The sequence below is a fragment of the Aegilops tauschii genome, chromosome 7, assembly GCF_002575655.3.
Source record: "Aegilops tauschii subsp. strangulata cultivar AL8/78 chromosome 7, Aet v6.0, whole genome shotgun sequence".
In the NCBI taxonomy this organism is placed as follows: Eukaryota; Viridiplantae; Streptophyta; class Magnoliopsida; order Poales; family Poaceae; genus Aegilops; species Aegilops tauschii.
The window spans coordinates 486,499,125-486,571,213 of NC_053041.3; the positions used below are offsets into that span (position 1 = coordinate 486,499,125).

Below are 72,089 nucleotides of genomic sequence, written 5' to 3' on the forward strand. Positions count from 1 at the left end.
ACTGATCCGGATGACTCAAAGTCGCAAACCGGATACGTATTTATATTGAATGGTGGAACTGTCAGTTGGTGCAGTTCCAAGCAGAGCGTCGTGGCGGGATCTACATGTGAAGCGGAATACATAGCTGCTTCGGAAGCAGCAAATGAAGGGGTCTCGATAAAGGAGTTCATATCCGATCTAGGTGTAATACCTAGTGCATCGGGTCCAATGAAAATCTTTTGTGACAATACTGGAGCAATAGCCTTGGCGAAGGAATCCAGATTTCGCAAGAGAACCAAGCACATCAAGAGACGCTTCAATTCCATCTGCAATCAATTCAAGGAGGGAGACATGGAGATTTGCAAAATACATACGGATCTGAATGTTGCAGACCCATTGACTAAGCCTCTTCCATGAGCAAAACATGATCAGCACCAAGACTCCATGGGTGTTAGAATCATTACTATGTAATCTAGATTATTGACTCTAGTGCAAGTGGGAGACTGAAGGAAATATGCCTACATGCAATAATAAAGTTGTTATTTATATTTCCTTATATCATGATAAATGATTATTATTCATGCTAGAATTGTATTAAACCGGAAACTTAGTACATGTGTGAATACATAGACAAATAGAGTGTCACATGTATGCCTCTACTTGACTAGCTTGTTAATCAAAGATGGTTAAGTTTCCTAACCATCGACATGTGTTGTCATTTGATGAACGGGATCACATCATTAGAGAATGATGTGATGGACAAGACCCATCCGTTAGCTTAGCATAATGATCGTTTAGTTTTATTGATATTTCTTTATTCATGACATACATATCCCTCTGACTACGAGAATATGCAACTCCCGAATACCGGAGGAACACTTTGTGTGCTATCAAATGTCACAATGTAACTGGGTGATTATAAAGATGCTCTACAGGTGTCTCTGAAGGTGTTTGTTGAGTTGGCATAGATCGAGATTAGGATTTGTCACTCCGTGTATCGGAGAGGTATCTCTAGGCCCTCTCGGTAATGCACATCACTATAAGCCTTGCAAGCAATGTGACTAATGAGTTAGTTGCGGGATGATGCATTACGGAACGAGTAAAGAGACTTGCCTGTAACGAGATTGAACTAGGTATGATGATACCGACGATCGAATCTCGGGCAAGTAACATACCGATGACAAAGGGAATGACGTATGTGTTATGCGGTTTGACCGATAAAGATCTTCGTAGAATATGTAGGAGCCAATATGAGCATCCAGGTTCCGCTATTGGTTATTGACCGGAGATGTGTCTCGGTCATGTCTACATAGTTCTCGAACCCATAGGGTCCGCATGCTTAACGTTCGATGACGATTTGTATTATGAGTTATGTGTTTTGGTGACCGAAGTTTGTTCGGAGTCCCGGATGAGATCACGGACATGATGAGGAGTCTCGAAATGGTCGATAGGTAAAGATTGATATATTGGAAGGTTATATATGGACACCGGAATGGTTCCGATAAGGTTCGGGGATTTTTCAGAGTACCGGGAGGCTACCGGAACCACCCGGGAAAGTTAATGGGCCTAATGGACCATAGTGGAGGAGAGGAGGCAGGCCATGGGAGCTGGCGCGCGCCCCCCTTGCCCCAATCCAAATTGGACAAGGGAAGGGGCGCGGCCCCCCTCTTTCCTTCTCCCTCTCCCTCCTTTCCCCTTTCCCCCTCTCCGTTGGAAGGAAAGGGGGGCCGAATCCTACTAGGAACGGAGTCCTAGTAGGACTCCCCCCTTGGCGCACCCCCCTTGGGCCGGCCTCCTCCTCCCCCCTCCTTTGTATACGTGGGCAGGGGGGCACCCCAAAGACACAACAGTTGTTTCTTAGCCGCGTGCAGTGCCCCCCTCCACAGTTTACCACCTCGATCATATTGTCGTAGTGCTTAGGCGAAGCCCTGCGTGGATCACATCACCAACACCGTCGCCACGCCGTCATGCTGACAGAACTCTCCCTCGACCCTCTACTGGATCAAGATCTCGAGGGATGTCATAGTGCTGAATGTGTGCTGAACACGGTGCCGTACGTTCGATACTTGGATCGGTTGGATCATGAAGACGTTCGACTACATCAACCGCGTTAACTAAACGCTTCTGCTTTCGGTCTACGAGGGTACGTGGACACACTCTTCCCGTCTCATTGTTATGCATCTCCTAGTTAGATCTTGCATGATCGTAGGAATTTTTTTTAATTGCTACGTTCCCCAACAGTTGCTGATGCAGGTGGGCTGTCGGCCGCGGGCTGGTAGCAGCGTTACGATCTTGAGGCTGCTCTCATGCAGTTGCATAGGATGGCGGAAACTTACTGGAAACAATGTGGCACGATCAACTGGTCTCTTAAAGGGGACTCCCTCACTGCGTATTTCTTTGGATTGCTAATGGTAGGAGGCGCCGTTGTGCGATTAATAGCCTGGTGATTGATAGTGTGAGGGTTTCTGACCCCGAGCTTCATTCTTGATCACGTCCAACACTTCTTTGCTTCTCGTTTGGCTGCCAAGCCAGCTTCGAGATTTGTTATCACTCCCTCTCTTTGTGCCCAGTCTTGTAGGGTGTCGGAGGAGGGAAATCAAGCCCTCATGCTTCCGCTCTCTTCTAAGGAGATTGAGGTTCTTATTAACTCCGCTAATGTGAATTCTTCTTCTGGTCCGGACGGGTTCTCAATCCCTTTCTTCAGGAAATTTTGGCCGATGTTGCGCAACTTGGTGTGTGTGTTGTGATTCAAGGGTTTTGTTTGGGGACTGTGGACATTTCTAGACTTAACTATGCTATCCTAGCGCTCATTCCTAAAGTCAAGGGTGTTGATTCTATCTCCCAGTTACGTCCAATTGCCCTCATTAACAATTTTGCCCCGACCAAAGGTTTTGCCACGCATCTTTCCCGGTGGCCCACTATGTCCTCAGCCCTACCCAGACCTCTTTTGTTAAGGGTCGTCACATTCTTGATGGGATCTTATGTCTACATGAGATTGTTCATGATCTTAGGGTTAGGGTCGCTAGGGCCATCATTCTCTAGCTTCACTTCGAGAAGGCCTATGACTTGGTTAGCTGGGACTTCCTTCGCCAGGTTCTTACTGATAAGGGCTTTGATGCTGCCTATGTGCATCGGGTGATGCAGCTAGTGTCTGGCGGTCACACTGTTGTGGCGGTTAATGGTACGATTAGCAAGTTTATTTGCCAATGGTAGGGGGCTTAGGCAAGGGGACCCGGCGTCCCCGTTGCTCTTCAATTTTGTTGTAGATGCCCTCTCCTGTATGCTGGATCGGGCTGCGACTGCGGGTCACATTTCTCCTATTGTTTCCCACCTATTACGTACCCCAGGGCATCACTCACCTCGAATATGCCAATGACACTGTTATTGTGCTTGAACTTAATGATTCTTGCCTTTCCCATCTTAAGTTTCTTCTCCTATGTTTTGAGGCCTTGTCGGGGCTGAAGATTAACTTTTCTAAAAGTGAGGTGATTGTGACTGGCATTTCGGAGGTTGAAGCTGTGAGGGTGGCCCAGCTTCTGAGTTTTAGTCTTGGTTCCTTTCCTTTCAAATACTTGGGCCTCCCTATCTCTCCTTACAATCTTTGCACGAAGGAATTTTGGCCTCTAGTTACCAAAGTGGGCAATAGGGTTATGCCATGGCGCGGCGGGTATAATACTCCTGCAAGAAAGTTTGCCTTATCAATGTGTGCCTCACTTCTCTTCCTATGTTTACCATGGGCTTCTATCGCCTCTCTCGAGGGACACGCGATGGTTTTGACAAGCATAGAGGTGCTTTTTCTGGAATGCGGCAGATAACAAATGCAAATGTAGGCTTGTGAAGTGGAAGGTTATTTGCAGGCCCAAAACCTTCGGGGGTGGCATTCTAAACACTTTGGTATGAATCAATGCCTCGTCATCAAATGGTGGAGGATCATGACGGCTACCAGTGGCACTCTCTGGTTTGACTTGTTGAAGGCCAAATACTTCCCTATTGGTAGTCCGATGTTTGCTTTGGCTTCCCTCGGGTCCCAATTTTGGAAAGATTTGGTTAAAGTTTGTGATGTTTTCCGTAATAATGTAAGTTTGTGGTTAGAGATGGTAAGTCTACCCGTTTCTGGTTGGATTGGTGGTCTGGTGATTCTCCATTAGATGTTCCCTTCCATGTGTTGTTTTCTTATTGCCCTAACCCTGGGAACTCAATCTTTGAGCTCTCTTGTAATGATTGGGACCTAAGTTTTCGGAGGTCTCTTTCTCCTGTAGAGTTCGGTGGCTGGCCTTGTTCCTTACGCTCTCAAAGGAGGGGGACTCTGTTGCTTGGCCTCATGTGGTGTATGGGAGGTTTTCGGTTAGATCTCTATATGCACGTCTTATTTCTGGCCTGCTTACCTCTAAATTCAAGCTGATTTGGGTGGCAAAGTTGCCTCCCAAAATCAAGATCTTTCTTTGGCATGCCTTTAGGGTTCGATTGCCCTCGGCCGATCAAATTCGGAAGCGTGATGGTCCTGGCTCTGATCTTGTTTCTCTTTGCTCTGAACTGGAGGATGCCAGTCACATCTTCTTTGGTTGTGTTTTGTAAGTTAGCCTGGTGTTGCGTCTGATCATGGCTTCATGTCTCCTGGCCCCCTGATTCTTTCGATGAGCTATGTGGGCTTTCCGCTGGCTTACAGGGCCTGGTTAAGCGGGTGTTTTGGGTCGGTTTGGGCTCATTGTGCTGGGCTTTATGGACCATTCCCTAACAAACTTGCTGATTTTATGTTTAATATGTCTATCTTTTTATAGCAGTGGAAATCATTGACTAAACCTGCTGATAGGGACGCTCTGGAGATGTTGATCTCTAAAAAACGGGCTTCTGCCAATCTTCTGTCGTCTCCAGCTGATGGTGCTCATGCTCAAGCTTAGTGTCGTCTTTTGAGCTCTAGGGGTAGGTTGTTAGCCTGCGCGCCTCTTTTCGTTTTGTTTTGTGCCTGGGTCTGCATGCTCTGTATTGTCTGGCTGGTGCGCCGTTGGTTGTTGGCCAATACTGTTTTTCCGTCTCTGGTTGTGGTGAGGTTGTTCGGTACTTTGCCGTATGGCTTTATTTATAAAATTGGATGTATGTCTTTTCTTTAAAAAAAGTAGATTTTTAGGACACCGGAGCCTGTGCAAAACGATCACAACTGCACAGCAAAAAATCAACGTCGGACGTACACAGAAAGCATTAATTTACATGTATAAGAAGATAAAAAAACACATTCTTCCACTGCTTACACGTAAACGTAGGCACATCAGAACTGCTCCAAGAAAATATTTGTCTATGGAGAATTGGAGATTATACTGTATTTGTCTATGGGGGGTTGGAGATTATGATAGATGATACGCCCTCCGTAAACTTTAATGATATAAACACTCCTATATTAATTTACGGAGAGAGTAGATAAAATAATATGGACACGATGTCTTCTTCATACATGGGGACGTGATGTTGCTGCTGCCATTGCTGATCAGTCTCTACTAGGCGCTCACTCGCTGATCGGCCTCTGCTCCAAGTGGCAATATGTAAGAGGGCGAATCAATACTGGCCGGGCCAGAGGAAGGCGCCCATGGCGAACCTCCTCTTCTCCTCGACGTCGCCGGTGACAGGGAGGCCGTACTCTCGGAGCAGGCAGTCGACGCGCCACTCCGGCATCGCCTCGTAGTCCGCTTTCCTATACCGCGGGTAGTGCAGAGGCATCTGGAAGCCGCAGCTGAACGTGCCGCGCTCCGGCTTCCGCTGCTGCTTCTGGCCACCGACGGCAGCCGTGCCGCCGTTGGCCTTGGCCATGCTCACGCTCACGGCAGGGCCCAAGGATCCCATCTCTGTGTGTGTGTGTGTGTTTCTTTGCTGCCTCTGATCACCTTGTAAATTACAAGCAACTCGTGTTCGTTGAGAAGGAAGTGCTAGCTGATGGAAGGGTTTTATAGATGGTGTGAGATAGAGGAATAATAATCCACCGTCTTGCCTGACCAGAGCGGTAACTCGAGCCAACCACATTATCTGAAAGAAATGAACTGCAGTGTGCAATCAAGCAGAGTAATAAATTCTGACAACAGCGTGCTCCGTCCTCGCCGGTGAGGCAGCGCCGTCGACCTCAGGGCGTCCACTCCCTAGCTCTCGCCGGCGTCGCTGTCGGAGTCAGCGGAGCACACGCCACACGATCGATCCTACGCTATCCCACATGATTGATCAAGGATGTGGCTACACGAAGCAAACACTTGCAGACCAGCTGCATGATTAGGAGGTAACGATTAATGGACTTACCAGTTGGATCTCTTGCACGCGACGGCGTGGCTGCAGGAACAGAAGCTTCGAGGATCATGGGATGGTGATTGATGGGTCATGGGTGGCCGTGTAGAGTTACCTGTGCGGCATGCAAAGGTGTAGACCAAATCTGTCCACTACCACATGAAACATGTGGTAAGCAATCCAAACAATTCAAAAAAAAAATCTGTCCACTAGTTTTTTTTCTTTTACAGTAAAAAATCTGTTCACTAGGCGCAAGATCGCAAGTGTTAGTACACCGAAACTACAGATCTGAGGACAAAGACATGGATGGGATTGTTCTCAAAAGCAAGTTTTGGCACATCTGTTACATGATTATAGTGTGCATTTTCCTTGCAAAAAGAAAAGGGATTGTGCGCATTGATCTATCTATGTGTTTGATGAATGTGGGATGCAAAACATGAGGATATGTATGTTCCATGTTTATGGTACAATAACCTCTGGTCCATGCCTTTGGATAGAACGTCGTCAGGGGCAAAACGGTCTTTTAGGGACCTAGGAGCTTAGAATGAGACTGGAAATTTAAGCTGATTGCAAAAAAAAAAAAAAGTGGAGGCAAAAGATTTGTCTCATCTATTAGTTAAGGGAGACTAGAGTTCGAGCAATATTACAACACCTCACAAAACAAAAGGTCATTACTCTCCTAGTATAATTTGACCCAATTTCTTAGCCCCGCAGTTACCCAAAGACCCAAATCATAGCATCGTTTTTTTATGTTTGCAAGAAGAACCACCCGGAGAAGCTCTCTTGTGCACGATGCGGGCATTTCTTTCGTTCCTGTTGAAGGCAATGCAACTCTCGATATATTGATCGGGTGCACGGTGCACGTATACAAAGTACAAGGGCAGCCCTCAGCCTCATCTATACAAGGAAACTAGAGGCGGGGCCGGTAGGAGATTATCCTAACAGATACATGCACAAGATATGTTCATGTTCAACACCCCCCCCCCCCGAGTCGATACCTCACCTGTGACGCATAGACTGGACCGGAACTCCTCAAATGTAGGCGTCGGTAACCCCTTGGTCATGACATCGGCAAACTGCTGAGCGGTGGGAACTTGAAGGACATTGATGCGCCCAAGAGCCACCTGCTCTCACATGAAGTGAATGTCGAGCTCAATATGCTTCGTGCGACGATGATGAATGGGTTGGTGGAGAGGTAGACTACAGAGACATTGTCACAGTAGACAATGGTGGCCTTCGGAACGTCAAGAAGCAACTCCTGGAGAAGCTGCCGGAGCCACGAGCACTCGGCGACGGCATTGGCCACAGCACGATACTCAGCCTCGGCACTGGAGCGGGATACCGTGGGTTGTCGTTTAGACGACCACGATATGAGCGAGGGCCCCAGGTATACATTGTCACAGTAGATAATGGTGGCCTTCGGAACGTCAAGAAGCAACTCCTGGAGAAGCTGCCGGAGCCACGGGCACTCGGCGACGGCATTGGCCACAGCACGATACTCAGCCTCGGCACTGGAGCGGGATATCGTGGGTTGTCGTTTAGACGACCACGATATGAGCGAGGGCCCCAGGTAGACGCAGTAGCCGGAGGTGGAGCGACGGGTGTCCGGACAGCCAGCCCAATCGGCGTCACTGTAGGCAACTAGGTCAGTCGAGGGCGAGGCCGTCAACGTAAGACCCAGAGTCGTGGTGCCACGGATGTACCAAAGAATCCGCTTCACCAGGTTCCAGTGAGTGTCATGAGGGGCGTGCATGTGGAGACACACCTGCTGGACGGCATACTGCATGTCCGGCCGAGTGAGTGTCAAGTACTGAAGGGCGCCGACGATGGAGCGGTAGAACGCCGCATCCGGTGCGGGTGAACCATCGAGCGCAGAAACCTTGGCCTTTGGGTCGATAGGCGTGGGGACAGGCTTGCAGTTAAGCATGCCAGCCCGCTCAAGAAGGTCCTGCGCATACTACTGCTGGTGGAGAAAGAACCCGTCAGCGCGGCGTACCACCTCAATACCGAGGAAGTAGTGCACGGGCCGAGGTCCTTAATGGCGAACTCGGCGCTGAGGCGAGCAGTATGCTGGCGAAGGAGCTCTGGTGAGGAGGCAGTCAGGATGATGTCGTCGACGTAGAGGAGCAGGTAAGCGGTCGCCGGAGCCTAGTGGTAGAAGAACAGCGAGGCGTCGGAGCGAGTAGCTCGGAACCCAAGCTGCTGCAAGAAGCCGGTGATCCGCTGGTACCAGGCTCGAGAGGCCTGCTTCAACCCGTATAAGGAGCGGGAGAGCAAGCACACGTGGTCAGGACGAGCCGCGTCGACGAAGCCAGTAGGCTGCTGACAGAAAACCTGCTTCGAGAGATGGCCATGCAAGAACGCGTTCGACACATCCATCTGATGCACCAGCCAGGCGCGAGAGACCGCGAGCTGAAGGACCGCACGAATCGTGCCCAGTTTTACAACCGGGGCGAAAGTGTCGGTGAAGTCGGCTCCAGCATGCTGCCGGAACCCGCGTACCACCCACCGAGCCTTATAGCGCTCGAGAGACCCGTCAGGATGAGTCTTATGCCGGAGGACCCACTTGTCGGTGATGATGTTGGCATGGGAGGGCCGCGGGACAAGCTGCCAGGTGCGGTTGCGCACCAGCGCGTTGAACTCCTCCTGCATCGCAGCGAGCCAATGCGGGTCGCGAAGCACGGCTAGAGGTGACGACGAGAGGGGTGACAGCGTAGACATCGAGGCAGCGAGAAGGTACTCATCCGCGGAATAGCGCGTGCTGGGTCGATGAATACCGGCGCGAGCACGGGTGACCATGCGGGTGTCCGGGGCGGCCGGCGGGACCGGCGGAGGGGCCGGTACGGTGGAGAAGCCGGCGAGGCCGGCGGGACCGGCGGGGTCGGGGCCGCAGCCGGCGACGGTGCCGGCGAGGCCGGCGAGGGGGGATTGACCGAGGGCGAAGGCGACGAAGAGCCCATCGGGATCACCGGTGAAGCCGTCGAGGAGCCCGGGTCAGGCGCATGAGATGCGCTCGCTGACCGGGCTACGGACTCAACGGGAGTCGGTGGCGCCGTGGCCGCCGGCGAGGAAGCAGCCGGGCTGGCGGGAGAGCCTGGGGCGGCGGGTGACGGGGCCGGGTCCGATGCCACGGACCCAGACCGAGGCCCACGCGCCGCAGGGGGGCCCGAAGCCGGGAGGGGGGCCGAGCGCAAGTGAGCGGCCGCCTCGAGGGGCGCCAGGAGGCGCGGGTGACGATGGCGAGTCGACCGGCGGCGGTACTTGGTGAAAAGGAAAAGACCTCTCGTCAAAGTAAATGTGTCGTGAAGTGAAAACTCGGTTGGAAACCGGATCATAGCAACGATAGCCTTTGGTGTTTGGTGGGTATCCGAGAAAGATGCATGCCACGGAGCGAGGTGCGATTTTATGAGGAGTAGTGGAGGCGATGCTAGGATAACAGAGACACCCAAAAACACGAAGATCATCATAGGAGGGAGGGCTACCGAAGAGGAGATGATGTGGTGCAAAGTTCCCACGAGCATGACTCGGACGAATGTTGATGAGGAGGGAGGCGGTGGAGAGGGCGTCCGGCCAAAACCGGGGCGGGACATTAGCGTGGAAGAGAAGAGTGCGCACACAATCATTGAGGGTGCGAAGGAGCCGTTCGGCGCGACCATTTTGTTGTGAGGTATACAGGCAAGTGAGACGAAGAATCGTGCCATGTGTGGCAAGGAGGGTGCGAACCCCGACGTTGTCGAACTCCTTCCCGTTGTTAGTCTGCAAGGCATGAATGGGACGCCCAAACTGCGTAGCGACATAGGAGTAAAAGGTAGTGAGAACGGAGAGTGCATCGGATTTTCTCCGCAACGGGAAGGTCCACACATAGTGCGAAAAATCATCAAGTATGACAAGATAGTATAAAAAACCCGTATTACTGGCAACAGGAGATGTCCACAAGTTACTATGAATCAACTCAAATGGATACAACGCCACCGATGATGACGCACTAAACGGAAGACGGACGTGCTTGCTGAGACGACAAGCATGACAAGTATGATCATCGGTTTTATTACACGTGAATGAAAAAGTCCTAAGAATATGACGAAGGGTGGCCGGGTTTGGATGTCCCAGCCGAGCATGCCAAAGGTCCACCGTAGCGGAGAGAGCGACCGGAGCGGATGTGGAGGTGTTGGTGGAGTTCACCGGGTAGAGGCCGTCCGGGCTGTCACATTGGTGGAGCACCATCCGGGTACGGGCATCCTTGACAGGAAAAACCCACTTCGTCAAATTCAACAGTTATAGGATTTTCACGTGTAAGAGAACAAACGGAAACAAGATTGGTGACTAACTCAGGTGAAACTAAGACATTAGACATGTGTATAGGCGTAGAGTTAGACAGAAAAGAACCATGACCGACATAAGTAATGGGAAGGGAGGACCCGTCCCCAACAGTGATACAACATGAGGTAGAAACTGGATATACGGAGTTGAGGTTACCAGGGTTGGAAGTCATGTGGGCAGTAGCCCCGGTGTCCATATACCAGTCGCCGCCTCCGGTGTATGTGTTGGGTGTAGGGGCGGAGTGAAGCGCCGCAAGGAGGGCCGAATCCCAAGGAGCCGGCGGGAGTGCGGCAGCCGCGGCCGGAGGGGCGGCGGGGTAGGCGGGCAGGGCCGCGGGGTAGCCATGCATGGCCGCGGGGTAGCCGCCTGGGGCGGCGTACGTGGGCGCCACGGCGGGGTAGCCACCCGGGGCGGCGAACAACGCCTGATGCGCGCCGGGGCGGGGGCCGAGGATCCCAGCCGGGACGGGGGCCCGCGGCACGGGCATCGTGTACGCATGGACCACCCCCGTCCAAGGGTTGGTCGCGGCGGCCCAGGGGTCCGGGGGCAGCTGATGCTGCTGCGGATGGCGCCCCCCCCCCCCCCCCCGGCGCCGTGCTGCTGCTGCTGCTTGCCGCGGCGCCCCCCGCGGGAACGATCAGGGGCAGGGGCGGCGGTGGCGCCTGGAAGTAGGACGCCGGCGGCGGCTGCGGAGCCGTGGGAGGAGCGGCACGGGAGGTGCCCGCAGTGAGAGCCGTGTGCGTGGCCTGGGACTTCACCATCTTCATCCTCCTCTCCTCCAACCGAAGGTAGGCCACAACCCGAGGAAAGGTCGGGTCCGGGAGGAACGTGAGGTTGGAGGCCGCGTTGTCTAACTCTTCGTTCAGGCCGGCGGTGAGCGTGCTGAGGAGGAGGTCGTCGGAGACCCTCTCCCCGAGGTCGCGAAGTTCGTCAGCAAGTTTCTTAAGGCGCATGCAATAATCGTCAATAGACGAGTCAAGCTGATGGCAGCCAAAAAATTCTTGCTGAAGGAACACGCGGCGCTGGAGGGCGTTGTTGAGGAAGAGCCCGTTCAGCTTCGCCCACACCATCTGCGCGTCATCAGTGTCGCAAACGATGGTGTGGAAGATGTCCTTGGAGATGGTTTGGTACAACCAGCGAGTGATGGTGGCGTCGATGGTCAGCCAGTCGTCATCCGCGAACATGAGGTCGGAGTCGACGGAGCCATCGACGTGATCGATGAGGTGGTACTCGCGGAAGACGAGGGAGAAGTAAGTCTTCCAGGCGTAGTAGGTGGAGTTGGCGTAGTCGAGGACGATGGGCACACGGGCGAAGATGTCGAGATCGCGAACGACTTCCACCGGGGGAGGGCCGGACCTTCGAAGGGGTTCGAGGGAAGGGAGGTGGCGGCGTGGGGAGAGGCCATGGATGCGGTGCGGCGACCGAGGGGGTGGTGGCGGCGCGGCTGGGTAGGGAGGTGGCGATCGGGTAGGGAGGTGGCGATCGGGTGGGAGGTGGCTCGGGAGATCGGGAGAGGGAGGCGGCTCGGGAGGGAGAGGGAGACCGGGTGGGGAGGCGACTCGGGAGAGGGAGAGGGATCGGGATGGGGAGGCACACGCGGCGGCGGGGTGAGGATGCGGCGGCGGCGGCAGCGAGGTGCTGCTGCGGCAGCGGCTAGGAGCGGAAGCTAGGGTTGGATCGGAAGGGAAACTGATACCATGTTGAAGGCAATGCAACTCTCGATATATTGATCGGGTGCACGGTGCACGTATATAAAGTACAAGGGCAGCCCTCAACCTCATTTATACAAAGAAACTAGAGGCAGGGCCGGTAGGAGATTATCCTAACAGATACATGCACAAGATATGTTCAACAGTTCCAAATAGTCCAGACAATGAATTTTCTTTAGAAATTGATGTCACTGAAACGGAAAAATGGACATTTAATCAAAAGTGAATATGAGATTTAGGCATGTTTTGTACCTCTTCTGATCATATAGTTTTGACACGGGTTTTGGAGAAAGCTCAGTTAGGGCATCTACAACGCCGACCCGCAAATGTCCCCGGTATATGTCCGGAAGTGATCCGCGGACATGATGCAGGAGGGATCCCTCCAATGCTAATCACAAACTATCCGGTTGGGAGGAGAAAAAGTAGGTGGGGACCATGCATGTGGTGAAATATTTGTGATGTAGTGTCCGGTTGGAAGGAGAAAGATGAGAGGAGGACCATGCATGTGCGGTTGGGAGGATCCCCCACCCCCACCCCCCACCCCCGCGCGTGCGTTGTCTCTTGGATAACGGAATCCGTACGTCCGAACTGTTAAGCGGACATATACAAGTTCAGTTGGATGACAAAAGTAGTCTGGACATTGTGGTCCGGACATATAGTGGAGGTTTGAGGGTCCGCCCTGGAGATGCCCTTACTCTCTGTAACACCCCGGATGTAACTTGCCATATTTGTAACTCCGACTATTGACATTTTCGGCTATGTGCTATGATATTCCCTCCGTGGTCGGGTTTTGTGTTTCGTTTTGTATTTTTTTTCATGTCATGCATTTCATATCATGTCATCATGTGCATTGCATTTGCATACGTGTTCGTCTTTTGCATCCGAGCATTTTCCCCGTTGTCCGTTTTGCAATTCGGCGCTCCTATCTCCTCTGGCGCATCCCTCTTGTTTTCTTTCGTGTGCGGGTGTCAAACTTTCTCGGAATGGACCGAGGCTTGTCATGTGGCCCTAGTATACCACCCGGAAACCACCGGTCAAGTTTCGTTCCATTCGGAGGTCGTTTGGTACTCCATCGGTTAACCGGGCATCCGTAAAGTCCATTTGAGTGTACAGCAAAAACCCCCTCAAAAACCAGCCCAAAACCCACCAAACTCTCTTCCATGCTCTAGGTCGTTCGATCACGATCGTGTGGGCGAAAACCGCACCTCATTTGGACTCTCCTAGCTCCCTCTAGCTATATATTTGTGAGACCCCCCGAAATTCTCGCAGTCCAAAACCCTAGCAAACCTCCCCGCCACGGCCGGACACGTCCGTCTACGGCCGGACGATTTCGCTGCCGACCGCAGCCAGCCAACGCGTTCCACGTGGCCCGCACCGTGCCCCGCGCCGCCGGCCCGCCGGGCCCGTACGCCGCCCCCGCGGGCCCGCGCGCCTCCCCGCGGCCGAGCCCGCGCCGCCGCTGGATCCCGCGCCGCCGCCCGAGCGCCCTCGCCGCACCTTCTCCCCGCCGCCTCGTCGCCGGCCACCGCCGCGCCGCCACCGCCGCCCGCGAGCTCCTCCACCGCGCGCCGCCAGCCTCGTCGCTCCGCCGCGCCGGAGTCCGTGCGCCGGCGAGCCCGTCGCCGCCCCGTGCTCGTCGCCTCCTCTCCTTCCTCCGGGGCCCGTCGCCTCCTCTCCTTCCCCGTCGCCGGCCGGCGAGCTCCGAGCCCGATCGGATCTGGTGAGCCGCGTTGACTTTCTCCTCTCCTCCCTCGGAAATTTCTCCAAGTCATTGATTTCTTACAGCAAGTGCCCCTGTACGTGATGCCATAACTCTTTGCATGTAGATTCGATTTGTGCGTGTAATATGTCAAATTGTTCTCCTCATGATGCTCTTCATTTTGTTCAATTGCATCATATTCATTAGAGTTCATCTTGATGCCCAAATATCTGTTGGAAGAGGGCTAGTTGCTGTTATTCTCTGGTTCTTATCAGAACTTGGAGATTTGTCATTTTTGTATCATTTAATCTGTGCATCTTATGGGCATGAGCTCTATGTGTGTTTTAAAGTATGCCATGCCATCTTTCCAAGGGCGTATGCCATGTATTTTTGTGATCTCTGTGGTGACTAGCACAAGCATGCAAAGTAGGCCCCGTAATATTTCTGATTTCAGGGACTTAGTGATTTCTCTAAGTCCTTGTCTGCTGTTATTTTGTTGCCATGTAAACTTGATGCTACAGAGAGATCCATGCATATTTTGGAGTTGTTTAGTAAGGATGTTTTGTAGCTATAGTTGTAATTGATCCATTCTCGCCCTTGTTTGCAATTATGGAGTACCATAGCATGACTAAATCTTGCTCTACTTTTGCTATAAAATATTTCTGGCAGATTCTTAACATGATATGCAATTTTGCCAAGCTTATTGTAGTTGATCCATCCATGCTATGCTTTTGTTCTTACCATGTATAGCTTCATAAACATACCATCTTACTGTAGGTATGCTTGTTTTGTCATGAATTGCTCTGTAGTGAGTGCATCAAGCTCACAAAGAGGCCTACATATTATTATTTCTGCCATGCTCTGTTTTCTGCCAAGTCTGAAACCTGATAACGAAACTTGCTATGTTTACATGCTTGCCATCATATCTTCTGGACCTTTTTGGCTTATGGTTAGTAAGGGACTTTTGTCATATGCCTTTAGTAGAATACTGCCATGCCAAGTTTTGCCATGTTGAGTTCCTGTAGCATGTTGATTTCGTGCTCTGAACATTGCTACCTGATGCTGTTTTCTGCCATGTCCAGTTTTTCACCAAGTCTGTGATCCTGTTATCTTTTGCACTTTTGCCATGCTTGTTTGAGCATGTTATGTTGTGATCTAGCCGTAGCTCAGTGTTCATATTTTGTCAAGAATCTCCTGTAGATCACTGTCATATGCTTTGTTGCTATGTTGGAGTGCTGTAGCATTGTTGCTTGTTGCATTTTAAGTGCTATCATGCTGTTAATCACAGTTTTGTGTCATTCTTGTTTTGCTTGCCATTTGCAAACCGTGCATCCGTTTCGGGTGATCTTTATATCGATTTCGACCAAAATCATCTCATCTTTCCAGTGGCATGCTTGGTTTGCCAAGTTACTGCCTTGTTCATCACTTTCCTTGCGGAGCACGCATATGCATCGCATATCATCTCGCATATCATACATGTTTTGCATCATGTTGCTTGTGCATTCCTCGTGATTGATTGTGGTTCCGTTGCTTGTGTTCTTGTCTTGGGTAGAGACGGGAGACGAGTTCGTGAACGAGGAACCTGTTGAGTACGCTTACGAGGATCAAGCTTTCGACAACTCTGAGAACCTTGCAGGCAAGATGACCACCCCTCGAAATCACTTCTATCTTTGCTTTGCTAGTTGTTCGCTCTATTGCCATGCTACGCTACCTATCACTTGCTATATCATGTATTCCATTTTGCCATGTCAGCCTCTAACCATCCTTTCCTAGCAAACCGTTGATTGGCTAAGTTACCGCTTTTGCTCAGCCCTTCTTATAGCGTTGCTAGTTGCAGGTGAAGTTGAAGTTTGTTCCATGTCGGAACATGGATATGTTGGGATATCACAATATCTCTTATTTAATTAATGCATCTATATATATTTGGTAAAGGGTGGAAGGCTCGGCCTTATGCCTGGTGTTTTGTTCCACTCTTGCCGCCCTAGTTACTGATATACCGGGATTATATTCCTTGAGTTTGCGTTCCTTACGCGGTCGGGTGATTTATGGGACCCCTTGACAGTTCGCCTTGAATAAAACTCCTCCGGCAAGGCCCAACTTTGGTTTTACCATTTGCCGCCTAAGCCTTTTCCCCCCGGGTTTTCACGAGCCCGAGGGTCATCTTTATTTAAACCCCCGGGCCAGTGTTCCTCTGAGTGCTGGTCCAAACTAGAGCCACTTGCAGCGCCACCTTGGGGAAACTCGAGGATTGGTTTTAGCTGTACGTAGTGTTCATCCGGTGTGCCCTGAGAACGAGATATGTGCAGCTCCTATCGGGATTTGTCGGCACATTCGGGCGGCTTTGCTGGTCTTGTTTTACCATTGTCGAAATGTCTTGTAAACCGGGATTCCGAGACTGATCGGGTCTTTCCGGGAGAAGGTTTATCCTTCGTTGACCGTGAGAGCTTATGATGGGCTAAGTTGGGACACCCCTGCAGGGTATTTATCTTTCGAAAGTCGTGCCCGCGGTTATGAGGCAGATGGGAATTTGTTAATGTCCGGTTGTAGAGAACTTGTCACTTGACCCAATTAAAATACATCAACTGTGTGTGTAGCCGTGATGGTCTCTTCTCGGCGGAGTCCGGGAAGTGAACACGGCCTGAGTTATGAATGACGTAAGTAGGTGTTCAGGATCACTTCTTGGTCATTGCTAGATGACGACCGTTCCGTTGCTTCTCTTCTCGCTCTCTTTTGCGCAAGTTAACCACCATATATGCTTTTGCCGCTGCAGCTCCACCTCATTACACCATCCTTACCTATAAGCTTAAATAGACTTGATCTCGCGGGTGTGAGATTGCTGAGTCCTCGTGACTCACAGATTCTACCAAAACAGTTGCAGGTGCCGACGATGCCAGTGCAGATGATGGGGTCGATCTCAAGTGGGAGTTCGACGAGGAACGTGGTCGTTACTATGTGTCTTTTCCTGATGATCAGTAGTGGAGCCCAGTTGGGACGATCGGGGATCTAGCATTTGGGGTTGTCTTATTTTCATCTGGATTTTGACCGTAGTCGGTCTATATGATTGTATTTTGGATGATGTATGAATTATATTCATGTATTGTGTGAAGTGGCGATTGTAAGCCAACTCTTTATCCCATTCTTGTTCATTACATGGGATTGTGTGAAGATGACCCTTCTTGCGACAAAACCACTATGCGGTTATGCCTCTAAGTCATGCCTCGACACGTGGGAGATATAGCCGCATCGTGGGCGTTACACTCTCTTTGGTTTTGCAAAAGTTGTCTATTGAAAGCTATCACAATCTTTACAACACGCTTTACAACAATTATATTGTATAAAATAACATTACAAAAGCCCAATAAGTATATGTTTGGAAGATACTTCTTAAAATGAATTTACATATATCTTTTTGAGGGGGTGTTTGGTTCAGAAGTCCTAGGACTTTTTCTAGTCCCTGTAGAAAAAGTCCCTCCCGTTTGGTTCCTAGGGACTTTTTCTAGTCTCTGGGACTAAAAAGTCCCTGAACCAAACACCCCCTGAGTATCGAATGTAAATACTCCAAAAGATATTGATGGTCGAGGTTTCCAAATTTTGACTTGATCTACATATTTCCAGTAGAGTCAAAAGTACATGTGGTCCTTCAACTTGAAAAGTGCGCTAATTTTAGTCCATAAACTATCAGATGGTTAAGGAGACACATTTAACTTGGCATTTGTGTGCATCTTGCTCCATGCCAGAGCACGTTGAAGCTTACTTGCCAATGTGTCATGCTGACCTGGACTCTCAATTTCTTTGCATTTCTCATCCATCGCATGGTTGTTGCAACTATTAAACGTTAATGGGAATAATGTTCCTATTTAAGTGTGAGAAGAGAGATTGGAACGTGATCATACTTCATAGAAGGCCTACTATTTACCTAAGGGGTTGAGCAAGGAGTAGATCTAAGTCATTGTTAGGTTCATGTCGGCGTAGAGCATGTAGTAATGTGCAAAAATAATGCATTTGATTTCAACATCGCTTGCAATGTTGTCGAGACTCATAGATATCTTAGGAATTGGAAGGATCAGGGTGTACAAACTAAGTTCACCATGAAGATCAAGTGAGGTTGAACTCTTCTTCATCGTCACATCATGGCATCGGCATACTTCTTAGTCTAGTACTCCCTTAAGTTCAAAAATAAATTATGCTTCAAAAACAAATCCAGGAAACCCATAAAGAAATATGCAAGTGCGTCAAGGGCTATTAGCAAAAGATGTGGTGTGTTGGGCTATAGAGGCGCTCCATTTTCCTGACCGAATGTGTGCACAGTGGCAATTTTGCTCCGAACGCTCGGACTTGGATCAAAATGAAGACAAGGTAAATGCACCATTGGTGCTTCAATTTGCCATCAGGGCCAGCCATGGGCCATGGCAAAGAGTGTGATCGCCTAGGGCCTAGGCCGAGCAGGGGCCCATACCGTGTGCTTATGTATTTTACGTATAGTAAATATGTAATTTTAGTGTACAAGAAAAAGTATGACTAAGGTGGCTAGCACGTGGGATATCATCCTGGGGTTCGGGGTTTGATTTCCGCGATGCATTATTTTTTTAGCTTCAAAAAGAAAACGTTAGTGTACCAAGCTAGTGGGCCCATTCTACCAGTTCGCACAAGGGCCTTCAATATGCTAGGGCCAGCCCTGCTTGCCATGGACAATCTCTTTGGTACTTCCAATTATACAATGCACAAAAGTGGTTCAAAAACATTGGTTTCGTGTGCAATTCGGTGTCCTTGCCGTCTGTAGACGTTAACTGTGTTGCGCTGACATGGCACCGTATTTTTTTTGGAAGCATGCATGGTGTGCAAGCATGCCGTGGGGCCCACCTGTTGTTGTAGGACAGGTTGGCTGGCAGTTGTGTCCCACCTGCCAGTGAAAGTACAAAGATATTATTGATTAAAAATGGCTACATGTGATGCTTGAACTTGCTAGGGGCGGTCACTTTGGTGCTTGAAGTTATAGAATACAGAAAAGTGGTCAAAAACTAAGCTTTCGCGTGCAATACGGTGCCCTCGTCGTCCACGTTGACTGTGATGCGCTTCATAGTATTCTATTTTTTGGATTGTGTGTCCTACCGTCCGTAAACATTAACTATGTTGCGCTGATGTGGCACCGTATTTCCGTTGGATTGTGCATGTGGCATGCCAACGTGCCATGGGACCCACCAGTGACTGTAGGACTAGTTGGCTGGCTGTTGGATCCCTCCTTTTGGAATGCGCATGTAGCATGCCAGCGTGCTGCAGGGCCCACTTGCAACTGTAGGATAGGCTTGGTGACTATTGGGGCCCACCTGCCAATGAACAGTATGAAGAAATAGTCGATTGAAAAATGGCTACATGTGAGATTCGAACATGCGATCTCACGGGAGCCTACCAAAAGTGGTTCAAAAAATGACTTTCACATGCAATGCGGTGCCCCTCCTCGTCCGTAAATGTTAAAATGGACCCTAATAAAATGGTTATGTCACTTAAAAATGTTCACGTGTATTAATAAAGTTTATGTGTTTGCAAAAATTATACATATTAAAAAATAGAAAATAAGGTATGGAAAATTAAATGCGAGCCTAGTGTGCCCCTAGACTGCAGATGTGAAAATGATTAAATGAATATTTTATAATGTGCAATTTTAAAAATCATATGAACATTTATTATATATATAAAAACTTTCTAAAATTATGTTAATTTTTTATTAAATATGTGTACACTTTTAAAATTATATAAATATTTTTATAATTCCTAAAATAATTTAATTGTACAAATCTACAATAGTACTTGAATATTTTTTAAAGTGGCATCAATATTTTTCTAAAGTGAGTTATTTTATTTGTCTTTATATTATTTATAACACGTGAATATTCGAACCTAATTTTTATTATCGTATATTTTTAACAAACTTCTAAAAAGAAAAAGAAAAAGTAACATGGGGAAAATAGACTGCAACCCATTTAAGCCCCACAAACATGGTCACTTCCAAAACATTAAGGCTAATTAAAGCTCCTAGACATTGAAACGTTATGTGCTAATGACGTTTTTGGTTACTCGCATCGTTTTTTGCCACATACTTGTCCCGGTTAGGCCTAGCAGACGAAAAACAGACAAAAAACCATCATCTACGCATAGTTCGGTAGCCTGCATGTAGACTGCTTGCATTAGGGGAGCAATTTTGGCATGGTGTTTGGTGTCCTACATTGGTTGGGCTGATGCAACGACACGGTGTTTGGTTGCATACACTAAACATGATTAAGAGTTAACACCTACACATAACAGAGTTACACTAGAGTTCCTCGGCGACTGGCGGTGGCCGCGGCCACCTCCACGATCACGGAGTCGCAGGCGAGCGATCCCGTTGTCGGCTCGGCGAACTAGTTGCTAGCATCGTCACCGCAGAGAAAGTCTGTGCGGGGTGATGAATAGGAGGGCACTAAGGCCGAAAAAGGTGGAGGAGAAATGAAGCGTGTGTGCCATACACTTCGGCGCGAGAGAATAAATTGCAACTTGCTTGTCAGAAAAAAATTCCACCGAGGCCGACATCTACAAATCATGACCAAGGTGGTGCATCACTTCAGAGACAGTCTGGCGTTGGAGCTCGGCTGCAAGAAAATAACAAGGCATTTGATAAAGGCCGAAAACTTAAAGGGGCTCCTTGGATACCCGACATGTGAACTCTTCGGATACACCTCGGCGATCCTCGAGATCGGAGATAAGAAGATTTGTTGAATCAGCTTTCAAGACCGACGACCGAAGATGAAGAAAAGATCGAAAGAACCGAGCAGCGTCCCAACTTGAAGACCGGTTAAGGGGCTACTGATAGTGTCCTGGACTAGGGGGTACTCACCGTGTCATCTCCCGGCTAGGAGGGTCGGGCCGAGGAACCCCATGGCGGTTAATTGGGCCCCTTCGGGCAACCCAACAAGGAAGATTCCGTAAAACTTGACGCACAAGATAAGGACTCCTCAAAATCCTAGGTCTCTGTTACATTATATAACCCGAGGCTAGACTACTCGATAGATTATATTCTAGATATTCTTGACATCCTAGATTCATACACACATTAGATCTCGAGGTAGATCAACGTGTACTCTGTACCCCTTCCACAATCAATACAATACAAACAGGACGTAGGGTTTTACTCCCTCATTTTCTTTTTAGTTTGCATATAAAATTTGGTCAAAGCCAAACTTTATAAACTTTGAGTAATTTTATAGGAGAAAATATCAGCATTCACAATATGAAATTAATATTATTGGATGCATGATGAAATTAATTTTCATACCATATAGCTTTGTTATTGATATTAATACAAACGATGAAATTTAATAACCGCTGAAGTTTCACTCCTACCAACTGCTTTTGTGCCATAGGGGAAACCGCAAGTACCGGGCAAAAACTGTAAAACGACGGTTATTTTATAGTTTTGGGTATTTTACGTATCTGCTAGAGTTGCTCTAAGACGTTTTTTGACACACCCACTGCTAAAAACAGATTAGCCCCAATAGAAGTGGTGGTCGAAGTAGAAAGCATGCATTAAAAACTGTCAGAACTCAGAAGACAACAAGAGAGCAGATTTTTAGGACCCTGGAGCCTGTGCAAAACGATCAGAAGTGCAGAACTTCAGAGCAAAACGATCAAGGTCACACGTAGTACATACGAAGCCCTACATTTCACGTATGAATATCAGAAACAACCCCTTCTTCCACTGCTTACATATACTCCAAGAAACATGATATATATTCTCTATGGGGGATTGGAGATACGATTAGATGATACGATAAGAATATGTAATATTGTCACGAGATCTCGTCTTCTTCATACATGGGGACGTGATGTTGATGCTGCTGCCACTGCTGATCAGTCTCTGCCAGGCGCTGGCTCGCTGACCGGCCTCTGCTCCGAGTGGCGAGATGTAAGGAGAGTCAATACTGGCTGGGCCAGAGGAAGGCGCCCATGGCGAACCTCCTCTTGTCCTCGACGTCGCCGGCGACGGGGAGGCCGTACTCTCGGAGCAGGCAGTCGACGCGCCACTCCGGCATCGCCTCGTAGTCCGCCTTCCTGTACCGCGGGTAGTGCAGCGGCATCCGGAAGCCGCAGCTGAACGTGCCGCGCTCCGGCTGCTGGCCGCCGACGGCCGCCGTGCCGCCGCTGGCCTTGGCCATGCTCACGCTCACGGCAGGGCCCAAGGATCCCATGTGTATGTGTGTAGGTTTGGTTGCCGCCTCTGAACGCCTTGTAACTTCCAAGCAACTGGAGCTGTGGCTGAGAAGGGAGTGCCAGAGGCTGGAAGGGCTTTTATAGATGGAAATGTGGTAGAGGAATAACGTGGAGGGTGCTGGACCAATGTTTGATGCTGATTTAAACCTGTTCGACAAGCGCATTTAAGAGAAGATCGATCGTGCCGTGCCATTCTGGCTAATTCTTTCTCTCGTGGTGAAGCCAAGATTTTTTCACAAAAAACACAGAAATTTCCCCGCTGTGCGAAATTCGCCGCGAAAACTCAACCGCTTCCTATGAAATCCAGTTCCCTGAATTCCAAACGGAACGGAGCCCAATCACCGCTCCATTTTTTTTTACCGAGACAACTAATAACTGGATTATACATTTCTCCAGGAGAGAGTTTCCGATGTCCTTTTTATGAGCATGCATGAGTTTGGCATGCCAGGCCAGCAAAGCTTGCGGCAGAAGCGTTTCAGTTTCAAGGATGTGACTTGTTGGCGGGGGACTCGCCCGGACTCGGTGGGCAGGATGCCGATACTGCGGGCGACATGGAGCTAGGGGAAACCCAGCGGCAACCTCGTTCTGGCAACACGCTCCATCGGCGTTTTATCTTCCTCAGCCTTTTTCCATTTCGTCTCCCTGCCTGGCCGAAACGAATGCGGCGATCCCTTTCGGGGAGTGGCATGCGCCGCAAGGAATAGATGGGGTGCGCGTTTTGCCCTTTCCCCCTTCTCAAGACAGAAACGAGGGAACCATGAGCACGAAACCAGTGGCAACATGAGGCGGTCTTCAGCTAACAGTCTAACACCCAAACAAGTCCAATCAGGGGTGGTTGGTTATGCGTACTCAGCTACTGCCAGGGTTTCATCCCCTAGTGGTAATTCACAGTTACCCGAGAGCCAGGCGATAGGCGACATGGCACAAATCGACGGCTTACTTTGAGGTCAAATTCAAATTCAAATTCTTTGTTTGGGCGTATGTAGCTCAGTGCACAAAGACCAGGAATATATATATACCATCCTCTAACCCTCAGGCAAGCCCTCCTTGCCACATAAATTTCATTACACACGCAAAAGGGGATCTCAAGCCAACGCAGACTCTGTAAGCTACCTTGTTCCCTCCCCAAAACTCTAGAAAGAAGATCCCCTCTGGAATGGGAGAGGAATGTAATCTTGGAAGCTTCAAGTCATCAAGAATTCACCAGACAAATATATAACAACGACCTTAATGCAACAAAAGGCTTGATTTGCCATCTAAGGAACATGCACCAATATGATGAATTTCTTGCCATTAGTACATGGCAATATGTCAAATTGCCACATCCTTCAACTAGGCATCTACTCCCTCCGTCCGAAAAGCTTGTCCCTAGATACATCCATTTAAGGGACAGGCTTGGGACAAGTTTTTTCGGACGGAGAGAGTAGGATATATCGGACGCGGTGCTTAGCTCGGGTGCAAATATTTCGGGCATAGACAGGGCTAGCCATTATCTGGTAGGTTAAGCTTTCATAGAAATGCCCTGTAGGAAGTAGGAACAGTAACCTGATTTCCACTGACTAGCGTGATTTTAGCTTGACATCTTCATAGTCCTCTCACACATGTAATTCTTGTAAAACTTTAATCATATTAAGCAAAATTATACTGCATAAGGTAAAATAATTTTAGAAAACATTAGACCAATATTTGTACAGAGCAAGCAAGTCATACTAGCGAGATAAAAGCAAGGTCCCCAATTCATATGATCGATGTGCCAGCCTTTATGGCCCGGAGAAGCACATTTGGAGGCTAAAGTTTTCTTGAGGGAGGGGAAAGAATCTGAAAATTATAATGCTGACACTCGAAAAGCGTACAACTTGTCTAGAAAGAAAAGGATCGGCAAGAGCACACAGAAATTGCAAAAAGGCATAGGTATAGCGTCCTTGGTCAATGCTGCATTGAACGCATTTGGCATTACTATTTCTGAAACAGGTCCTAACAAGTACCCTTATCATGGCTATGTTTACAGAATATTGTAAGACAGGGCCAGAACCCAAAGCAGGTTTTGCAGCAGAAATGAAATGAGCTATACTTCCACATCCAGCCTAACATTCTACAATTCAATTCGAGATTTGACTACTTGAGAACGGGAACACTATTCAAGCATACTTAAACCAACTTAGATTGTTTCAGTGAGCAACAACCATCTACATGCATTTCCAGATATCACTGAGTACGTCAATATAAGTCACATGGCCTCCATATTTTCCATGGAAACATCCCATCGGCATATCATGACTTCCTAATCTTGCAATAAGGTGCAGACCAATGTGCACTACAGCAGTATAATGGGAGAGAGGTCCTCATAAGTACAAGTGGTTCATTAAGTGAATATATTCAAGGGTGCTATGCCGTGTATGTCCAGTTGCTGGTGATCAAAAACCAAGGTAACTGTAACGAAAAGCTAGACGCACTTACCGGCAGAGTATACCATCTGGCAGGATGGCAACCACACAACCTGATTTCTGTGTTAAGCAAGTATTAACAAAACTTTGAATGTAATGTATGAGATCTGCCCGGCATCTAAACTATGCACTTGCTGCCACAAAAGAAGTCTTAAATCTTCCTCAAGGATGTAATAACTCATATTTAGTCACCAGTCCTGTATCTACTCTTCCATGTGAATGACAAAATTTTAGAGCGTGGTTAGTAAACCATTTCGAACTAACTGGAGAATATGTGTACATATTTCCATTTCTAAATTCAAAAGAACATAGCAATCAGCCTTCATCTCCTAGTGGTAATTCACAGTTACCCGAGAGCCAGGTGATGGGCGACATGGCACAGATCGACGGCTTACTTTGAGGTCAAATTCAAATTCAAATTCAGATTCTTTGTTTGGGCATAAGTGGCTCGGTGCACAAAGACGGCAAATATATATGCCCTCAGGCAAGCCCTCCTTGCCACATAAATTTCATTACACACGCAAAAGGAGATCTCAGGCCAACGCTGACTCCGTAAGCTACCTTGTTCCCTCCCCAAAACTCTAGAAGGAAGATCCCGTCTGGAATGGGAGAGGAATGTAATCTTGGAAGCTTCAGGTCGTCAAGAATTCGCTAGACAAATCTATAACAACGACCTTAATGCAACAAAGGGCAATATAATTTGCTCATTTGTCATCTGCGACAGAATATGCACCAATAAGATGAATTTCTTGTACATGGCAATATATATCGTACTTGGAGCTCAGGTGCAAATAATTGAGGCCTAAATAGGGGTTAATCGCGTTATCTCGTACTTTAAGCTTTACGTAGAAATGCACAGTAGGAAGTAGGAACGGTAAGCTGATTTCTACTGACGAGCATGATTTCAGTTTGACATCTTCACACTCCTCACACATGTAATTCTTGTAGAACTTTAATCATATTAAGCAAAACTATAATGCATAAGGTAAAATAATTTTAGGAAACATTAGACCAACATTTGTACAGGGCAAGCAAGTCATACTAGCGAGATAAAAGCAAGGTCCCCAATTCATATGATCGATGTGCCAGTCTTTATGGCACTAGGAAGTAGACTGGAGAAGCACATTTGGAGGCTAAAGTTTTTCTTGAGGGAGGGGAAAGAATCTGAATATTATAATGTTGACACTCAAAAAGCATACAACTTGGCTAGAAAGAAAAGGATCAGCAAGAGCACACAGAAATTGCAAAAAGGCGTAGGTATGGCGTCCTTGGCCAATGCTGCATTGAACGCATTTGGCTTTATTATTTCTGAAACAGGTCCTAACAAGTACCCTTATCATGGCTATGTATACAAAATATTGTATACAGGGCCAAAACCCAAAGCAGGTTTTCAGCAGAAATGAAATGAGCTATACTTGAGAACTGGAACACTATTCAAGCATAGTTAAACCAACTTAGATTGTTTCAGTGAGCAACAACCATCTTACATGCATTTCCAGATATCACTGAGTACGTCAATATAAGCCACATGGCCTCTATATTTTCCATGGAAACATCCCATCGGCATATCATGGCTTCCTAATCTTGCAATAAGGTGCAGACCAATGGGCACTACAGCAGTATAATGGGAGAGAGGTCCTCATAAGTACAAGTGGTTCATTAATTGAATATATTCAAGGGTGCTATGCCGTGTATGTCCAGTTGCTGGTGATCAAAAACCAAGGTAACTGCAACGAAAAGCTAGACGCACTTACCGGCAGAGTATACCATCTGGCAGGATGGCAACCACACAACCTGATTTCTGTGTTAAGCAAGTATTATCAAAACTTTGAATGTAATGTATGAGATCTGCCCGGCATCTAACTCATATTTAGTCACCAGTCCTGTATCTACTCTTCCATGTGAATGACAAAATTTTAGAGCATGGTTAGTAAACCATTTCAAACTAACTGGAGAATATGTGTACATATTTCCATTTCTAAATTCAAAAGAACATAGCAATCAGCCTTCATCGTCTACCTGAATACAAATTAGCAAAGCCACCAGCAGTTAGCCTTTTGTCCACTAATATCATGTGTTCACTTCAATGATTATTTACCTTCCCTGCAACGTGATGCTAACCGAAGAATCTTTTGAACATTGTAGCCTACTAGCCTCAAAGGATGACTCAATTTAAGCTGAGCCCAAGATACTCAACTAACGCTGCTCCCTCGATCAACAGTACACCATCACTCTGATCAACATGTCAGATAACAGTAGACTGTACCTACTTCGCTGTAGCTGGCAATGTTTGTGGCAATTCAACTAGCGTGTGTACAGGCATAAAATACATCTGGAGGGAAATTATGCAGATGACAATGCCCAAGAAAAGCTGCAATACAGGGGCAGTAATCATGTATTAGAACGAATAAATAACCAAGGATAGTCCATCTCCAAACATGTAACTATGAAACTGACAAGAAACAAAAAGATTACAACACAAAAAGAATATTCCTACCTGAACTGTAGCTCTCACGTTGAAAAGATATACAGACAAAACCATTGTTAAAAGCATGGCCATTGAAGTTGAGTACACCTGTTGAAACAGAAGTTCAGGAAACAAAGTTTCAATTGCAAGTTCATAAAACTAAAACGATGAAACAAAAAGCATAATCATCATATTATCAAAGTCAGATGAGAAACTGTGGGTTGTTAGCTTCCTTTCTTTTTTCTTCAGCAGAGGTGCAAAGGAATCTAAAGAGTTGTCGAAAGGAGAGCGGGTGGTCAAATCAACAGTTTTCTCTGAAAAAATAGCAATACGACTAATTGGCATGCAAACAAGACCTATAGTGTCACTTTGCAGGCATTAGGAGAAGGAACTGAAATTTAAGATGTTTTCTGATATGCATAGTCTAGACGATCTAACCTTTACTATGTTGTCAGAATACTTCATCAGCCATGACACTAGCAGACCGGTAGACCCTAAGTTGAACACAACTATCCATGTTGTGATGGAATAGCCATTAAAAAGACGCTGCCACCATGGACCCATCTCAAACCCAGCCTTGAAGTCACCATAGACAAGCCAACCCATGTTGAAGATAACTCCAAACCTGACAGCACATAAGATGAATGTAAAATACTGTTCATGGGATACGCAGGCAGCTGTGCACAGAGGATGGTTAAATGGGAGTTAGGGCTGTGTAATTCTAGACAATAGACCAGTGTCTAGATATAGATACCTACGTATATAATTGTACATTTTGCCAGTACAGACTATCACTATTCTTCTTCATCAAGTACTCAGTGTAGACTCCAGCTAGTGCAGAAAGACAAGCAGAAAGTATCCCAAGCATGTAACCCTGGAATGGTGCTGAGAAAACCGAATCACATGGTGCATCTCCACATCCCTTGACCTGTAAGGGGCAGAATAATTACTTAAAAGACAATCTAAATTCATACACAGGGACAATAAAAAGTGCAAGACGAATAAGTTAAATTTTTGTTTTGTCTTTTTACTAAGAAAAAACCATGAGAAAAGATCTTAAAATAAGTACGCCTTTCCAACTTTAATTATAGCTAATATGTAATGAAATGGAAAAATAACGGAGATCTCATGGGGCAAAGGGCAAAAGAGTAATCGGAATTGGTACCAGCTTCGACCCTTGCTGCCAGTAACTACATGAGGGAGCCAGAATTCTAGTCTAATAGGTACTAATTACTCCCTCCGTCCCATAATATAAGACGTTATTACATACCATATGTGAGTATATGCGATGTAATAACGTCTTATATTATCGGACGGAGGGAGTACTAGACTAACGACCACATGTTTTAGTTAATAACTAAACAAGTGACTCATTTTACGCCTATAGAGACCTTTTAACACACGCTACTAGTTTTGTACTTGAAATACAGTAATGCGTAACAACCACTTTGTGAAAAGCATTGATACAATAACGTGTTATGGATTTAATGTTTAAGTATAGGCCATCAAAACAGTATTAAGTGCTAACATGCCAATGCCTTGTGATAACACGCTACTAGCTTAAAGTGTTGTCAAAGTAAGCATAGAGTACCGTGATTACATGGATATAGTTTAGTCTTCGTGTGTATATATAAATATACCTCTAATCCTAATTAAAAATGTCAAGACCAGGCAAACTGAGATCAGTTTGCACTGTTAGTTCATTAGTAATCAGATTTCTATATATGTTGGAATGTTGCAAAAAACGTGGGACCATATATCAGGAGTAATATAATAAAACAGGACAATTTCGCAATAGTAACAAACCTGGCTTGTAGTAGTGCCCACAGCAAGTAAAATAATTGCCATCCATTGTAGATTTGATAATTTCCTCTTTAAGACAAGCCTGGCACAATTAGCAGACAAAACAGCATTAGTCAATCAAGGGGAGAAAGAATCAAGTACCATTTGCACTGACTACTTATGTAGAATATTAACTCTACTAATAGTATGAGCGTGTATACACTGCATCTCACGTTTAGGTGCACTACCATGGTCCATGTATCCACTTCAAAAAGATTAAAGATGCAAATGTCATGGAAAAAATTCTGGAAAGATGACAAGTGGCACCAAACAATCTATCATGTCACAAAGTTTCAAGTCGGAATTTGATCTATGCATGGAGAAACAGAAAAAACGAATACATATCTTACTGGAAAAGAAACCCAAAATAAACCAATGGAAAAAAGATAAAGCTACTATACACTGAAATTCCAGTTTCCTGGTACATGTGTTTTGTGTTCAAACATGCAGCATGCTTGAGGACCTCTGTAGAGTGTGCACAGGCGTGCATCTAAGGGTGGGATGCACCAGAAACTTTCTCATAATATAGCAACTTACTACAGGTAATAAAACGATTTTGAACCCAATAATTTAATCTCTGAGAAACAAACATAAGATTATTGATATCTACATTGCAAGAAACTCTGAAACCACAACAATGCATGCACTGATTAGGTGAAAATTTTGACTTTGTGATGCAAGCCATCAAAAGGATATAAGCATTTTAGATTGTACAGTGTAGCCAACAGGGAACAATATAGCTGTGCAGGAAGATTGGAGGGAGTGTCCATGTATTTGCCAAGATTTCCATATTAGACAGATCTTAAAAGGTAAAACATTGAGGTGAAATAAAACCACAAGATATATAATGGTCACAATTGAAATTCTGAGTAAGCTAATTGCTTAGTTCTGGAACAAAACCAGAATAGGTTTTCCCAAAAATCCATTCAATTGTTTTCAATCAGTTTGACTATTTTAGAGTGCATCAAATCTGAGTTTTGTTAACAGGGAGCAAAGTCTGACATGAACCACATACAAGACTGAATGCAGGCAGTACTTGGAAATTAAAAACATATTATATCATGCTAATAGTATTAGGAAGCAAAAAACACAGGCAATGTTATGAAGAGGCACATGGCACACCTGAACAAAATTCCAGTTGTAACAATTTTCAGGTTCCCCAATATCTGATAGGTCGATGGATCAACATAAGTCAAGGTCGCAAACTGCACATTGTTGTGGATGAGGTATATGACTGAAGGAACAAGATATAGTCGCACACTTTTCCACTCCTTTGTCATCCTTGGTGGTGATGAAGACTGGCATTCTTTCCAAAGAAAGAAGCTCGAGACTGACAACTGCGTTGAGAATGGGGTAATGTCAGAACTGATATAAGATGAATCACTGTCTTCTGCATATCTGAACCACTTACGGTAAAGAGTTATGGAGTTCCAAATTCATAGTCTGCAGGCCTAGACTACATGTTTGCACCACTTAGGATAGACAGATGTAAATGTCCCAAAATTATTGTCTCCTACTCTACATATTTGCAACACGGGTTAAAGCAGATATATTGGTCCAGAGATTGTTATGGGCAATAGCATAAGATTCCAGAGAATTGCAATATATGTACCTTGAAGAATTCTGCGAGAAATGGAATGGTCGCATAGTCATACTTATACTTGCCATTGCTCTGAGAGAGCGTGGTCCATATACCCTGCACATATGTAATGCAATCAGAAACACTCGACAAATGAGGTCAAACAACAACTCATGTGCAACATTCCAGGCTTATTTAACTATTGTTGGTCAACCTTCATTGGGTTCCAGACTGCGCAATGACCATGACCAACTCACTAGGGGGGTCGGTATTTTCACAACAACCCAAAGCCAGGGCATGTTCAAATGAACTAAAACCGATCACCTCTCGGCGCGTTACAATGTACTGGTTCAGTACATCTCGAGACTGGCAAAGAAAAACTGAGAAACAGAGCGCATCTTGCTAGCGTCCCGGCCATTCCAGGAGTCCAGGCCGCCATTATTCTGAACCGCGGTTGTTCACGAGCAGAGAACCACGACTGCATTTGCGCGCAGCACCGGTAGATCGAAGCCGCCGCCGCCGCCGCCTCTAGTCCTCTGCCGCGCAGGCGCCATGTCACGGAAAACAGAAACCCGCACACCAATCGAATTCCGTAATCAATTCCCGTTCCGGTACAGATCTGGCGCCCGATGTGGTGTGATTAAATCGACAAAAAAGGAGAGGGGGGGGGGGGGGGGGGGGGGGGGGGGGGGTTAGGGGGCGTTGCCTGCGAGCTGGTGAGGACGGTGAGGAGCGCCGCCACGAAGTACCACTGCATCGTCTCCTCCTGCCCCTGTTCGCCTTCCGCTGCGCTGCGCCGTTTCTCTTTCCCGACGTTTCTGTGCTGGAGAAGGAGGGGGGACAACGGAGCAGAGGATGGAGAAGCGCACCGGTGAAGCCTGGTGGGCGAGCACTTCGAGCTTTTCAGAACTTCACTTTGCATTTTCAACCCCGGCTATTGTTTTCTTCGTATAGTTTTTACGGGGAAAAAACATGATGAGGTAGAACAGGTGGGCTTAAGGACGGGCCCACCTAACACTACAAGATTTTTTTTTAAGAGTACGCCAAAGGCATACCATATTTTTATAGAAGGAGGAGACAAAATTTGTACGAGATAGGCACGGGCCAGAAGTAACCCTCTAGGCCCGGCCAACACCCATTACACCCGAACCCAACACACTAAGGCTACTCTCTCTTCTTCTCAAAAAAAAAAACTAAGGCTACTCTCTCACAAACTGGATTAAACCACCAACTCCAACACCGGCTAGTCTCCATTGTTGCACTTCTCGGAAGATGCTGTCCGCCAGCTCAGTCGGGGTCCTCTGCTGCTGCAGCCTGTTAAACACCCACGCGTTCCGTTGCTTCCACAGCTCCCATCCGACTAAGATAATGAAGGTGTCGTATCCTCGCTTGAGGCCCTTGGGCATACCCGGCCTAGTCTCAATCCACCAATCCAGGAAGGAGTCTTCAATCACTGGAGCTCTGGTGGCCAACTTTAGCGTATCAAAGCAAATATGCCACACTTGTCGGGCATACCCACATCTGACCAAGATGTGTTCGACATTGTCTTCGTCCTGCAGACATGTATAGCAAACCGATGGGTTGTCTTGCAGGCCATGTTTTGCCCTCCTGTCAGAAGTCCAAATGCGGTGCTGCACAGCCAGCCAGATGAAGATCTTGCACTTTGAAGTGCCCAACTTTTCCAGATGCATGAAGCGTAAGGAGCCCTTTCATCACCAAGACAAAGTCTCTAGTAGGTCGACCTGGCAGAGTACAGACCAGAGGGATCAGCGGGCCAAGAGAAATGATCCAGAGAGCTGGTATCCCGTTGGACAGTGTTGATGGCCAGGTTTAGGTGCACCAACTGCAGGTGACCCACGAAATTCAGCTCCCCATTAACATCTTGCAGCCACCTTGCATTATCCATCCCTTCGCTGACCGTACGTTTGTTTCTAATGCGAGTGTCAACCACCGCGAAACCGTGTATCCAACGATCCCTCCAGAAAAAGGACCTTGGTGCCCTCTCCCACCTCGATCTTAACTAGGCTATCGAAAACTGCCCGAGCCTCCTCATCTTTGATCATGCACAATCCCTGCCAAGGTCTTTCAGGATCTGTGCGTTTCAACCACTCCCACCGAACCCTAAGCGCAAGACCCTGCAACTTAAGGTTTCTAATGCCGAGCCCTCCAAAGCACGTCGGCTTGCATATCGCGTTCCAGGCCACCAGGCACTGGCCTCCCGTGACCTTCTCCTGACCCGCCCAAAAGAATGCCCTCATCCATTTGTCCAGCTCCTCAAAAACCCAGTCCGGCGCATCAGTGATCATGAAGTGGTGGATTGGCTTGGCCGCGACAACGGACTTGACCGGCACAAGGCGCCCAGATCTTTGCAGCAAAACCGCGTTGCCAGCCGGGCGCACACTTCTTCGCTCTGTCCAACATAGGCTGCCAATCTGTTCTCTTCAGCTGGTGAATAGTGAGCCGCATGCCAAGATACTTGCAGGGGGACTTCCCCAACTCACATTGCAGCAGGTTAGCAACCCTGCTCTTGTCTTCCTCGTCGCCATGAATAAGGATAGCAGAGGACATGCCATAGTTCACTTTCAAGCCCGACGCATCACCAAAAGCCTTTAGCGCCATGGTAGCAAACCTGAGGTCCACTTCATTCGGCCTAACAAACAGAGCCACATCGTCGGCATATATCGAGACACTTTGGTTAGGCCTGACGCCCAAGAACGGCCGTAGCACACCCATCTCAGCACCCTTGACCATGATGCAAGATAGCGCATCCATAGCGATGATGAACAGGAGGGGGGACACTGGATCGCCTTATCTAAGGCCTTGAGCAAGCGTGAAGCTTCTTCCTGGAGTGCCATTGACGATCACTTTGGTAGAAGCTGTTCTAAGCAAGATGGCAATCCAAGCCAACCATTTTTGCCCGAAACCTTTGCGCCTCAACACTTCAAACAGGAAGGGCCACGCGAGAGAATCAAACGCCCTCGAGATGTCTAGCTTCAGGAACACCCCAGCTTATTTCCGAGCGTGTATTTTTCTAGCCACTTGTCTCACCAAAAGAAAGTTGTCGTGTAGATGTCTGCCGCATATAAACGCAGATTGGTTGGTCGTGACGATATCCTTCATTCTTCTTCTCACCCGGTTAGCAAGCATCTTGGCGAACAGCTTTGCAGCGCTATGGGTAAGGCTAATAGGTCGAAAATACCCTACCACCTCTGCATCCGGCTTCTTAGGGATGAGCACAATGTGTGCTTTCTTAAGCTTCCCAAAACCTCTTCCATCCTCAACATATAGCTTCATCATCATGGCCATGACATCGTTTTTGATGATGTGCCACGCCCTCTGATAGAAAGCCGCTCCAAATCCATCTGGCCCAGGGGCACGATCAGGCGGGAGTTCCTTGATGGTGTTCCAAACTTCCTCCTCCGTAAAGATGTTATCTAGCTCGAGAAGGTCGTGGGTCTCCATACCCACAAAGTTCAGGTCGAGGTCAGCCTCTCTCGACGTGGCATGACCTAGCAGCTGTTCATATGCGTTCGTGAAGATTTCTCCCTTCCTGTCTTGGTCCGTGATGAGATAATTATTGTGCCGGATGTGAGGGATAAAGTTTTTCGAACGTCGTTTGTTTGCCACTGCTTGAAATAGCTTGGTGTTGGCATCACCTTCGCGGATCCACCTCAGCCTCGAACGCTGGCGCTCAATGGTTCTTTGCAGCGAGGACAGCCCCAACAACGCCTGTTTGATAGACTTCCTAAGCCAAATCTCAACAGGGGAGAGATCACGCACCTCCATGGCACGATCAAACCTAAGGATAATGTAGTTGGCTATAGCAATCTGAACCTTAATGTTCCCCGTCTTCCTCTGCCCCCAAGCTTGCAGCGAAACAACGGTATTCCTCAGAAGGGCATCCATCCTCTTGAAAGGATCCACGATGCTCGCATCACAAACCCATGCGTCCCGAACCGCTTGCTCAAATCCCTCCAACTTGGTCCAATACATCTCAAAGCGAAAGCGTCTCTTATGATAGAAAGGGGCTGATGTAGAAAGATGAAGAGGGGCGTGATCCGAGATGTTGGTGGAAAGGGCTTGGAGAAGAACGTCTGGGTGACTAAGCTCCCAATCCACCGAAACCAACACTCGATCGATCTTAGTCATCACAGAATGTTCCCCTTCACTAGACCACGTGAATCTCCTTCCATGCATGTAAACCTCCTTAAGCTCGTTATTATCCACAAACTCCTTGAATCTCCTCATGATGCGCCTGTTGATGTTATTGTTGCTCTTGTCTTCCGCCCATAGAATAATGTTAAAATCCCCAAAAACCATCCAAGGCCCTGGGCGTGTCGCTCTCAAAGCATGGAGATCACAAAGAAATTGCGTTTTGGGGCTTTCCCCTTGCGGTCCATAAACTGCCGTGATCCACCAAGTTGATCCATCTTTCTCGTGCACGAGCCCGGTAATGGAGTTGGCGTCGCGTGCAACGCAATTCACAGTCAAAACCATGCTGTCCCAAGCGAGAAGAATACCCCCACGAGTCTCATCAGCAGGCACGTAGTCAAACCCATCGAACGATGGGCCAATGCATTGCAAAACAGTAAAAGGATCCACTACATCAAGCTTAGTCTCTTGTAGGCACACAAGATTGACCTTAGCCGCCACCACAAACTCCCTAACAGAATGCTTCTTGGCAAGGTTGTTTAAACCCCTCACGTTCCAACAGAGCACATGTGGATTGTGATCCATAACCACGAGCGAAAACTACCACCCCAGCTGAAAGATCGTGGATGTCGCCTAGAGGGGGGGTGAATAGGTGCTTTAAAATAATTACGGTTTAGGCTTGAACAAATGCGGAATAAACCTAGCGGTTAATTTGACAAGCACAAAACCTACAACAACTAGGCTCACCTATGTGCACCAACAACTTATGCTAAGCAAGATAAACAACTAAGTGATAGCAAGATATATGACAAGAAACAATATGGCTATCACAAAGTAAAGTGCATAAGTAAAGGGTTCAGTTAAGAGATAACCGAGGCACGCGGAGACGATGATGTATCCCGAAGTTCACACCCTTGCGGATGCTAATCTCCGTTTGGAGCGGTGTGGAGGCACAATGCTCCCCAAGAAGCCACTAGGGCCACCGTAATCTCCTCACGCCCTCGCACAATGCAAGATGCCGTGATTTCACTAAGGGACCCTTGAGGGCGGTCACCGAACCCGTACAAATGGCAACCCTTGGGGGCGGTCACCGAACCCGTACACTTTGGCAACCCTTGGGGGCGGTCACCGGTACCCGTAAAATTGCTCGGGGCGATCTCCACAACCTAATTGGAGACCCCGACGCTTGCCCGGAGCTTTACACCACAATGATTGAGCTCCGAACACCACCAACCGTCTAGGGCGCCCAAGCACCCAAGAGGAACAAGCTCAAGGGTACCAAGCACCCAAGAGTAATAAGCTTCTCAACTTGTAACTTCCACGTATCACCGTGGAGAACTCAAACCGATGCACCAAATGCAATGGCAAGGGCACACAGAGTGCCCAAGTCCTTCTCTCTCAAATCCCACCGAAGCAACTAATGCTAGGGAAGAAAATGAGAAGAAGAACAAGAAGGAGAACACCAAGAACTCCAAGATCTAGATCCAAGGGGTTCCCCTCACAAAGAGGAGAAAGTGATTGGTGGAAATGTGGATCTAGATCTCCTCTCTCTTTTCCCTCAAAAACTAGCAAGAATCCATGGAGGGATTGAGAGTTAGCAAGCTCGAAGAAGGTCAACAATGGGGGAAGAACACGAGCTCAATGGATAAAGTTCATTGGGGAAGAAGACCCCCTTTTATAGAAGGGGAAAAATCCAACCGTTATGTGCTCAGCCCGCACACGAGCGGCACTACCGCTCCACGAGCGGTACTACCGCTCTGGCGGAAGAAGTAGGGAAAAGGAGCAACCAAACATGAACCTTGGGGCGGTAGTACCGCTTATAAGCGGTACTACCGCGCACCCCAGCGGTACTACCGCTGGAGGAGCAGAACACGGGACCAAAAAATGCAGTAGTGGTACTACCGCCCGACCGGAGCGGTACTACCGCTTACAGGTGGTACTACCGCCCATCGGGGCGGTACTACCGCTTATAGGCGGAACTGCCGTGCCTTACTGCCGTGCAACTACTGCAAAACTCGACACGAAAAATGCAAGACCCAAAATCGAGGCGGTACCAGCGCGGAACCGTAGCTGTACTACCGCTTATGGCCATAGGCGGTACTACCTCTTTGGACAGCGGTACTACCGCTTGGGGCGATAAGCGGTACTGCCGCTCTGGCCGCGGTACTGCCGCATGGAGAAAACCAGAACTGCCATAACTTCTTCATATGAGCTCCGAATTGAGCAAACTCAAGCTTTGTTGGATACAAGACGATGAGTAGCATGAAAACAACGACTGGTTATAGTAAGAAGAGGCAGGGGAGGTATGCCAACAAATAGAGGAGTGAATCTCCAACCGAGAAGAACCGGCATAACCTCCAACATCGAAAACATCATAGAAGATGCGAGTGAACTCCGTTTTCGATGAACTCGAGCTTGTCATCAAGATGACCATAAGCTCCAAAACTCACAAAGAGAAGAACCAAACAAGAACCAACAAAGATGATGCAAGGATGCAATGGTTTGAGCTCTCTATGAACGATACGATCAAGCTACTCATCGAGAGCCCCCCTTGATAGTACGGCAATCGATCCTATAACCCGGTCTCCCAACTACCATCATGAGACCGGTAAAATAGAAAACCTATCAAGAGCAAACCTTTGCCTTGCACATGGTCCACTTGAGCTAGATGATGACGATCTTGACTCCCTCAAGTTGGACCACCTTTCTTGGTTGTGTTGGCTCGATGAAGACTAGTTGATTGCTCCCCCATACTCCACTATGGGTGAGCCACTCTTCCACACATCTTCACAAGTCCATTGTCACCACAATGGACGGCAAGCTTCAAGCATTTGATCTCTTCATGATGCTTCACTTGAACTTGCACACCGCAACATCTTCACAAGTCCATTGTCGCCACAATGGACGGCAAGCTTCAAGCATTTGATCTCTTCATGATGCTTCACTTGAACTTGCACACCGCAACATCTTCACAAGTCCATTGTCGCCACAATGGACGGCAAGCTTCAAGCATTTGATCTCTTCATGATGCTTCACTTGAACTTGCACACCGCAACCTAACCCCACAAAGAACTCTCACGAAGATCATGGGTTAGTACACAAAGCGTAATTGACAATGCTTACCACACCATGGGATCGCTTGATCCCTCTCGGTACATCTTGTGCGCTTTGTGTGTTGATCAACTTGATTCACCCTTGACTTAGTCTTGATCAACCTTGACTCTTTCCAACTCTCTTCATTTGGATGATGTCTTAAAGGTAAACATGAATGATCACACAATCTTCTTCTTCAAGACATGCTTGCAATAAGCTCTACTCTCACATGACCAATCTTTGGATAATTCCTTAATAACACCTTGGTCACCACATAAACTCCTTGAAACCAACACATGGACTTCAAGAAATGCCTATGGACAAATCCTTCAAATATAACTCAAGGCAACCATTAGTCCATAGAGATTGTAATCAATTACCAAAACCAAACATGGGGGCACCGCATGTTCTTTCAATCTCCCCCATTTTGGTAATTTATGACAATCACTTTCAAGAGAGTTTATATAAGGAATTATGCATCACCATGTAATGCAACAACCAAAAATGCATGCGTATGAGATGCAAATGCTTAGGAACAAAACCAAAGCAAGGAGAAAACTCTGAAGACTTCTCCACGAAACTCTCTGAAACTTCTCCCCCATTGGCATCGATTGTCAAAATGGGCGAAAAGCTTAGAAGGCCAATATAAAAAGTGTTCCTCCATAAATTGTGTATTTCTCAACAAGAGAGTGGAATGCAATACACATGTCCAACGGTAAATACATGGAGGAAGACAAACTATATTGAGGCCCAAAGATTGCACAAGATTGATATGCCACAAAGACATACCAAAGAGAGAAACAAGCAATCAAGCAATCAAAAGATACCAATTGAAGCAACCAATCAACGGATATCAATTGAGCCAACTAGACCAATGATCCTACATGCCACATGAATGAAATAAATTATGATATGAGCAAAGGAGTGTTCTAGAGAAACTAGAGAAGCTCCCCATGATTTGTGCACAATTTAGTTTTGTAATTGGATACAACAAGCACAAAATAGGATCGTCACTCCCCCAAGATCAATAGAACCTCACGACAAGTGCAAGATAGCAACATAGTGTTCTAAAGACACTAGTGAAGCTCTCCATGATTTGTGCACTCCTTACAATATTTGCATTAGGATACCAAGTGCACAAAATCGGATCATTACTCCCTGAAAATCAATAGAAACTCACAACAAGTGCAGGTGAGCATGAAGGAAACAAAGCCTAGCACTTGCAACAAACAAATGGTTGAGCAACATATAAAAGAGGCAACTTAAGAGTAGGCTCAACCAAAATGATGTGTGTGAGTCAAGGCAAAGCACTTGAGAAGACTAATGTACGAATGAGCATTAAGCATCAACATAGTCTTGGATAGTGGAGATACAAGGTGCATGACATGTCCTCCCCACACACACCAAACAAGCAAAAGGGTTCACAAGCATACTAAAAATGCAAAAGAATAACCAACACTTGTGACAACCCATGGTGAAGATAGAAGATGAAAGCCTCATCAAGACGAGGGATACCAATTAAGATGGCAAAAGCCTCGTAGAGATAAGCATGAGGAAAATAATCTTCACCACACAGGAGTGCATCAAGATGCAATGAGATAAGACATGCACTCAAGGCAAAAGCTTTCACGGAGCCACCAAAGAAATAACAAGAAAGACAAGGTGGACGTGAAAGAAAGGATATCATCTAGAGATGTAATTTCCCTCAAGTGTATAAGGTTCTAGGTAGACGAGATCATGATGATATATATCTACAAAGAAGGATGTACACCCGAAATAGTTACAATACGAAGGAACAAGATATCCAAAAGGAAGTCATAGATATACCAATAAGATATTTGCTTGGAAGCATAGCACATGGCTAGATATGGTCTTATTGTACATAAATGAATTCCTACCACACAATCATCAAAGACATCACAACTAGCAACAAGAGATCATTGTCGGTATGCTTTGAGAAAGGAAACAAGTATCACAAGAGAGAATGAATAACATGCCTTGATGCAACCTACACAAGGTTGATACAAGAAATGTGTGCATGAAGTATGTGAAGATACTTGTTACCGAGTTGACATTGGAAGGATGTAGTAGATACCAATTGAAGGTACAAAGTAGTTCATTGATCATCCTAGCTTGACTCCAAAGATCACATGGTGACAACACCTTCCTTGTGAGTGAGCCGAGCATCCAATGCTTCTCCAATTGTTCCTAGAACAACAACACAAACAAAATGGTACCCAAACTCATTGGGACCAAAGAGTTAGAAACACCAACAATACATAGGACAAACTCCACATAAATATGTGCATATAGAAATGGAAATGAAATTCATGCACATCTCATCCAATTTGAGACTTGGTGGAGTTTCCCTATATATTGGGTCAAGAGAGAAAGCATGCCAAGGAAACTACATGAAGTTAATATGCATGCTCAAGACTTTCAAGAACCGATACCAAAATACAAGGAAATACCAAGTGAAAAGAATACCAAATGGAGAAATCATCACTTGGAAGATATCATTAAAAGATTCATCAAGGAATGAGATATCCGTTGGAACCCACAAAATGATATCAAACTCCCAAAAGAGAGGATGGTTCCAAACAAACCAAGCTCTCTACAAAGTTTCATGATGGCACAAGTACCAAAAAGAAATGGCTTGCCGTCCACCAACACACACTTAAAATGGATCACAAGTTTAGTGTTTTATAGAAAATAGGATAGCTCCCCCACGAGTTGTGCATTATAGAGAATTTGCATTTGAATACAAAATGCACAAGGTAGGATCACCATGTTCACTATATCAAGGAAAACACTAGACATGATCAAGAGAACAACAAGATCCTCAAGTGGCACGGAAGGCAATGGGAGTTGACACAAACTTGGCAAGAGATAAGGAAAACAAAAGCAAACGCCAACATGAAGATGATCAATAATCTCTACCACACATAAGTGAGTACCAATTGTCAAAAGACAAGAAGTACTTGGAAATAATTTCCGTTGGTAGATAACAATGATATCCAACATCATCTTCACACCAAACACAAGCAAATTGCAACTTGTAGAGCTAACATGCCACCTAGGAACAAGATAATTTACAATATCAACTCTAGGTGACAATATCTCAAATGTACACATTTTCTAGGCTAGTAATATACACATAGCATATTACTCCCCCATAATGTGATACCAATTAAGGATAAACAAGAGGCAAATAAACGGATCCAACAAGAGATAATTAATGGACTATTTAGAATTTGAATTTCTCATGAGAAGATATACCACATAGCAACTAGATAATCTTGAAATATCAATACTAGATGGTATTACTCATGTACACTCATTTATAGGATTGTGAGGTACACAAAGCACATCACTATCCCATAATGGGATATTCCATTAATCTCTCACAAGAGCCAACTAAGATACAAACAAGATGCACAAAGGCTCAACGAGCGACACACATGTACATGAAGTGCAAACCAACATACCTATACTTGATTACTCAAGATAAGCAATTTGGAGACACAATCATATACAACCACATGCAAGGAACAAAACCAAAACATGCAACGGGGGCAAGTAACTTTCAATGTAAGCAATTTAAGTACAAGTTACCGCAAGGAGGCACATTGGATATAAGATATAAACTTGATGATTCAATTGACTTGGCTTGAGACAATAAGAATGATGAAGTCCCCTTAATTCTTCATAATGTAGCCAAGTCTCCAATGCCCTCCACTAACACCTATTGATCAAGTTTGAGCTAGTTGGTCCCCAACCAAGTTGGGTCCTAAGAGGTTAGTCACAATAGGCTTGGCTACCCAAATGGTTCTTTTCTTGACACCACTTTGAGTACCAAAAAATTTGGCCACATTGCCAACCTTATCCTTCCCAAGAGAATATACATCATCAATAATAATTGGGTTGGATAAGTTACCACTAGTGCATGAAGAAGCGACGTGACCTTTTTCACGACATAGGTAGCAACGCCTACTCTTTACTTTCTTCTCACTTGATTTCTCAACTTGAGAAGCATTAGCTTGAGTTTTCTTGGGAAGAGGCCTTTCTTCAACTTGAGGTTGAGAATGAGGGTGAACTTGTGGCCGCTTCCCTTGTTGCTTATCACTAATGGCCTTCTTCTTCAATGGGCGAGATCTAACATGATGCCCTTCTACTTTGCACTTGAAGCAAACAATCTTGGCCGAATTCTTGACTTGTTCTTGGTCCTTCTTTTTGTTCATCTTGGACTTCTTCTTCTTGTTGGAGTTGAATCCAAGTCCACCTTTGTCATTGGGGGATTTTTGCACTCTCAAGATGTTGTTGAGTGTAAATTTCCCTTCATGACTCTTTTCCAAGTCTTTCTTCAAAGAATTGACTTGGGCCTTGAGCTCTTTGATTTCCTCTACATGGTTAGTCTCAACACAAGCACTAGAGGAAGTATAAGCTTCATTGTTAGAGCAACAAGGCAAGGAAAGCAATTCATCACAAGAGGTACCGACATTGTGAGTAGATGAATTACAAGGACTAGCACATGGCAATATAGCATTTTGACTAGAAGTAGTGCTAGTATCCACATGAGGCTCACTAGATGTTACCTTAGAAATCATGGCCTCATGAGCTATCTTTAGCACATTATGGGATACTAGAAGATCATCATGAGAGCTTGAGAGCTTTTCATGGCTTTCTTCCAATTTCTCATAATTTCTAGATAGCAACTCAAGTTGAGCCCGAAGCTCAACATTCTCCTTCAAAATGGATGCTTCACAAGTAATAGAGTTAGTAGCACAAGCATCATCAATAATAGCAAGAGGAGAAGGCAACTTTACAAGCTCTTTTGAATATGAAGCTTTAAGTTGAGCATGAGACTCGGTGAGTTTGATGAGCTCACTCTCAATGACCCTTGAGCCATTTTCGAGGTGCTCAAAGTCCTCAAGGAGTTTAGCATGCGCAACTTCAAGCTCCTCATTTTTAGTTTCAAAATCATTGGCCACCTCAAGAGCTCTATCACGAGATTCCCTCACTCTAGATAATTCTAGAGCAAAAGTCTCCTCAAGAGATTCCTTGGTGGTTTGTTCAAGTTCAAGAGCTTGAGAGAGGTCCGCAATCTCATTAGCGTAATCACGCTCATGACCCTCCATTTTATCAATGGTGACCTCATGCTCCTCCACTCTTCCGCACATCTTCACAAGTCCATTGTCACCACAATGGACGGCAAGCTTCAAGCATTTGATCTCTTCATGATGCTTCACTTGAACTTGCACACCGCAACATCTTCACAAGTCCATTGTCACCACAATGGACGGCAAGCTTCAAGCATTTGATCTCTTCATGATGCTTCACTTGAACTTGCACACCGCAACATCTTCACAAGTCCATTGTCGCCACAATGGACGGCAAGCTTCAAGCATTTGATCTCTTCATGATGCTTCACTTGAACTTGCACACCGCAACCTAACCCCACAAAGAACTCTCACGAAGATCATGGGTTAGTACACAAAGCGTAATTGACAATGCTTACCACACCATGGGATCGCTTGATCCCTCTTGGTACATCTTGTGCGCTTTGTGTGTTGATCAACTTGATTCACCCTTGACTTAGTCTTGATCAACCTTGACTCTTTCCAACTCTCTTCATTTGGATGATGTCTTGAAGGTAAACATGAATGATCACACAATCTTCTTCTTCAAGACATGCTTGCAATAAGCTCTACTCTCACATGACCAATCTTTGGATAATTCCTTAATAACACCTTGGTCACCACATAAACTCCTTGAAACCAACACATGGACTTCAAGAAATGCCTATGGACAAATCCTTCAAATATAACTCAAGGCAACCATTAGTCCATAGAGATTGTCATCAATTACCAAAACCAAACATGGGGGCACCGCATGTTCTTTCACCAGCCCCAGCCATCAAGCTGAGCTCACCATCACCGTGTTGCCTGCCCTAAGCTCACAAGCCGGTGGAACATCCTTCCCGAACAAGGCCACAATAACCTTGATGTGCTGCTCGCGGAGAGGAGAGTCAAATATCTCCGCAAGCTCTGCAATGGTATCATCATTACCTTCTAGATGTTTCGGGACTAGTCCGAGTGCTCTCATGAGCATGTTTTCTGCCTGGGTGGCCTTCGTGGGGAGCGAGGACATCGCTCGTTTGGCCCCTCTAGTGGTGCGGCACGGCGTGAAGGGCTCTGCTTCTAGTCTCAGGGACGATTGCACTTCCTGAAGGAGAGGGGGCGCCAGCTTCCGTACAAGTGTGTTGCAAAACCACTTCAATTTACCAAAGGCCGCGATCTCCTGTGGCTTCATACCAGCGTTGCATGCCCCAAAGTCGCTCTGCATGTTGCAAGTTACGTGCGGAATGAGCTGGTTAGCCATGCCCTCCTGCATGGCCGCCACATGTCCGGTTTCCATCACTTCCCCTCCTGCCTGGGGATCTACGCCAATCATTGGGACCAACCCACCATCCACCTTGGACAGTGCACCTGTCTCGGCCAAACCAGCACGCATCGCCTGCTCCTCGATCTGCCTAGGTGGGGCCAGCATCGGATCCGATGTGGGGGGCACGGGCCCAATACGCATGTGGTTCACCGCCCTCACAATCATTGCACCATCCGTGTCTACCGTGCACTCTGGTCCCACCGGCCCCTCGGGTGGGGTGTTGGGCGTGGGGGCCGCGACAGCTGGCGATCCCTCAAAAGAACAAACCAAAGGCACGTCCATGATCCTGGCCGACCGGACAGCCTGTAGCCTTATCTCCTCGGGCCCACCAACGGTCTCCTCCGCAGTCTTGTCCAAGCGCACCGCCTGCGCAATGATTGGCACTTGATTAACCATCCGCTCATCCTGCATAATGATTGGCTCCTGGGTTCTCGCTCCTTCCAGAGAGCCCCGCTCAATCCGAACCAGGGCCGCCGCTTGCCTTGGCGATCCGCCCGCGCCACTGGAATTTGAAATTCAAACCGTCTCCGTCCCCTCCTACTCCTCTGACTAGGCCCAGCAGTGATCCGGTCAAAAGCGGACTGTCGCAATGTCAGCCTATCCTGCACGCAGACCCCTGGCCCACCACTTCTTCTCTCCCTAGCCAGAGCCATGGAAGGAATCTTCCACTCCGCCGGCGAGGCAAGGCCACGAACCGCACCGCCGGCGTAACTCCGACCACCGCCCTGGCCTCCAACATTGTCGCCCCGCAGGTCTCGGACCCCGTACTGCCAGCCGAAGCTCTGCGTGTTGGTGCCACCACCCATGTCCATCTCCAAGTCCGGCAAGCCGCTCTGGCCGCTGTCCGATGAACCGCCCAAGAACCAAGGTTCCTCCCCCTCCGGGAAGGAGATCAGCGCGTCCAGGTGTACGAGCACTTTGTATTGCAATGTCTTCGGCTGGAACAGAGCTCTCTGCTCCTCAGGCTCCGGAACCGCGAGCCAACGGCGGGTGGGGACCTGCTCCGGGTCCGCTGTCCAAGCGGTCAACTTGAACGCAGCGAGACCGTCCTGGCCGAGGTCTCCGGCGCGACGGAGTCGATGATACACGCCCCGCCCAGCAAACTCTCAATCACCTCCAACTCCCATGCATGTGGCGGAATCCCCTCGATGACCAGCCTCACCTTGAAACGCATGGCCGCAAACACTGCTTGCGATTGCCTGATCCATTGCCAGAACGACAGCCTCCGGCCGCGAAACTCCAACACCGGCCGCCTACTCATCAGATTCCGATCCTCCTGCCTCGCGAAAACCACCAAGAAGTCCTCCAGCCAGAACTTGTGAACTGAGATTCTATCCTTAGGGATGCCCATCTTGTCTTTCAGAGCGCGCCGCACTAGCTCAGGCGAGATCTCTGACCTGTCCCCACCAACGTACACCACCATGGCCTTGTTGAGGCAGAACTCGATGTCATCCATGGTGCGGGTTCTCCTAACCACGCACAGCTCCAACGGATCCATCGCCGGGTCAACAGCCATCTCCAAGCGTGGCGCAGCAAGATGTGGCCAAACCGGGTCAGAGCCCGGGTTAGACGAGGGCGGCGGGGGAGTGGGCATGGCCACCGAGCCATGCCTGGACGTCCCCGGCCCCACCGCGCCCACCGAGTCCGACCTGCGAGCAACCTTTGTCGCGACCTCGCGAGGGAGCTCCTCCATCGGCGACGGGCTGCGTGGCCGTTTGCACTGTGAGGCAACATGCCCTGAGAGACCGCAACGGAAACACACGACGTCGTTGGTGCAGTACTTCAGGAAGTGCCCTTTGGCCAGGCAGCGGAAGCACTTGTCCCGCATCTCCGGCAAGATCTCCTTACGCTCCGCCGAGGGACTACGCGAGGCCCCGGCAGGCAGCCCCGCGCCCACCCTCCTCTTCCACAAGGTCTTCTTGGAGGCAGGCATCTCTTGCCAGGGGATTAGCCGCCTGCACGTCTCCGCCGCCGCGCCAACAGGGAGTGCGGCTGGCGGCGCATCAGGGGCCAGCGGGCCAGCCACGGCGTCGACTGAACCCTCCAACGCCGAGGAGATCCCCAGGCCGGAGACGACGGGCCTCTACCGGGGGAACAAAGAGTTGACGGAACGAGGGCTCTCAGCCATGGCGAGAGAGGGGGGAAGGGGATGTGGGTTGCCGGCGCCGCCGGAGTGGAAGGCGGCGGTTTGGTGGACGCCGGCGTCAGAGTGATGCGTGGCGGGGGAGGGGCTCTCGCTCGGTCTCGCTCTCCGGGTGGTGATCTTTTGTCCACTCGCTCTTGCTTCTCTCTCTCTCCTTCACTACAAGAATTTTGAGAAATGGGTTTGATGTCAAACTACTATAACTATTGCATTATTAAAGAAGAAATTAATTCCTCAAAAAAAATAAAGAACAAAGATGTGGAATGGTGGTCAATAGACAGAAAGATCGTTCCATTTTTATTGCTCCTCAAAATATCACATATATCTTCCGGACATGGTAGAGAATGAAAGTTTCCATGTGTTATAATGCTCATACTTGTAATTGGAAACTTACCGAAGGAGACCTATCACTTTGTAGTAAAAACAATAGAACTCCACACAATTTTCAAATCAAGCTTGCCTAAAATTAAGATTGTAAAATAGCTCAAGCTTATTTTTTTGGATTTTGTTTTTTCATATATTTCTATTATCTATTATCTAATTCACCACGCAAAGCATGATAGCTCAATTTCATCACTTTAAATATGAGGTTGCTTACTACACATACCATGTGGTTAAAATAGCTCAAGCTTGTCAAGCGTGTTGTCATCCAAGAGAAAGTGCAACACTTGTTTCTCCACGTGTAGTGGGCGCGGCAAAAGCTCCAAGCATTCTTGTCATCAATTGACAGTCCTCATCACAACCAAGTTTAGGAATGAATCGCTGCTACCTCTTGAGCACTGGGTTGGTTTTCCCTTGAAGAGGAAAGGGTGATGCAGCAAAGTAGCGTAAGTATTTCCCTCAGTTTTTGAGAACCAAGGTATCAATCCAGTAGGAGGCTACGCGTGAGTCCCTCGCACCTACACAAACAAATAAATCCTCGCAACCAACGCGATAAGGAGTTGTCAATCCCTACACTGTCACTTACGAGAGTGGGATCTGATAGATATGATAGGAAAGTATTTTTGGTATTTTTGTGATAAAGATGCAAAGTAAAATAAAAGCAAAAGAAAACCGGCAAAAGAAATAGCTTGTTGTTGGAAGATTAATATGATGGAAAATAGACTCGGGGGCCATAGGTTTCACTAGTGGCTTCTCTCAAGAGCATAAGTATTTTACGGTGGGTGAACAAATTACTGTTGAGCAATTGACAGAATTGAGCATAGTTATGAGAATATCTAGGTATGATCATGTATATAGGCATCACGTCCGAGACAAGTAGACCGACTCCTGCCTGCATCTACTACTATTACTCCACACATCGACCGCTATCCAGCATGCATCTAGAGTATTAAGTTCATAAGAACAGAGTAACGCCTTAAGCAAGATGACATGATGTAGAGGGATAAACTCATGCAATATGATATAAACCCCATCTTGTTATCCTCGATGGCAACAATACTATATGTGCCTTGCTGCCCCTATTGTCACTGGGAAAGGACACTGCAAGATTGAACCCAAAGCTAAGCACTTCTCCCATTGCAAGAAAGATCAATCTAGTAGGCCAAACCAAACTGATAATTCAAAGAGACTTGCAAAGATAACCAATCATACATAAAAGAATTCAGAAAATTCAAATATTGTTCATAGATAAACTTGATCATAAACCCACAATTCATCGGTCTCAACAAACACACGGCAAAAGAAGATTACATCGAATAGATCTCCACAAGAGAGGGGGAGAACATTGTATTGAGATCCAAAAAGAGAGAAGAAGCCATCTAGCTAATAACTATGGACCCTAAGGTCTGAGGTAAACTACTCACACTTCATCGGAGAGGCTATGGTGTTGATTTAGAAGCCCTCCGTGATCGATGCCCCCTCCGGCGAAGCTCCGGAACAGGCCCCAAGATGGGATCTCATGGTGTAGCGACCCGACCTCAAACGGTCAAGTCTCTGTGCTTCAGTGTCATCCCTGGATCGGTAATGCTGACACACACAGTACTCGAAGGATTTATAACATAGTAGCAATCACACACTTATTACATCGAATGTCTCATAAGAGAACTTATTACAATAAATATGGCTTAAGGCCATCTAATACGATAACAGCGGAAGGCTTGGAAAATAAAGTGAGTCCATCAACTCCAACGTCATAGCTGAGCTGCACGGCAACGACCTAACGAACCTTACTCCTCGTCTGAAAAGTCTGCAACATAATACATTGCAGCCCGAAAATGGGTCAGCACATGAAATATGCTGGCAATATAACACAGTAGAGCAAGAACAGAATAATGCTATCACTACATGCATATTTGGCTGGTGGAAAGCTCTATGGTTATAGTTTTGCGAAAAGCCAATTTTTCCCTACAACAAAGGAATAAATTTTATTTTAACTATCATGGTAGTTGAAACATCATTGAGAAGGTTCCTCCAACTCAATCCCAATTAAAAGTAATTATCAACCCAACAATATTAATTTAGAGGGATGAGATACTTAGGATAATCCAAGTACTAGATACTCAAGATGTCCATAACCGGGGACACACCTAACCATGATTAGATTGTACACTCTGCAGAGGTTTGCGCAGTTTTCCCCACAAGACTCGATCTCCTCCGTGGATTTCTCGCACTACATGGTGTTTGAGAAACGGATGACCGAGACACAGTCTTTCAGAAACATTAACTCTTTACTCCGGGCAGACCATACCAACCTACATCCCTCTACCTGCCGATCCACCTCTTCAAGAGATCATGCAACTTACTCAACTATGCTAGAGCCCATAATAGCTTGTGGCTGCACACGGAAGTTTCTAGCATGAAAATATCTCAGTTCCCTTTGAGCCTGGGTGGCGGACCTTAGGATTATCACACGGGTACTCCGGGATATCCTAGGACAACACTGGATTCTCCAGGTGCCCGACAAGCAATCCACCCATATGTGTATTAAAGTTGCCACCTTAAGTTGAACCATTAATTAACAATCTCACATCTGTCATGGATTCACTCACCCAAACCACGTCTACGAGCATAGCATAGCAATATAAGCAATACGTAGAAGTAACTCCCAAGGGTTTGAATATAACAGGGCAATAGGTTCCACCTCATCAACTACTTCCCAATACCCACAAGTTAATCACATCCTAATCATGCAATGTTTGAGGATTGGAACTAATGCATAAAAACTGGGTATGAAAGGAGTATGATCAATGTGTTACTTGCCTTGCTGACGATCCGCAAAACCTAGGGACTCGTAGTAGCACGCTTCGCACCCCGGGAATTCTATCGCAAACAAACAATAGCATACATAAGCATTCAAGCAAAGATGCATGGGCAAAACTCAAATAAGAATAATTGACCAAAAAGTTCAATTTAAGAACTCCGGTTTGCGAAAAGAATCAAATCAAATGGAGCAACGAAACTCAAACTGCGAAAGAAACAAGATCCGTTTACTAATCTGAACTAAAGTCAAATTTTACAGTACCAAAATCTTGTTCAAGTTGATTAAACAGAAAGAGGGTTTCGAGATGAAGATCTAGGCGCTTGAATCGCATGATTCTGATAAACGAGCGAAAAGATAAACTGAAACGAATATCGGATCAGAGATCGCGATCGAAAATAATCGCGAAAAAACCCGAGAAAAAGAAAAACTGACGAACAGGATAACGAACGAACGTTCGCTGTCTGCGACTAACGAGTGAACACCGTTCGTTAAAACAAACATACGGACGAACGTCCGCTAAATAAACTAAACCGGGAAAAAGATTAAAACCGATCTATCCTAAAAAAATGAACCTAGGGTTTTCTAAAAAACCGGATCGGTTTTAAAATAAAACCGAATGGCGGCAACGGCGGTTTATACCTCCGGCGAGGTCCGGCGAGGCGGGGTGGCTCCAACGAGGTGGGCTGCGGCGCCGGCGGCGCGGCGCTAGGCAGCGGGGCGGCGACGGCAGCGGCGGCGCGGGCTAGGCGGCGGCGCTGGCGGCGGGGTTCGGCGGGCGGCGGGGTTCGGGTGGTGGTGAGGGGTTCCGGGGGCGGCGTATATAAAGGAGGGGGGCTAGCTTGGGGGAGGGGGCAAGGCGACGCGGGAGAGTCCTGGCCGGACTCGGCGTCGCGGGCGACAGCTGTCTCCCGGTCTCCTGGAGGGAGACGAGGCGCGGGGCGGTTGGGCCGGCTCGGCTGGGCTTTGGCCCACTCGGGCGCTGAAGATTTTTTTATAAATAATTTCGCTGAAACTTAAATAAATCCTAGAAAATAAAATAAAAATCTAAAAATGCCAAAACAAATTTTCACCGTCTAAATAAAATATTTAGAACGAGATGAACATTTTCTTGGCCCTAAAATGCAATTTTGAAAAACGTGCAATTTTTCTAATGCAAATAAAATAACAATAAAATTCGAATAAAATCAAATATTTGATTTTAATATTTTTCCTCCAATATTTCAATTATTTTGGAGAAGTCATATTTTCTCCTCTCATATATTTTAATATGAAATATTTTCGGAGAGAAAAATAATTTAAACCAATAATCCTCGTTTCAATATTTGATAAAACTCAAATATGAAAACAGGGAAATCCCCAACTCTCTCCGAGGGTCCTTGAGTTGCTTAGGATTTCGAGGATCCCAAAACGAAATGCAAATAAAATATGATATGCATGAATGATCTATGTATAACATTCCAAATTGAAAATTTGGGATGTTACAAACCTACCCCCCTTAAGATGAATCTCGCCCTCGAGATTCGGGTTGGCTAGAAAATAGGTGCGGGTGGTCTTTGCGAAGATAATCCTCTCGTTCCCAGGTGGCTTCATCCTCGGTATGGTGGCTCCACTGAACTTTGCAAAACTTGATAACCTTGCTGCGGGTGACTCGGCTGGCAAATTCAAGAATCCTGACTGGCTTCTCCTCATAGGTCAGATCACTGTCCAACTGAATCGCCTCCAAGGGTACTGTATCTCTTAACGGTATATCGGCCATCTCAGCATGACACTTCTTCAGCTGTGAAACATGAAACAGATCATGAACTCCTGACAGTCCTTCAGGTAACTCCAACTTGTAAGCAACTTCTCCCATACGTTGCAAAACACGATACGGTCCTAAAAATCTCGGGGCTAACTTTCCCTTGACTCCAAAACGTTTCACTCCTCGCAAGGGTGACACTCGCATATATGCTCTGTCTCCAATTTCATAGGTTACCTCCTTGCATTTCGAATCTGCATAACTCTTCTGCCTGGACTGAGCTACCTTCAGTCTATCTCGGATCAACTTAACTTTCTCTTCAGACTCCTTGATCAGGTCTGGTCCAAACAACTGTCGGTCTCCAACTTCATCCCACATCAACGGTGTTCTGCACCTTCGTCCATACAGGGCTTCGAACGGTGCCATCTTCAAACTGGCTTGGTAGCTATTGTTGTATGAGAACTCCGCGTAGGGCAAATTGTCATCCCAACTATATCCATAATATAGCGCACAGGCCCTCAACATGTCCTCCAGAATCTGGTTGACTCTCTCGATCTGTCCATCCGTCTGCGGGTGAAATGATGTACTGAACTCTAATCTCGTTCCCAAAGTCTGGTGCAGTTGATGCCAAAACTTTGAGGTAAACTGTGTTCCTCTATCTGATACGATGGTCCTCGAAACTCCATGTAGACATATGATCCTGGTCATGTATATCTTTGCCAACTTCGCACTTGTATAGGTTGTTTTCACTGGGATAAAGTGAGCCACTTTGGTCAAGCGATCAACTACTACCCATATAGAATCATATACTGATTTGGTCCTGGGCAATCCAGTGATGAAATCCATGCCAAGTTTACCCCACTTCCATTCGGGCATCGGCATAGGCTGTAACAATCCTGCTGGCTTTTGATGCTCTGCCTTCACTCTCTGACATACATCACATATGGCTACATACTCGGCAATATCCTTCTTCATACCAGTCCACCAGAAACGTTCCCTCAAATCCAAATACATCTTGGTGTTTTCGGGGTGTATTGAGTATGGTGAGTCATGAGCCTCCTGAAGTATTAACTTCCTGATCTCTGTGTTATTGGGCACATAAACACGGTCCTCAAACCATAAGGTGTCGTGCTCATCCTCACGAAAACCTTTGGCCTTTCCTTTGGTCATTCTTTCTTTTATCTCGGCAATCTCTTTGTCATCCTTTTGAGCTTCCCGAATCTTTCCTAACAATGTAGACTGAACTTCCATTGTTGCAACAAAACCTCTAGGAACAATCTCCAATCGAAGTTCCCTGAGATCCTCTGCTAACTCCTTTGGCAATCCCGTGCTCACAGGGTGTTAGCATAACTCTTCCAACTCAAGGCATCTGCTACGACATTGGCCTTGCCTGGATGATAGTGCAACTTCATGTCATAATCCTTTATAAGCTCCAACCATCTCCTCTGCCTAAGGTTCAGCTCCTTCTGTGTGAAAATGTACTTCAAACTCTTATGATCCGTGTACACATCACAACGATTTCCAATAAGGTAATGTCTCCAAGTCTTGAGCGCATGCACTACTGCTGCTAACTCCAAATCATGCGTGGCATAATTCAATTCATGCGGTTTTAGTTGTCGTGAGGCATACGAAACAACTCTTCTGTCCTGCATAAGCACACTTCCAAGTCCTAGGCGAGAGGCGTCGCAATACACTTGGAAATCCTTGCGTATATCCGGTAGAATCAGCACTGGGGCTGTAGTCAAACGTTTCTTTAACTCCTGAAAACTTGCCTTACATTCTTCCGTCCATTTAAATTTGGTATCCTTCTTCAATAACTCCGTCATTGGCTTTGCAATCTCGGAAAAATTCTCAATGAATCTTCGGTAGTATCCCGCGAGTCCAAGAAAACTGCGGATCTCGCTAACTGAAGTGGGTGCCAACCATTCAGTGACTGACTGAACCTTGGTGGGGTCTACTGCTATACCTTCTCCTGATATAACATGTCCAAGGAATCTGACTTCCTTCAACAAAAACTCACATTTGCTGAACTTGGCATACAACTGGTGTTCCCTGAGTTTCTCGAGAACTAAACGCAAATGCTCTTCGTGCTCCTCCTCATTCTTCGAGTATACCATTATATCATCAATGAACACCACAACAAATTTATCCAAATATTCCATGAACACTTTGTTCATCATGCTCATGAAATAGGCAGGGGCGTAGTCAGTCCAAATGACATGACCGTATATTCATACAACCCGTACCGTGTGGTGAATGTTGTCTTTGGTATATCCTTCTCTCGAATCTTCAGCTGGTGATATCCTGATCGCAGATAGATCTTTGAAAACACCTTAGCTCCTTGCAGCTGGTCAAACAAATCATTGATCATCGGCAGTGGGTATTTGTTCTTGATCGTCACCTCATTTAACGCACGATAATCAACAACCATTCTTGGAGACTTATCCTTCTTCTCAACCAAAAGCACTGGGGCTCCCCATGGTGATGAACTCCGTTGAATGTAACCTTTCTCCAATAACTCCTTGATCTGCTTCTTAATCTCCTCCAGATCATTCACGGGCATCCGGTAGGGTCTCTTTGATATTGGCCCTGTACCTGGCAATAGCTCTATCAAAAACTCGATGTCACGATCCGGTGGCATGCCTGGTAACTCCCCTGGAAAAACATCCGGGTAATCCTTCACTACAGGCACTTCCTCCTGAACAACTCCCGTGAGGGTATTTACTTGGCTCCTCCTAGGCGCATGCCTAGATACATACTTAATCCTTTTTCCCTCCGGGGTGGTGAGATAAATCGAGTTACTAGCACAGTCAATGCTTCCTCCATACTTTGACATCCAGTCCATGCCTAATATCACATCCAATCCTTGTGACTCCAAAATTATTAGGTCTGACGGGAAAACATGGCTACCAATGGTTAGGGGTATCTGGTGGGTTTAGAGGGGAGATATTAGAATAGAAAAGGGGTCTAGTGAGAAAGCAGTACCCATATGCACATGAGACAAACACAATCATTTCACTCAATCAATCAAGCAAGGGTATACAAATGGTCTAGAACTATTGTTAAAAGTGCTCAACTACTACTATATACATGGGGGAATACTACTAATCATTTGGTGGTCATCTAGAAATTTTGATCGGTGGAAGACTCCATGATGTCTGCTCCAGCTTCGTCTTCAAAGTCATCATCACTGGGGTCGGAGTCGGTGTCGTCGATGATGATGTAGTTCTCCGGGCAAGTGGAATCGTCGTCCTCTCCTCCTGGCGCGGGGTCTCCCATCAATACTCCAATCTTCCTTATCAAGTCGTCATTCTTCTCCAATAGTGTTGCAATTTCCTCCTCATATCCATCGCGTGTAGACTTGAGTTCTTCTTCCAGCTCGATGATCCTTGTCTTTGCCTTCTTCAAATCTATCATGTCTGCGCACATCTGATTCTCCTGGCGTCGAATGTGTTGGTTTAACTCCTGGATGAAAGCTGCAATGGATCTGTCCTTCTTGGTGCTGATCATCTCCCATTGCTCATCTCGGCGCCCACATATCTGGTAGATAGTGTCCTTGAGATCCTTGTTGTAGACTTCTCCAATGCGTCCCATGGTAATGTGGGCTGCCATGCTCTTGCGTAGGCTCCAGGTGGATGCTTCAAAAGAAAATTCTATGGGCTTAGTGGTTGGCGAGAACGTCCTTCCTGGAACTTGAACTTGAATCATCCAGCACTCCTCTTCTGGTAAAGTGGCATTGTAAGTCCCGGTGAAGCTTGGTATTCCGATGTTCAGGTACCTAGTGACTTCCTTCAAGTGGCGTCCAAAGGGTGTGTCTTCATCCGGCTGTGCAAACTTGTTCTTCAAATCCGCCATCCTAAAGAGTAGAAAATGGAGAGGGGTCAGAAATGAGTAGAGAAGAGTGACCTATGGCTTATCTTAGTGGTCGTGTCCTACACTCAGCGTGTGCTCTGATACCATCTTGTAGCGACCCGACCTCAAACGGTCAAGTCTCTGTGTTTCAGTGTCATCCCTCGATCGGTAATGCTGACACACACAGTACTCGAAGGATCTATAATAGAGTAGCAATCACACACTTATTACATCGAATGTCTCAGAAGAGAACTTATTACAATAAATATGGCTTAAGGCCATCTAATACGATAACAGCGGAAGGCTTGGAAAATAAAGTGAGTCCATCAACTCCAACGGCATAGCTGACCTGCACGACAACGACCTAACGAACCTTACTTCTCGTCTGAAAAGTCTGCAACATAATACGTTGCAGCCCGAAAATGGGTCAGCACATGGAATATGCTGGCAATATAACACAGTAGAGCAAGAACAGAATAATGCTATCACTACATGCATATTTGGCTGGTGGAAAGCTCTATGGTTATAGTTTTGCGAAAAGCCAATTTTTCCCTACAACAAAGGAATAAATTTTATTTTAACTATCATGGTAGCTGAAACATCATTGAGAAGGTTCCTCCAACTCAATCCTAATTAAAAGTAATTATCAACCCAACAATATTAATTTAGAGTGATGAGATACTTAGGATAATCCAAGTACTAGATACTCAAGATGTCCATAACCGGGGACACGGCTAACCATGATTAGATTGTACACTCTGCAGAGGTTTGCACACTTTTCCCCACAAGACTCGATCTCCTCCATGGATTTCTTGCACTACATGGTGTTTGAGAAATGGATGACCGAGACACAGTCTTTCAGAAACATTAACTCTTTACTCCGGGCAGACCATACCAACCTACATCCCTCTACCTACTGATCTACCTCTTCAAGAGCTCATGCAACTTACTCAACTATGCTAGAGCCCATAATAGCTTGTGGCTGCACACGGAAGTTTCTAGCATGAAAATATCTCAGTTCCCTTTGAGCCTGGGTGGCGGACCTTAGGATTATCACACGGGTACTCCGGGATATCCTAGGACAACACTGGATTCTCCAGGTGCCCGACAAGCAATCCACCCATATGTGTATTAAAGTTGCCACCTTAAGTTGAACCATTAATTAACAATCTCACATCTGTCATGGATTCACTCACCCAAACCACGTCTACGAGCATAGCATAGCAATATAAGCAATACGTAGAAGTAACTCCCAAGGGTTTGAATATAACAGGGCAATAGGTTCTACCTCATCAACTACTTCCCAATACCCACAAGTTAATCACATCCTAATCATGAAATGTTTGAGGATTGGAACTAATGCATAAAAACTGGGTATGAAAGGAGTATGATCAATGTGTTACTTGCCTTGCTGAGGATCCACAAAACCTAGGGACTCGTAGTAGCACGCTTCACACTCCGGGAATTCTATCGCAAACAAACAATAGCATACATAAGCATTCAAGCAAAGATGCACGGGCAAAACTCAAATAAGAAGAATTGACCAGAAAGTTCAACTTAAGAACTCCGGTTTGCGAAAAGAATCAAATCAAACGGAGCAACGAAACTCAAAGTGCAAAAGAAACAAGATCCGTTTACTAATCTGAACTAAAGTCAAATTTTACAGTACCAAAATCTTGTTCAAGTTGATTAAACAGAAAGAGGGTTTTGAGACGAAGATCTAGGCGCTTGAATCGCCTGATTCCGATAAACGAGCGAAAAGATACACTGAAACAAAAATCGGGTCAGAGATCGCGATCGAAAATAATCGCGAAAAAACCCGAGAAAAAGAAAAACTGACGAACAGGCTAACGAACGAACGTTCGCTGTCTGCGGCTAACAAGTGAACACCGTTCGTTAAAACAAACATACGGACGAACGTCCGCTAAATAAACTAAACCGGGAAAAAGATTAAAACTGATCTATCCTAAAAAAATGAACCTAGGGTTTTCTAAAAAAACCGGATCGGTTTTAAAATAAAACCGAATGGCGGCAACGGCGGTTTATACCTCCGGCGAGGCGGGGTAGCTCCGGTGAGGTGGGCTGCGGCGGCGAGGTGCGCGGGCGGCGGCGGCAGGCGGCGGCGCGGCGCTAGGCGGCGGGGCGGCGACGGCAGCGGCGACGCGGGCTAGGCGGCGGCGCTTGCGGCGGGGTTCGGGTGGTGGTGAGGGGCTCCGGGGCCGGCGTATATAAAGGAGGGGGTCTAGCTTGGGGGAGGGGGCAAGACGTCGCGGGAGAGTCCTGGCCGGACTCGGCGTCGCGGGCGACGGCGGTCTCCCGGTCTCCTGGAGGGAGACGAGGCGCGGGGCGGTTGGGCCGGCTCGGCTGGGCTTCTGCCCAGTCGGGCGCTGGAGATTTTTTTTATAAATAATTTCGCCGAAACTTAAATAAATCCTATAAAATAAAATAAAAATCTAAAAATGCCAAAACAAAATTTCACCGTCTAAATAAAATATTTAGAACGAGATGAACATTTTCTTGGCCCTAAAATGCAATTTTGAAAAACGTGCAATTTTCTACTGCAAATAAAATTCGAATAAAATCAAATATTTGATTTTAATATTTTTCCTCCAATATTTCAATTATTTTGGAGAAGTCATATTTTCTCCTCTCATATATTTTAATATGAAATATTTTCGGAGAGAAAAATAATTAAAACCAATAATCCTCGTTTCAATATTTGATAAAACTCAAATATGAAAACAGGGAAATCCCCAACTCTCTCCAAGGGTCCTTGAGTTGCTTAGGATTTTGAGGATCCCAAAATGAAATGCAAATAAGATATGATATGCATGAATGATCTATGTGTAACATTCCAAATTGAAAATTTGGGATGTTACACACGGGTACAGAAGGTTGCGGCGGTGGAATTAGGTTTTTGGCTCCGTATCCAGTAGTTTGGGGGTACGTAGGTATATATAGGAGGAAGGAGTACGTCGGTGGAGCAACGTGGGGCCCGCGAGGGTGGAGGGCGCGCCCAGGGGGGGTAGGCGCGCCCCCTACCTCGTGGCTTCCTGGTAGCTTTCTTGACGTAGGGTCCAAGTCCTCTGGATCACGTTCGTTCCGAAAATCACGTTTCCGAATGTTTCATTCCGTTTGGACTCCGTTTGATATTCTTTTTCTGCGAAACTCTGAAATAGGCAAAAAACAGCAATTCTGGCTGGGCCTCGGGTTAATAGGTTAGTCCCAAAAATAATATAAAAGTGTATAATAAAGCCCAATAATGTCCAAAACAGAAGATAATATAGCATGGAGCAATAAAAAATTATAGATACGTTGGAGACGTATCAAGCATCCCCAAGCTTAATTCCTGCTCGTCCTCGAGTAGGTAAATGATAAAAACAGAATTTTTGATGTGGAATGCTACTTGGCATAATTTCAATGTAATTCTTCTTAATTGTGGTATGAATATTTAGATCCGAAAGATTCAAGATAAAAGTTCATATTGACATAAAAATAATAATACTTCAAGCATACTAACTAAGCAATTATATCCTCTCAAAATAACATGGCCAAAGAAAGTTCATCCCTACAAAATCATATAGTTTAGTCATGCTCCATTTTCGTCACACAAGAATGCTCTCATCATGCACAACCCCGATGACAAGCCAAGCAATTGTTTCATACTTTACTAATCTCAAACTTTTTCAACCTTCACGCAATACATGAGTGTGAGCCATGGACATAGCACTTTGGGTGGAATAGACTATGATGATGGGGGTTATGTGGAGAAGACAAAAAAAGGAGAAAGTCTCACATCAACGAGGCTAATCAATGAGCTATGGAGATGCCCATCGATTGATGTTAATGCGAGGAGTAGGGACTGCCATGCAACGGATGCACTAGAGCTATAAATATATGAAAGCTCAACAAAAGAAACTAAGTGGGTGTGCATCCAACTTGCTTGCTCACGAAGACTGAGGGCACTTGAGGAGGCCCATTGTTGGAATATACAAGCCAAGTTCTATAATGAAAAATTCCCACTAGTATATGAAAGTGACAAAACAAGAGACTCTCTATTATGAAGATCATGGTGCTACTTTGAAGCACAAGTGTGGTAAAAGGATAGTAACATTGTCCCTTCTCTCATTTTTTTGGGCCTTCTCTTTTTTTATGGCCTTTCTCTTTTTTTATTCCTCACTTGGGACAATGCTCTAGAAAATGATGATCATCACACTTCTATTTATTTACAACTCAATGATTACAACTCGATACTAGAACATAGTATGACTCTATATGAATGCCTCCGGCGGTGTACCGGGATATGCAATGAACCAAGAGTGACATGTATGAAATAATTATGAATGGTGACTTTGCTACAAATACTATGTCAACTACATGATCATGCAAAGCAATATGACAATGATGAACGTGTCATGATAAACAGAATGGTGGAAAGTTGCATGGCAATATATCTCGTAATGGCTATGGAAATGCCATAATAGGTAGGTATGGTGGCTGTTTTGAGGAAGATATAAGGAGGTTTATTTGTGAAAGAGCGTATCATATCACGGGGTTTGGATGCACCGGTGAAGTTTGCACCAACTCTCAATGTGAGAAAGGGCAATGCACGGTACCGAAGAGGCTAGCAATGGTGAAAAGGTGAGAGTGCGTATAATCCATGGACTCAACATTAGTCATGAAGAACTCACATTCTTATTGAAAAATCTACAAGTCATAAAAAACCAAGCACTATGCGCATGCCCCTAGGGGGATAGATTGGTAGGAAAAGACCATCGCTCGTCCCCGACCGCCACTCATAAGGAGGACAATCAAAGAACACCTCATGTTTCAAATTTGTTACATAACGTTTACCATACGTGCATGCTACGGGACTTGCAAACTTCAACACAAGTATTTCTCAAATTCACAACTACTCAACTAGCACAACTTTAATATCACTACCTCCATGTCTCAAAACAATCATCAAGCATCAAACTTCTCTTAGTATTCAAAACACTCATAAGAAAGTTTTTACTATTCTTGAATACCTAGCATATTCATCAACTTTAATATCTAATGTTTTGATCTCTTCAATCCCACTTTTATCAATTTTAACATCAAGATCTAAAAACTCCAAATTTTTGGAACGCCTTCTAGGTAAAGGTGGATCATGTTCAGTCCCATCATTATCAAGATTCATATTGCGAAACAAAGATTTAATAGGGGACACATCAATAACTTTTAGATCTTCATCTTTGTTTTCATAAAAATTAGAAGAACACACTTTTATAAAGCAATCTTTCTTAGCACGCATCCTAGCGGTTCTTTCTTTGCACTCATCAATGGAAATTCTCATGGCTTTGAGAGACTCATTGATATCATGCTTAGGTGGAATAGATCTAAGTTTCAAAGAATCAACATCAAGAGAAATTCTATCAACGTTCCTAGCCAATTCATCAACTTTAAGCAATTTTTCTTCAAGCAAAGCATTGAAATTCTTTTGCGAATTCATAAATTCCTTAACACTAGTATCAAATTCAGAGGGCATCTTATTAAAGTTTCCATAAGAATTGTTGTAGGAATTACCATAATTATTAGAGGAATTACTAGGATAAGGCCTAGGATTAAAGTTTCCTCTATATGCGTTGTTACCAAAATTATTCCTACCAACAAAATTCACATCCATAGATTCATTATTATTCTCAATCAAAGTAGACAAAGGCATGTCATTAGGATCAGAAGAAACACTCTTAGTAGCAAATAATTTCATAAGTTCATCCATCTTTCCACTCAAAACATTAATTTCTTCTATCGCATGCACTTTTTTATTAGTAGATCTTTCAGTGTGCCATTGAGAATAATTAACCATAATATTATCTAGGAGTTTAGTAGCTTCTCCTAAAGTGATTTCCATAAAAGTGCCTCCCGCGGCCGAATCTAAAAGATTTATAGAAGCAAAATTCAATCCGGCATAAATTTTTTGTATAATCATCCACAAATTCAAACCATGAGTGGGGCATTTACGTATCATTAATTTCATCCTCTCCCAAGCTTGTGCAACATGTTCATGATCAAGTTGTTTAAAATTCATGATATCGTTTCTAAGAGAGATGATTTTAGCGGGAGGAAAATACTTAGAGATGCATCCTTGCACTTGTTCCAAGAATCAATACTATTTTGAGGCAAAGACGAAAACCAAGCTTTAGCACGATCTCTAAGCGAAAAAGGAAATAGCTTCAATTTAACAATATCATTGTCAACATCTTTCTTCTTTTGCATATCACACAAATCAACGAAGCTATTTAGATGAGTAGCGGCATCTTCACTAGGAAGGCCGGCGAATTGATCTTTCATAACAAGATTCAACAAGGCAGCATTGATTTCACAAGATTCAGTATTGGTAAGAGGAGCAATCGGAGTGCTAAGGAAATAATTATTGTTGGTATTGGTAAAGTCACATAATTTGGTATTATCTTGAGCCATCGTGACAAACAAGCAATCCAACACACGAGCAAACAAGAAGCAAGCGAAAAAGAGGCGAACGAAAAAGAGAGGGCGAATAAAACGACAAAGGTGAAGTGGGGGGAGAGGAAAACGAGAGGCAAATGGCAAATAATGTAATGCGGGAGATAAGGGTTTGTGATGGGTACTTGGTATGTTGACTTTTGCGTAGACCTCCCCGGCAACGGCTCAGAAATCCTTCTTGCTACCTCTTGAGCACTGCGTTGGTTTTCCTTTGAAGAGGGAAGGGTGATGCAGCAAAGTAGCGTAAGTATTTCCCTCAGTTTTTGAGAACCAAGGTATCAATCCAGTAGGAGGCTACGCGCGAGTCCCTCGCACCTACACAAACAAATAAATCCTCGCAACCAACGCGATAAGGGTTGTCAATCCCTACACGATCACTTACGAGAGTGAGATCTGATAGATATGATAGGATAATATTTTTGGTATTTTTGTGATAAAGATGCAAAGTAAAATAAAAGCAAAATAAAAATAGCAACAGAAATAGCTTGTTGTTGGAAGATTAATATGATGGAAAATAGACCCGGGGGCCATAGGTTTCACTAGTGGCTTCTCTCAAGAGCATAAGTATTTTACAGTGGGTGAACAAATTACTGTTGAGCAATTGACAGAACTGAGCATAGTTATGAGAATATCTAGGTATGATCATGTATATAGGCATCACATCCGAGACAAGTAGACCGACTCCTGCCTGCATCTACTACTATTACTCCACACATCGACCGCTATCCAGCATGCATCTAGAGTATTAAGTTCATAAGAACAGAGTAACGCCTTAAGCAAGATGACATGATGTAGAGGGATAAACTCATGCAATATGATATAAATCCCATCTTGTTATCCTCGATGGCAACAATACTATACGTGCCTTGCTGCCCCTATTGTCACTGGGAAAGGACACCGCAAGATTGAACCCAAAGCTAAGCACTTCCCCCATTGCAAGAAAGATCAATCTAGTAGGCCAAACCAAACTGATAATTCGAAGAGACTTGCAAAGATAACCAATCATACATAAAAGAATTCAGAAGATTCAAATATTGTTCATAGATAAACTTGATCATAAACCCACAATTCATCGGTCTCAACAAACACACCACAAAAGAAGATTACATCGAATAGATCTCCACAAGAGAGGGGGAGAACATTTTATTGAGATCCAAAAAGAGAGAAGAAGCCATCTAGCTAATAACTATGGACCCGAAGGTCAGAGGTAAACTACTCACACTTCATCGGAGAGGCTATGGTGTTGATGTAGAAGCCCTCCGTGATCGATGCCCCCTCCGGTGGAGCTCCGGAACAGGCCCCAAGATGGGATCTCACGGGTACAGAAGGTTGCGGCAGTGGAATTAGGTTTTTGGCTCCGTATCTGGTAGTTTGGGGGTACGTAGGTATATATAGGAGGAAGGAGTACATCGGTGGAGCAACATGGGGCCCACGAGGGTGGAGGGCGCGCCCAGGGGGGTAGGCGCGCCCCCTACCTTGTGGCTTCCTGGTAGCTTTCTTAACGTAGGGTCCAAGTCCTCTGGATCACGTTCGTTCCGAAAATCAGGTTCCCGAAGGTTTCATTCCGTTTGGACTCCGTTTGATATTCTTTTTCTGCGAAACTCTTAAATAGGCAAAAAACAGCAATTCTGGGCTGGGCCTCCGGTTAATAGGTTAGTCCCAAAAATAATATAAAAGTGTATAATAAAGCCCAATAATGTCCAAAACAGAAGATAATATAGCATGGAGCAATCAAAAATTATAGATACGTTGGAGACGTATCAACCGCCACCAGAACAGGCCCGCGGGAGCATCCATGAAGTGGTCGAGAGGAGGCAATGTTCGTCACCGTAGTAGATGATGGAGACAAGCACGCAACGAGCCAGTCGAAGGGTCCATCAAGGAAGGCAAACACCTCCAAATCAAGAGCAAGACCACCCCCTAGGTTTTCTTTTCGAGAAGGAGGATAACCCACAGCCTCTGCATCGAGAGATGCACACAGCCGTATATTATTTATTATTCACAGTCCAATAGTCGAACAACATCGGAAGTAACTCCACCAGATAGACACTAACCCTATGATAAAACACAAAAACAAAACGAAAAATGCACAAGTCCTAGGTAATCCTTGAAGAAGGAACCATCGCATGTGCGCCGGTGTTTGCAAGAAAGTACATGCTCCGAAGAGCCGTGTGGAGGGGTGATTGGTACCGGCTTCTGGGCAAATTAGGTGCAACCCATAGCCATGGAACAAGGAGATTAGGTACAGGAAATTATCTGCACCTCCGAAGAGCGCATATTAGTTGTAGTCCACCAAGGAACAACGAGAAACTATCCCACATAACCACGCTAAAATCTTAGGGTACAGGTTAGGCATATCCATATAAAAGGAAAACAAAAACTCTTCAATCTCAAGACGAGTCTATGTCTTTGCCTCAGGAATGTAAATGCTAGAATTTCTATACGAATGAGAGCACTATCCTATTTATACTAGGTACATCCCTCCTTGGATAAGGTGTGAAAACATTTTATGAAGACTTAAGGTAATTGGTGGCTTCCCTGAGAAGGTAACATCGTCAGCTTAGAGAGTTTTCTTAAAAAGTTTGTCGAATGCTCGCGCGGCTCTTGGCAACATGGACACCTCCCACCAAACTGACAATTACATTTGCTACAACTCCAAAAGATACAATGTCTGTTGGGTTTGTAAAGTAGACTTGAATGAGGTCCTATTGATGCACCACATGATTTCGTTTCACTTTGACGTGGGTGAAACAACAAAGGTCTAGAGGTAGGTGTTGAAAACATGTTTTTTATCAATGCTTGCTTTTGGCAACCTTTGTTTCGTTTGGAACTCAAGGATTTTTTTTCTTCCATTGGTATGGTACGTGAGTTCACTAGTAAAGGACATGAAAGTGCAGACACTGATTCAAAAGTAGTACAAACTCAAGTGAGTCTACTTCACCTGATCATATATTACCCGTTGTAACTTCTTGCGATTGGTCCATCGATATTGAAGTTTTGTTAAATGTTGTGATGTTGCCATTAAAGAGCCTCCGGGGTGTAGATTTAAGGGAGAAACAACAACTCTCTGACAAACAACAAGAGAAGACGTGGCCTCAGGCCTTGCTCGCATGAGAAAAGCAAGTAGCAAACCAAATATGGAAGAAAGTAGTGACAGGAAGAAGATAAAAGCATGCTCCAAACCACCACGCCCCAACATTGGAAATAATGGGATCTGACGTTTGTAGGCAAGCTCGCCAAGAAGAAGATAAAGTGAGACCTCGAACATTTGACAAAAACATGGACTTCTCACCCCCATTGCCAACCCAATGTGTGGAAGAATATGAGACTCGTCTACCACGACAGTACATGAGAGGTTATTTGTAAAGTGTGATTTCGGGACAAAATCGAGACTAAGCCAACATCGAGGTGACTGCAGAGTCGATAGGGGCGAGGGTGATCATGAAGGAGCACATTGGGTGAGGAACACCTAAAAACAAAACTAAAATACTAAAAGACTCTTCGGGTGAGGTGTGAGAAGAGGTTGTAAAGGAAACTATAGAGAGCAAATTAACAATCATGTACTCATTTTACGGTTGCTACTACATTGCGACGTGGCTATAAGAGATGGTGTGCTATGCACATGGACACGGTATTATAAAATTTATATTTGATCTTGGCCAAATTGAGTAGACACTCATTTCGGATTTGGCTACTTCTTTTGCGAATCAAGAACTTTCATTCACTAATCAACGGGGTTATAATCATCTTGTAGATAATGAACTAAAAATGAAGGTACATAATTATTCCAAAGACATCTCCGTCTACTAGCTCAAGCGTGTTGGGCACAAAGATGTGCCCCTTCACTGGGATCTCGACCAATGAAGTGAAGAAAATATGCCCTAGAGGCAATAATAAAGTTGTTATTTATATTTCCTTATATCATGATAAATGTTTATTATTCATGCTAGAATTGTATTAACCGGAAACTTGATACATGTGTGGATACATAGACAAAACACAGTGTCCCTAGTAAGCCTCTACTAGACTAGCTCGTTAATCAAAGATGGTTAAGTTTCCTAACCATAGACATGTGTTGTCATTTGATGAACAAGATCAACAAGACCCATCCGTTAGCTTAGCATATTGATCGTTTAGTTTTATTGCCATTGCTTTCTTCATGTCATATACATATTCCTTTGACTACGAGATTATGCAACTCCCGGATACCGGAGGAATACCTTATGTGCTATCAAACGTCACAACGTAACTGAGTGATTATAAAGATGCTCTACAGGTATCTCCGAAGGTGTTTGTTGGGTTGGCATAGATCGAGATTAGGATTTGTCACTCCGAGTATCGGAGAGGTATCTCTGGGCCCTCTCGGTAATACACATCACGATAAGCCTTGCAAGCAATGTGACTAATGAGTTAGTCATGGGATGATGTATTACGGAACGAGTAAAGAGACTTGTCAGTAACGAGATTGAAGTAGGTATGAAGATACCGACGATCGAATCTCGGGCAAGTAACGTACCGATGACAAAGGGAATAACGTATGTTGTCATTACGGTACGATCGATAAAGATCTTCGTAGAATATGTGGGAACCAATACGAGCATCCAGGTTTCGATGTTGGTTATTGACCGGAGAGGTATCTCGGTCATGTCTACATAGTTCTCGAACCCGTAGGGTCCGCACGCTTAACGTTCGATGACGATTCTGTATTATATGAGTTATGTGATTTGGTGACCGAATATTGTTCGGAGTCCCGGATGAGATCACGGACATGACGAGGAGTCTCGAAATGGTCGAGAGGTAAATATTGATATATAGGACGGTGGTATTCGGACACCGGAAGTGTTCCGAGGGTACCGGGTACATATCAGGTCACCGGAAGGGGTTCCGGGCATCCCCCCGGCAACTACATGGGCCTAATGGGCCAAGAAGGGGACAGACCAGCCCCTAGGGGGCTGGTGCGCCCCATGTATGAAGGAAATATGCCCTAGAGGCAATAATGAAGTTGTTATTTATATTTCCTTATATCATGATAAATGTTTATTATTAATGCTAGAATTGTATTAACCGGAAACTTAGTACATGTGTGAATACATAGACAAAACATAGTGTCCCTAGTATGCCTCTACTTGACTAGCTCGTTAATCAAAGATGGTTAAGTTTCCTGACCATAGACATGTGTTGTCATTTGATGAACGGGATCACATCGTTAGAGAATGATGTGATGGACAAGACCCATCCGTTAGCTTAGCATTATGATCGTTTAGTTTTATTGCTATTGCTTTCTTCATGACTTATACATGTTCCTCTGACTATGAGATTATGCAACTCCTGAATACCGGAGGAACACCTTGTGTGCTATCAAACGTCACAACATAACTGGGTGATTATAAAGATGCTCTACAGGTGTCTCCGAAGGTGTTTGTTGGGTTGGCATAGATCAAGATTAGGATTTGTCACTCCGTGTATCGGAGATGTATCTCTGGGCCCTCTCGGTAATGCACATCACTATAAGCCTTGCAAGCAATGTGACTAATGAGTTAGTTGTGGGATGATGCATTACAGAACGAGTAAAGAGACTTGCCGGTAACGAGATTGAACTAGGTATGATGATACCAACGATCGAATCTCGGGCAAGTAACATACCGATGACAAAGGGAATGTAACACCCCGGTGTAATGATGCTACAGTAACCCCTGGGGTTAAGTTAATCTTTTTGCTAAACATGTGCCTGATCATTATTATCTCATGTTTCTTTCAACTTCCCCTTTGAATGCAAATTCAAATGCTAAGTGAAATTCAAAATTTCTCAAACACGAAAACAAAAATGTTCATCATGTGCCAAATATTCCACAACTAATATAGGTGGTGAACCAACATTTCTGCAAAGGGTTTAAGTGGCCTAAACTACTTAAAACAGTGACCTAAGCAATAAATTAAATGCCCTTTTTAATTTATAAAATCGGCAACTATTCCAAAAGCCTCCCAACCTTCTTGTGGCAGTGCACTTTAATTCTTTGAAATTGTTTTGGCCAGTGGCATAATTTTGCAAAGTCATTATTGGCTAAAAAGAAAATGCAAAAGCTGCTGAAAATAAAAAGAAAACTAAAAGAAAAGGAAAAGCAGAGGAGAGAGAGAAAGCCCCTGCCTCACCTGGGCTTTGGCCCACCCGGCCAACCGACCCAGCTAGGCCGGCCCGCTCCCCCTCCCCGGTCATCCCTCTCCTCTCTATTCACGCGACCGAGCCACCCCAGCTCGTTCCCACCGGACCCGGCGCGGCACCCCGCGCTGCCATGTCGCCGGCGAGGGGATAAGGGCAGCCCCGACGCCTCGGGCTCCCTCCCCACTCGCCCACTTGCCCCCTCTCTCCCCCGTTGCCCTCCCTCTCCCCTCCAGATCCACCGCTACCGAGTGCCGCCATGGACTCGCCGCCGTAAAACGCGCGGCCACAGCCATCGCCTTGCCTCACCGCCGTACCCCTCGTCTCCGTCGACGTCATCTGCTTCGTCTCTGTCCTCGAACAGGAGTTGGGGATCTCCACAACGCGTGGATCGAGCCGCCCCCTTCCGCCTCGGCCGCCGTCGATCTTCTTCCACTCCGGCCACCGTCTGCTGCTACTAAGCTCTCAAAGGCTTTCCTTAGCCGCGCGGTGAGCTCCTCCACCTCCTGCTCCTCTCCGTTAGCTTCCTCGTGCGCCGTAGCTAGCTTGCCACCGCGCCCGTATTCTGTCCGCCGCCGATGGGCTCGTGGCCGTCGCCATAGCCGCTGTCACGCTCGCCTGAGCATAGCACCGTGCTCCTGGTGCCCCCAGGAGCACAACGAACACGCGCACGTGCTCTGTCGAGCTCCGTAGCGCCGTTTCTGTCGAGGTCCCATACGCGCCGCCACCGTAGCTCGTCGCCGGCCTCGTTTCCGGCCACCTCCGGCCACATAACCGCCACGGTTCGACGCGGCTAGCTCCGCTCGTTCGAACGCGCCCTCTCGCGCGAGAAACAGCCGCCTGTAGACGAAACCCGACGCCGTCCCGTGCCTCCGCCGCGTCTGAAGGTCGCCGGCGTTGAGCCGCCGGCCGCCGCCGACGTGGCTAGGCGGGCCCCTCTCCTGGTCACTGCCTCGTAGGCCCTGAGGGCCGCGTTGATTGGGTTGACCCAGTCAACATACGGACTGGGCAGCCCAGTGGCGCTGACGTGCGGGCCCCACCGCATAATTAATTTACCTAAAACGTTTTTCTAATTAAAATCAATAGTTAAACTAAATAGTCACTGACATGTGGGGCCCAGCTGCTAATTAACCACGTTTAATTAAAATAACCCACTGTTAGCCCTCTGTCTATGACATGTAGGACCCACTGGTCAGGTTGACCAGTGAGCGGGTCTGTTGACCTGCTGATGTCATGCTGACACTCTGCTGACGTCATAATTCCTTTTCTGTTAATATAAATAATTCCAGAATATGTTTTAAACTTGCAAAAATCATAGTAATTAAATCGTAACTCTGATGAAAATGTTTTCTACATGAAAGTTGCTCAGAAAAATCCAACGAATCCAGATACGTGGTCTGTTCATCTGTCACATGCCCCTAGCATGCTGAACTTGGAACTTCCCCCTCTTTTCCTTTGTCCGGAATCCACCTAACGTCAGGAATTCATCCTCGGATGTTTATCCCCTCCGTCTGCAACGTGTAGTACTACGTTAGGTCGACCCTAGTTCTGCTTATCGTCATGTCATGCTTAGCGTTGCATCTGTTTGCTTATATTTACTGTTTCTTCCCCCTATTCTCCCCGATAGACCCCGAGGCCGATGATGCCCCGGTGATCGACTACGTCAACGACGACCCCTCCTTGCCAGAGCAACCAGGCAAGCCCCCCCTTTGATCATCCCGATATCGCCCATTCCATTCTCTCATGCTTGCATTAGATTTTGCTACTGTAATTGATTGCTCCTATTCTGATGCATAGCCTGCTTTTGTAACCTGCTTATTGTTACCTACCTGCTTATCCTAAACTACTTAGTATAGGTTGGTTAGTGATCCATCAGTGACCCCCACCTTGTCCTTGTTGCCCCTGCTTCATCATCGAAGACCCGATCAACGGGATCGAAGACCAGGCCCCGGCACCGCACATCACTTTCCCCTTAGTTGCTCGACACTATTGGGTTACTATCGAGTGCCGAGGGTGAGACCTCTACAGCACTTCTGATGTTAACCCTGTAGTGTAGCTATTCGGTCGTGGTCATCGAGGGTGATTCCGCCTTAACCACTTCTGATACGACTCTGTCGTGCAACCCCTCAAGTGTGAACCTCGGGGGTAATTCCTCTTACGTTCACCTTGATGATTACATCGAGTGGAATTCACCGGGGGCGATTCCTCGGATTTTCCCCTTGATGTTTGGACACACAGTTACTATGGTTACTATGACTTTACACTGAACCATGTTACTAAAGACGGGTCGACCCTGAGTGGTACTCGCGTGAGCATAATTGCGAGTGATGTGGAGACGGGTTGACCTGGAGGGTGCCCGCGAGATAATTACGAGGCGTGGTAGGACATTCTTAGCCCTTGCCGCAAGTCCTCGAGACGGGGCGACGGGGTCACATCTTTCGTGAGTCTCTGCTTGTTACCGCGCGTTCCTAATCTACTACGATTTGGATATTTGATACGAGGGGCCTCTGGCCTGATAGCACTAACCATCACGTGGGCATAGTATGGGCGTTCTGCGTCGTATGCATCAGCCGAAGCTTAATAGACGTCAGCGACTGAGCGGCGCGCCCGGGTTGGACTGGTAAGCTCGTGTCTTTTTAAGGAGGTAGCTAGGTCTGCTCACCGGCCGCCCACGCAACGTGCAGGAGTTCCCGGGGAGATGGCCCATGACCCCTGTGGGCATAGGTTTAGTCCGGCGTGCTGGCCTCTCTATTAAGCCTAGGTCGGGTTGCGACGTATTGTTTGGCCGAGGCCGGGCATGACCCAGGAAAGTGTGTCCGGCCGGAGTTAATCGAGCGTGGTGGGTAAGTTGGTGCACCCCTGCAGGGAAGAAAACATCTATGGATAGCCTGTCCTACAGTAACCGACACTTGGAGTTGTATCCCGATCGATACAACTAGAACTGGATACTTGTGATGAGTAATGGATTGTGATGATAACTGGATAGTATGGCTCTAGGATTGCTTTCTCGCAGGGAGTCGAGAAAGGATCTCTGGCCGAGGTTGATAACACTACTACTACTTTAGTTATGCTACTCTACTCCCTCCTGTTGCTGCAAGATGGTGGTTTCCAGAAGATGCTAGTCTTCGATAGGACTAGGCCTTCTCTCTATTCTGGCATTTCTGCAGCCCAGTCCACATATACAACCTTCCTTTGATAATGTTGCATATGTAGTGTAGATCCTTGCTTGTGAGTACTTTGGATGAGTACTCACGGTTGCTTTTCTCCCCCTTTGCCCCTTTCTTCTTCTTTCCGGTTGATGCAACCAGATGTCGGAGCCCAGGAGCCAGATGCCACCGTCGATGCCTACTACTACGTGGAGACCGACGACGACCAGGAGTAGTTAGGAGGCTCCCAGGCAGGGGGCCGTGCCTCTTCGATCGTGTTGCTTTTGTGCTAGCCTTCTTAAGGCATCCATGTTCAACTTATGTCTGTACTTAGATATTGTTGCTTCCGCTGACTCTTGTGTAATCGAGCTTATGTATTCGAGCCCTCGAGGCCCCTGGCTTGTAATATAAAGCTTGTATTATTTTAATTTGTGTCTAGAGTTGTGTTGTGATATCTCCCCGTGAGTCCTTGATCTTGATCGTACACATTTGCATGTATGATTAGTGTATGATTGAATCGAGGGCGTCACAAGTTGGTATCAGAGCCGACTGCCTGTAGGTAGCCCCCTTTCCAACTCCTTGGCCGAAGTTGAGTCTAGTCACTGAAAAGCTTTTACTAACATTGGCTGGTGGCTTATGAGCCCACGTCGCCATTGGGTGGTATTAGGATCTTTTACTCCTCATCTATACTCTGGGATTCTGATCTCTCTTCCATTCGGGTTAAACGAATTTACTAACTCTAACATTAGGATCCCGTGACCACATTCACCCCAAAGTTGGATAAGCCATAGCTATTCCTTAGAATAGTATTTGAGTAGTGCACACACTGTCGTGTTGACTACTAAGTGGTATCCATCGTACCTCTTTCTTTATGCATGTTTCATCATGAATGATCCTTGTCTTTGCAAATGCTCAATGCTGAACTACCCCCCTGGTACTTGTTAGCAGGATGGTTAGACCCGCTGGTCGTGGCCGTGGTGCCAACGATCCACCACCGCCCGAATTCTTTGCCGGAATGATGCAACAATTTGAGCTGAACCGCCAGTTCATGGAAGGAATGATGGCTCAGTTTCCTCGTCCGAATATGAATCAACAGCCAACCCCAGTAACTCTG

At 46.2% G+C, this 72,089-nt stretch overlaps 3 protein-coding genes across 4 annotated transcripts; all 3 read right to left on the minus strand.

Annotated features, from left to right (window-relative positions):
* Nucleotides 1–5,172: 5,172 nt before the first annotated feature.
* On the minus strand, nucleotides 5,173–5,963 carry LOC109740461 (uncharacterized). The gene has a single exon (XM_020299523.4). It carries the CDS (start codon nucleotides 5,809–5,811, stop codon nucleotides 5,527–5,529), a length of 285 nt encoding a protein of 94 aa, XP_020155112.1. The 5' UTR covers nucleotides 5,812–5,963; the 3' UTR covers nucleotides 5,173–5,526.
* Nucleotides 5,964–21,565: 15,602 nt separating this feature from the next.
* Nucleotides 21,566–22,398, minus strand: LOC109740448 (uncharacterized). Its single transcript, XM_020299511.4, has one exon. The coding sequence runs from the start codon at nucleotides 22,371–22,373 to the stop codon at nucleotides 21,915–21,917; it is 459 nt and encodes a 152-aa protein (XP_020155100.2). The 5' UTR covers nucleotides 22,374–22,398; the 3' UTR covers nucleotides 21,566–21,914.
* Nucleotides 22,399–26,567: 4,169 nt separating this feature from the next.
* LOC109740465 (CMP-sialic acid transporter 1) lies at nucleotides 26,568–31,473 on the minus strand. Of its 2 annotated transcripts, XR_006666119.2 has the most exons (9): nucleotides 31,248–31,473; nucleotides 30,575–30,658; nucleotides 30,085–30,299; nucleotides 28,927–29,005; nucleotides 27,879–28,048; nucleotides 27,559–27,745; nucleotides 27,151–27,228; nucleotides 26,752–27,024; nucleotides 26,568–26,672 (listed from the first exon to the last, which is right to left on the minus strand). XR_006666119.2 is itself a non-coding variant. In XM_045230718.2 (8 exons), the coding sequence occupies exons 1-8, from the start codon at nucleotides 31,461–31,463 to the stop codon at nucleotides 26,920–26,922; spliced, it is 1,134 nt and encodes a 377-aa protein (XP_045086653.1). In that variant the 5' UTR covers nucleotides 31,464–31,473; the 3' UTR covers nucleotides 26,568–26,919. The 2 variants fall into 2 exon arrangements, 1 of the variants encoding a protein (XP_045086653.1); XM_045230718.2 differs by having other exon boundaries at nucleotides 26,568–27,024.
* Nucleotides 31,474–72,089: the final 40,616 nt, after the last annotated feature.

Bases quoted from the DNA above. Each gene is read 5' to 3' on its own strand.
- LOC109740461 (XM_020299523.4), bottom strand. From the start codon at position 5,811: ATGGGATCCTTGGGCCCTGCCGTGAGCGTGAGCATGGCCAAGGCCAAC.
- LOC109740448 (XM_020299511.4), bottom strand. From the start codon at position 22,373: ATGCGCTTGTCGAACAGGTTTAAATCAGCATCAAACATTGGTCCAGCA.
- LOC109740465 (XM_045230718.2), bottom strand. From the start codon at position 31,463: ATGCAAAGTGAAGTTCTGAAAAGCTCGAAGTGCTCGCCCACCAGGCTT. The intron at 30,659-31,247 runs GCAACGCCCCCT...ACATATGTGCAG, and splicing joins CCGTCCTCACCAGCTCGCAG to GGTATATGGACCACGCTCTC. The intron at 29,006-30,084 runs GTGTGCCATGTG...TAATTGTGCCAG, and splicing joins ACAACTGGAATTTTGTTCAG to GCTTGTCTTAAAGAGGAAAT.